Below are 68,769 nucleotides of genomic sequence, written 5' to 3' on the forward strand. Positions count from 1 at the left end.
TTAGGGAACTTGGCTGAGGCCTTGGAGCTGATAAGCTGTAGAGCCAGAGTCCAGGCGCAGCCCAGGACCGGGTCTGTGGGACACTAGGTGGGCCCGTGCCCTTTCCTTCTCACTGCATGGCTGGAACATGACCCCGAGCAGTGGGCAGCCTGGCCGGTCAGGGGGCCAAAGGCAGGGTGGACACGTCAGCAAACCATCCCAGCACACGGGATCCTGGAAGGGGGACGGGACCACTAGTTCCCGCTGGCTGACTGGGAAAAGTTTTACTGACAGAAGCGCAGACCTTGGAGTCCCGAGATGGAGAAGGGATATGGGGCACTGTGGGCAGAGACAACAGGACACGCAATGGCAAGGGGGCACGGAAATGCCAAGCTTGTTTGGGAACAGAAAACAGTCTGGTGGGAATGGGGGAAGGAGGGAGGGATTTGGGCTGGTGTGCTGGTTTGAAAGGAAGTATGCCCCCTAGAAAACCCATGTTTTAATCAAAATTCCATTTCATAAAAGTAGAACAATCCCTGTTCAATACTGTATGTTTGAAACTGTAATTGGATCATCTCCCTGGATGATGCGATTTAGTCAAGAGTGATTGTTAAACTGGATTAGGGGATGACATATCTCCACCCATTTGGGTGGGTCTTGACTGGTTTATTGGAGTCCTATACAAGAGGAAATATTTTAGAGAATGAGAGATTCAGAGAGAGCAGAAAATGCTGCAGCACCACGAAGCAGAGAGTCCACAAGCCAGCGACCTTTGGAGATGAAGAAGGAAAATGCCTCCCGGGGAGCTTCATGAAACCGGAAGCCAGGAGAGAAAGCTAGCAGATGATGCCGTATTCGCCATGTGCCCTTCCAGCCAAGCGAGAAGCCCTGACTGTGTTCACCATGTGCCTTCTCATTTGAGAGAGAAACCCTGAACTTCATCGGCCTTCTTGAACCAAGGTATCTTTTCCTGGATGCCTTTGATTGGACGTTTCTATAGACTTGCTTTAACTGGGACATTTTCTTGGCCTTAGAACTGTAAACTAGCAACTCATTAAATTCCCCTTGTTAAAAGCCGTTCCGTTTCTGGTATATTGCATTCCAGCAGCTAGCAAACTAGAACAGCTGGGCACGTATGGGGCAAGATTCTGAAAGGTCTTGAATCCCAAGGGGATCTGAATTCTGGATTCTGGACGGACTGTGAGCCGAGGAGCGAAGTAGTTGAGTCTGACCTTTAGAATGAGTGTAGAGAGTGGATTTGAGGGGGAGGGATCTGGGGGAGGGAATCGGTTCCTACTACTCATAGCTGGTAATAGCTTCCAAGTGTGAAGCACCTACTGTGTGCGTTAGGCATCATATTGGATGGTTTTCATAGGCTGTCACCAATACACATAGTAGGCGCTCAAAAAATGGTAGCCATTTGGAGGATATTATTCCACTTTTACAAATGAGGAAACTTAGGCTTTGAGAGATCAAGTGACTGCCCAGGGCCACTACAATTGGGATCCGATGCTGGTTGATTCCTGAGATCCTGATGCCCATTGGCCAGTTGGGATGGTGTATGATAAAAACAGTCCCAGGCAAAAGGGCAAGGGAACCAATTACATTTAGGAACAGAGAAGACAAAGCAGGTTTCACAGATTAAAAAAGGGGCAGATTTTTTTTTTTTAAGGGGCAGATTTTTAATTGTGTTTTGGTCCTTTAAATAAGTTTGGGGCGGGCCGCGGTGGCTTAGCGGGCAAAGTGCTTGCCTGCTATGCCGGAGGACCTCGGTTCGATTCCCGGCCCCAGCCCATGTAACAAATACGGAGAAACAGAATACAATAAAAACAAGAAAATGTTTAAAGATGTTTCCCTTTCTTCCTTCCTTCCTTCCTTCTCTCTGTCTTTCCTTTAAAAAAAAAAAAAAAAAAAAAAAAAAAAAAAAAAAGATTTAAATAAGTTTGTTCACACACACTGAGGATAGCAACTACACCACAATGTTTACAAAGGTTTTCTGGGGCCGGAACTGGCAGGCAGACTCAACAGGGTGGGGGAGGTGGCACTGTTTTTTCCGGGCAGTGGCTGGGGGACAGGGGACAGGGTAGGATCCAAAGTTCAGCATGTCCAGCAGCTCTGAGGTCCCCCCAAGATTCAGGGTTCAGAGGCCCAGGAGGCAGCGGCAGGGGTGAGTGAAGGAAGGGGTCAGCCTGAGTCTCAGCTGCATGTGACATCTGACATCAGTGAGGTCAGAGGCCTCCAACGGAGCAGGAAACACACACGATGAGCCTGCAGCAACTTGTAGTGCCAGAAAGTAAGGAAGTGCTTCAAAACACACACACACAGAGTAATGGGGGCATGCCAGAGAGACACAGGAGCCAACTGAAAGAGCTCCAATGGTCAAAATGGGAACAATTTGAGCAAGAAACTAAAGCAGCATTGGATTATAACCCAAAGTATAAAATAAATATCCGTAAACCCATACTGACATAAATAAACGATTGAATACATGATATAAATAAATGATTGAAAAGAGACGTGGCTCCTGCGTATTATGCCAAATAATTAATGTAGCTGCTGGGCCCTCAAGGAAGGGGAGCATCACTCCCCACTGCTTAAGTGAGGGCTGTGCACAGTGACTTCCTTCCAGACAACAAGGTGGCGAGGGGAGCAATGGAGAGTAACTTCCCAGAGAAAAGACTGGACAGACACGCCTCGGCCAGGTGAGCAGGGCCAGCGTCAGCAGTATGGCTGTGCTGATTTGATGTTTGATTTGATGACCCACTTCTCATAAGCCCAAGCAGCAGCTGCAGTTTCTGCAGCAGTCTCAGCTTCTGTTTACTCCTGATTGCTTCTGCCTGCATCATCGTGAGGAGGGGACCACGAACCTGGGCACTCTGGCCATCTCCCCAGCTGCTAGGAGCTTACAGGCACAGGGACTCCCATTAGTTCAGCCTGGCCCACGGCTTAGGGGTGTAGCCACATTCAATGGTGTCTCAAGAAGGCTCTGTCAGAGCACGGGACCCAGCTAACTTGAAAGTGGCCTGGAGCTGCAAGGAGTAGCAGTGGCCAGGGGCCACAGGCATGAGCCTGGGTGCACGGAGCAACAGTGTCCCAAGGAGGTCCCCCAGAGGAGGCTGGGGGTCAGAGGGACGGCGGCTCCTGGCAGCCTCTGCAGGGTCCTGGTGCCCACGACCCTGAGATGTAGTTCTGTCCATCTTTGGGCAGGGACTGAGCCTTGGGACCCAAACCTGCATGCCCTGTGTTCCAGAGGCTCTTGCCCGGAGTCCCGAGGTCTGTCTCTGGTTTTCTGGTTCATGAGGGCAACGACCAAAAAGACCTTCAACTAAGTGGGGAGGGAGGTGGACCCACCATGAGCAGCTCGTCCCGGCCTGCTGGGTGTTACTGAAGGCGGTGGTGGTGTCCTCTGGTTGAGCAGCCCCACTGTCTTCTGCTGAAGGGCTCTGGGACTTGGGGTGCACAGTGCACAAGCAGCTGGTGGGCAGTGGAGGGGGTGCCTCCCGGGAAGTGTGGCTCTCCTGGCTGGTCAGGGCAGTGGGCCAGCATGGTCTGGGACAGCCTCTGCTTCCCTTTGTTTCCACAGCTGATAAGACGAGGTTGAAGAACGTGCACAAGGCACTCATGGAAAATGAAGCCTCTGCCACCCTTGCACCCCACACCCCCATTCCCGGCAACTTAAGAAGTGAATTAAATCTCCATCTCAGGGAGGCAAAACTGAGGACTTCTGCCCAGTCGAATACATGTCAGAACCCAGTGTTTCTGCTTTTCTGTTCATGCCTGTGGCCTCTGGCCACTGCTAATCTTTGTAGCTCCAGGCCACTTCCTGTGTAGTACAACAGAAGGGGATCCCGTGATCCTGGGGAACAGGCCAGATGAGAGCTACTGGGGCCACAGGGAGGTCTCCTGGCCCTGGGAACTGCCAAGGAAAAGCAGAAAGACTGAGTCAGAAGCCTGAAGGCTTAGGAGAGGGCCAAGGCAAGGCTGACCCAAGGACTGTGGCTGGGAGGACTCAGGGGTTGGACCCCAGGCCCCTGCAATGGGGACAAAGGAAGAGGAGCTGGTAGGAAAGGAACTGGACACAGGTCACATGGCAGGTTGCAGGTGCAGCTGCCCTTCTGGCTCCTCTTGGGAGGGCAGGATGAGGCCCTTTACCTCTGCTGGTGTTCACACTGAGCCCTGGGCATCCACTCCTCACCCTACCCCCCAAATCAGGCCAGTTCCAAGCATCTCAGCAGTGACAATTTCTCTGACATGCCAGCAACATCTCAGCTTCCTCCATTGTTATCCTTATCTCCCCATGATTCTTGGGAACCCGTTTGGTTCTCCCAGATGGGCCCTTGGCTCCTGCTCTTACCTTCTTTATCTTAGACTCTCAGAAATCCAATGTCCTGTAATCTGCTCAGCCAAGTGACTCTCCTACAAAACTTCCCAGCCTCTAAATCCAGCCTGGGGCCTTAGCTCGCAGACTTTCTTGGAGGAAGAAGAAAGGGAAAGAACCATGAAGTTTGAATCACCCACTGGCCTGGGTACCCCTAGGTCCTCAGCCACTCAGCTGGGTGTGCCATCTCCCTCTCTTACAGCTCACAGTGGCAATCCTGGGGTTCGAACTCACTTTGGAGTCCAGCTCCAAAGCCAGTGCTCTTTCTCCAAGAAATCTGGGGAAATTTGGCAGATTATCACTCATGTCACATCACTCTCATGTACTCCCTGATATGATGTGGTGAGAAAACGAGCCACCTGGGGGATACTCTTTTAAAAAACCCAGGCCCCCAGTTTAATCAGGAGAGAAACATCAGACAAACTCAAATGGAGGGGCATTCTACAAAATACTTGACTGGTGCTCCTTAGAAACTTACAGACTAGAGGAGACTTCAGACATGACAGTCAGTGCAGTGTAGCACCCTGCCCTAGATCCAGGAACACAAAGAACACGAGTGGTAAAATGGGTGCAATCCAAATCTAATATGGAGTTTGGTTAATAGTAAGGCACCAACATTTTCTTAGTTGTGACAAATGTAACATGGTAATGTAAGGTGCCAGCAGTGGGGAAACTGAGTGGGGAGCATATGGAACTCCCTGCATTATATTTGCAAGATTTTATAAGACTAAAATTATTCAAAGATTAAAAGTTTATCATAAAAAAAACAAAATACTCTATCCTTGGCTACCATGGTATTGCTCCGTTGTCCTCTTCCTACCTTTCTGGCTGCTTGTGTGTGGCTGTGTGTGTGTGTATTCTTCCTTTCTAAATACCAATTTCAATGTAGCGTAGGTACTGCCTCATTGCATTAGGTGCTGGGAATCAAATGGCAAACAAGGCGGACCCAGTCCTTGGGGGAATATGGTCTCAAACAGGGACTTTGGATTGAGTCAGACTCGAATTTGAACACCAGCCCTGCTGCTCCCCCAAGGCGTGGTCCCAACAAGACCCTGCCTACTTGAACCTCAGCTTTTCTCCTCTGAGAAAAGCAAGTAAGGATACCTATCTTATAGCATTGTTGTGAAGATTAACTGAGATAATGCATGAAAGGTGCCAACCCCTAGGAAATGTGCAATAAATATTTGCTGAAGAAATCACCTCACACTGAATCACGGGTATAGCTGCCCATCTAGTCTCTCTAGTTCTGCCTCTTCCACGGTAGGTGTTTGATGCAAGAAGCAACTGACAGCAAAAAAGTAGGTAAGTCTTGGCGATAAATTTAAATAAGTATTCACCAAAAACACTAAGTAATTATTTTTTATGCCTGTGAAAACCTTTTAGAAAGCTAGAACTAAAATGAAAAAAGGATAGAGGTGGTGCTTGGAATTGAAGGAATGAAAAAATGGGGAGAGAGATACAACATTTATGGGTGGAAAGATGCAATCTTATATTCATTATACATCTAGTCTGTAAATTCAATGAAATTCTAATGTAAATCCCAACAGAATTCTTCAGGGAACGTGAGAAAACGGTTCCACATTTCATGTGGAAGAATAAAGGTATATAGATAGCTAAACGATTATGAAAAATAGGAACCAAGTTGGATAATGGGCGTGCCCCCAAGATATCAAGAGGTATTACAAAGCTATAGAATTAACTCAATGGGATATTGGTCAGGAATAGTCTAGTCGATCAATGGAACAGGACAGAGTCACAAGAAACAAATCTGTGCATTCACAGGAACTAGGTATATATCAGAGGGGTTGTCATGAATCAATGAGACAAACCACAAATAATTCAGTAAATGGCATTGGGCCCACACCTGGGCAAAACCTAATTTCATTTTTCAGGACAGTGAGACATGCAAGAATATCAGGAGACAGAGACGGGCTAGAAAGAAAGGCTGGTTTCCCAAAACAATTCTACCATTTATTAACCTTGGGCAAGTTACTTACTCTTTCTGGGCCTGTTTCCTCATCTGTAAAGTAGGGGGAGCAACAGCACGTGCCTCAGAGACGCGGCGTGAGGGTTAGATGACTGCATAGAGGTCACACGTTCAGGCCAGTCCTCGGCTTACAGGGTTGACCGTCACTGTTCTTTTATCCCAGTAGCACGTGACACTCACACCGCTGTTTCCCTTGTTTTCTGCCCAGTGGTGGGAGCCTCCGATGATCCAAACGGACCAGAACGGTCTTCGGGAGGCCCGGTCTTGTCTCTGCCATCAGGACCTGAACATGTCTTATTGGGAAGTCTTCTCACTTTTTAAAAATTATTTCCTTAGCATCATGCTTGTGGTCGTTGGTGACATCCAATCTCAACTTTTACCTCATTTGCAACCCTGACAACCAGATATGACAACTCTCTGGATTACATTGTACCTTTTTTTAAATAATAAACTTTATTTTTTAGAACAGTTTTAGATTTACAGGAAAATTGTGACGATAGTACAGAGCATTCCCACCTACCCAGCCCCAGTTTCCCTTATTATTAAAATTATCTTGCTTTTCTTTTTATATTCAATATTATGTCTTTGAGATCCTTCTAATTCGGTGCTGTATTCCATTGAATGAATTCCCCTTTCCGTTTGATGGAGATGCTTCCAATGGGTTCCATCAAGCAGCACAGGTGGAGTGAGGCAGAGAGAGTCCCTTTTCCCTCTCAATGAGGCCTCAAATCCTGGGTTCTGTAGGGGAAGTATTTACATAACTGTAATGTTTTAAATGTCATTTGGTTTTCAATATTAAGCATCAGCCTACAGGCAAAGCGTGGCAAACTGAGTGATTTTTACAGGACAAAATGTAGTTGCCATAAACTTTGATGATGCAAAAGTTAAAGCTGAGCTGGAGGAAAGCAGAAGTGGGGAGGAGAAGAGACCAAGGCAAGTTACTTCACACAGGGGAAACTCAGGAGGTACAATCTAAAGAAGCAGCAGACATTTAAGAATATTACACAAACCCCAGGGTGGAGCAATTGGGGAGAGAGAGGAAGCTTTTATTTCAAACTCTTCTGTTTAGCTTGAATACGAACTTTCATCCGCATGAATTATATTTGGGATAATAATAATAATAAATAATTAGGCAAAGAAGTCTACATCTGATTATGAGGGGTTTGAGCACTTTTAGTGACTCTCATCGCCCTGGGATCATGTTTAAATTCTCCGCAGGAATTTAAGGCCCTTAGCCCCACACCAAGTAACCATTTTTCTTTAGGGCTCCCACCCCCACTCCGGATTCCACTCAGAGCCCGGGAGTTGGCACCATCTCCAGGAAGCCCTCGGGAGGAAGCGCGCGCGCCCCCTGCCGACTCAAGATGCCAGCGCGCGGGGGTGGGGGGGTGGGGGAGCCGCCCTCTACGCATCATCAGGGCTCCGCCCCCATCTCTCGCTGCGCTCCACGCGTCCCGTGATCCCAGCCCCTTCCCGGTGTGAGGGTGGGGTCCGGGGAGGGGGAGCCGGGAGATTCCAGGTGAGAGCCGCTCTGCTGGTAGGGGCCCTGTTCTCAGGGCAGTGGGGGGCTGTCTGGGTCAAGCCTGGGAACCTGGGTGGGGAGCCTATGAGAACCGGCCCCACGAGAGGGCCAGGGGAGAAAGGATGGGAATTTGTCCCATTCAGTGTCTGCTGGGTGCAGAGTGGTTTAGAGCTGCACTTGAAGTTGTGGGAGGAAGCCGGGCTCCTCCACTTCTTATTTGTGTGTCCTTGGGTAAGTCATTTAATGTCTCTGAATCTGTTCCTCACCTGGGGTTGAAATGAAATAATCCACATCAGTAAGTAATCCATAAATGGTAACTGCTGCTCTGATATCTCATTTCAGCAAAGGTGTAAACTCTCAGGCATGGGAAAACCTTAAAGGTTGCTGTAGCTCAACCCCTTTGGAGGCAGGACTCGCCCCCCACCCCACCCCCACCCCACCCAGTTCCTGGGCATTGACCCAGGCCCTGCCAGGGTGCCGAGGCCTCAAGAGCAGGCAGGACCTGAGGATACGGCCTGGTAGGGAGGTGGCCCCCCAGATTCCCACTGGCCTGGTGAGTCTGGAGTGGGCTGGCGATCAGACCCTCTGTGATTACATCCCCTGCCACTGTCGCCTTACAGGACCTGCGTTTCTGCTTTAGAGGGCCACAGAGGGCTCCAGCACAGAGGACATTGGTCTAAGTCCCCTTCACAGCTGTATGCTTTTCCAGCAGGACAGGGAAGGGGCCAGCTCTGTGCCAGGCCTGACACTGCACCTGAACTCAGGGGGGCTGGCAGGTTTGGACTGGCAGCAGGAAGAGAGGCCTCAGGGAAGAGGCCCATCAAGATGCCAGCTCCCAGGCAGGGGGTACTTCTGGGGCCAGCCAGGGGGCTGAGGGCTCTGACACTGAGGTCCATTTAGGGGTCCTGGAGCTGCAAGCCATGGCCCCGAGCCAGGATGCAATTCCTGGCCCCAGGCTCCACCTCCAGGTTCCACCTCCAGGTTCCAGCAGTGCTGGCTCAGGGAACCCAGGCTTCCAAGAAACCTCCAGGTTTCTCTGAAGGACCTCTTAGCTGAAAGCTGGCCCAGGAATCTTTGTAGCATGTCTGTGAGTCTCCCAGAGAGAGCTCTGGTTAGCATGGAGAGGGTGGAGGGAATGGAGGAGGTAAGCTGCCCCAGGTCCAGAGAGACCAGAGAAGATGGGGTGAGTTCTCGAGGGTGTGATGGAAAAAGCCCCACCCGCAGCAAAGAGGAGTCCCCTGAAAGGGCCTGCCATTCTCCCTGGACCCAGCCACTGCAGGGGCAAGAAAGAAAAGCAAAATGTGTGAGGCCCTTTCAGAGGGTGGGGAGGGAACTGGTGGCTTTTTGTGGCTCGGTCAGTGCCCTCATGGGGACAGCCCCCAGTCTGAGGGAGGCCTCCCTGAAGACACTCACATGGAGTCTGTGGGAGGCGCTCACAGTCCTCTCTCTCCTACTTGGTCTGGGCCTGGAGATCCAGGTAGAAATTGGGTGGCAAGAGCCCTGCCCACTGCGGGGAGTGGGGTCCAGCCAGGCAGCCCCTGTAGCCTTGCTGGGCTCCTGCTGCCCAGTAGAGGGGAGTCTGTCTGGTCAGCCCCACAGGCTCCTCCACAGAGCCCTGCGCTGTGCCAGGGAGTATCTGGAGAGGCTTCTGCAGAGCAGCGAGAAGCTGAGCACACCGTAGGGGCTGGCAGTGACGGTGGCCCTGCCCCTTCACACAGCCAGCAGGAGCTGAAGGTCAAGGATCAGCCAGTGTCCAAGGGCAGATGGGGGCCAGGACCTCCTACTCCTTCGGACACCCGTGACAGCTCCCCAGACCTCTCAGCTGGCCTCAGCTGCCCCCCTGGAGCCTGGAGCCAGCAACGCCTGCTCGTGCTCTCGCAGGGGCCAGAGAAGGTCTAAGTGTGCGAAGAAGTTGAGGAGGGGCCTGATGTCCCATGCCCAGGCACAAGGCACAGACAGAAGCTCAGGCAACTCCAACCTGGACCAGTCAGAGGAATCCAGCCCAGGAGGCTGCCCCAAACTGGTAAGCTGCGTCTGAGAAGTTTGGAGAGGATGGGCCAGGCCGTTATCTTCTAGCACTGTGCTTGGTGGTGCAGCTAAACAGAGCTAAGCTACACAGGCTTTTAATGGACATTGCCCCTCATGCCCATTTTATAGATGAGTACACAGAAGCCCACCAAGGTCAGGAAAGAGGAAAGAAACTACATTTACAGAACTCCTATGAGAGGGTCATTATCTTTTAGAGTCAGTGAGTCCTGGGTTCAAATGTTGCCTCTGCGCACTTCCTCACTGAATGACCTTCGGATGCTGTTTAACCTCTACATTTCCTCGTCTGCGAGAAAGGGGATGCTGAGTCAAACCTCATCAAGTTGTTTTGAGGACTGAATGAGATTATGGTGTAAAAGTATTATAAGGCATAAGGTCAATCGCTGAATTCATTTTACTTTGCTTTTCCTTTAGTATTAGCGAGAGCCCTTTGAGATAGTCATTAGCCGCATATTCTGGAGGGGAAAACTGAGGCTCAGGGAGGTTAACAAACTTCTCCACGCTCACACAGCTACAGAGTTAGTGCCAGCCATGTTCTTTAAATCCATCAGTTATACACCAAGGGGAGAAGATGGCATTACTCATTTTTGATGTGTGTTTCTCACAGAGTTAAATATTTGCCACATTTATTGAATATGTATTATGTTCTGGGCACCAGATTTAATCCTTACATGCAGCCCAGAGAGGTAGGGCAATGGGCCCAACATCACACAGTTGGTAAATGACAGAGCTAGGAAGCAAACCCGGGCAGCGTGTCCTGACAGCTTGCTGCACTGGCTAGTATTGAATCTGCCATGTTATATTTATGGTAGTAATAGCACTCGGTTTTCAGAATATGTGCTGGGTACAGTGTCAAATGCATTGTCTTGTTGTCTTTGTTACAACTTTATGAGGTTGACACTGTGGATACATACCCGCTTTACTGACGTGAACAGTGAGGCTAGAGAGGTGAAATGTCTCAAAGCCAAAGAGCAAATAAGTAGCAGAGCAGGGATAGCCTGTGTAAATTACGACTCTTTGGAACTATAATTACGTTAAAATGCTATTCCATGGTCTTTGTAAATTCACTCAAAAACATTGATTTTGAAGGTGCATCTGAGCTATAGTTTTTTTGTTTGTTTGTTCTGTTTTTTTATATATTTTTTATTTTTTATTTTTATTTTTTTCTCTATATCATTTTATTTCTTTTTCTGTTGTCTTGCTATTTCTTTTTCTAAATCGATGCAAATGTACTAAGAAATGATGATCATACATCTATGTGATGATATTAAGAATTACTGATTGCATATGTAGAATGGAATGATTTCTAAATGTTGTGTTAGTTAATTTTTTTTAATTAATAAAAAAACATTGATTTTTTTCCTAATAAAAAGGGAATATGTGTTTATCACAGAAAATAAAAAAGAAGATAAAATCCCCATAGTACCACATCCAGAGCTAACTCTTGGTGACATTTTGGTATACATCCTTTTCCTATGGATATGCACTGACAATGGAATCTTATATATCTATTTTTTTCATAGATATCTAATTTTATAACTGCTTTTTTTGGAGTACTTTACATTTTATCATACTTAATTTGTTAACAGAATGAGGAAGCCCCTGTGCCACCTCTGCTTTTCCTTTGGAGATAACCACGGTTAACACAAGGGCCCTTCCTCTCCTCTGTCATGAACTTAGGTACACGTATGCAGATCTGTGCATTGAGCCTTTCTGTATATATATATATATATATATATATATATAGGCTCATACTAACCCTTATTGTTCTGGGAGTGCATTTTATTTATTTTTTTAGAATCCATAGTATTTGAAGATCTTTCCAAGTCAGTACATATTGTTCCGCCGAGCCTGTGCTTTCCCTGAACCCTGCGTCACAGCTGTCAGAGACGTATTTTTCCCAGCCATAGAGTGCTGAAAGGACGAGAGGATGGGCTGTGACTTCCTTTTCTCATTTCCAACTGCTGTTTCCAGGCTGACTGACCTTAGGCAGGTGGCCCTATGTGTAGTCCTCTCACCTGCAGGAGAGGGGTATTAAAAGTACTCACTCACCATGCAGTGTCGAGAACAAACGAGATGCCACGTGTCTGCCATTTAGCACAGTGCCTGGTACCAGGAAAAGTACTCAAAACCGCCGTACCGTTCTGTCCTTCTGTCGGGAATGCAGGGGTGAACATCCTTACACATCTGATTATTTACTTGGACCAGATCCCCAGCAGTGGGTCTCCTGGGTTGCAGAAGTGGAGGGTCTGCCTGAGCTTGGTGGTGGAAGCAGGTTCCTGCTTGTCTTGACTGATAGTAGCTCTCACCACCAGGCCTCTTCCTGGATTTTATGGCACAGCCGGCTTCTTATAGCTTCCCAGACAACCCGTTGCCTTGGCAACGGTCGCCAGCTGTGGGAGAACTGAGGCTAGGCTGTGACAGGAAAAGGCGCGTGATTGGGGACAGGGCCGAGTGGGGAGTAAGCAAATATGGGCAAGTGTGGGCATATTCACCAGCTGGCCAGGGCCTCTTTAAGCCTTAGCATCTTCCCCTGGAGGTAGCCTGTACCGTGACAGTGGAAGGACCAACAGGTTCCAGATCAGGCTCTGCCTCTTATGACAGGTGTGACTCTAGACAAGAGATGTCACTTCTCTGAACCTTAGTTTCCTTTTCTATTAAATGGGAAGAATCAGCTGGGCCCCCAGAACTCTGAGAGTCTGAAATGAGAGGTTATATTCTTTTCACTTGAAATGGACTCTTGGAGGGGGAGGGATGGACGGGATGAGACAACTTGTCTGTCTTGGGCTCTGTAGTGTCCTCTGAGGTCTGGAGCGGCTTTGTGGGGCAGGGACAGCAGGGGGAGCTGTCTGCAGCTGCAGAGTGTCGGGAGGGGCCAATTTGAGGGTGAGGGTCGGGGAGCAAGTCTTCCCTGCAGATGGGTAGCCTAAAATAGCTCTTTTTATTGAGTGCTTACTGTATACCAGGAGCTTCACATAGGTTCTCTCATTTAATCCTCTCAAAAGTCAGTGTTAATGCCCTCATTTACTGAAAAAGAAAACTGGGATTCAGAGAAATTAAGTGACTCACTCAGGGTCACACAGCAAAGCAAGTGTTAAAGCCAGTGTGAGTCTAGGCCTGCATGATTCAGAGTCCGTACTCCGAGCCAGGTGCCAAAGGCCTGGCTCAGGGACTTGGGTTTTTATGGGACTTTATCATAGTTTGTCCACCAGCAGCTCCCCAGGGATCTCACAGTTCAGTGAGGGGAAATAAAGCAGGTAACCAGAATCCCAAAACAGACTGAAATCTTAGTGAACCCTGGCTGCCCAGAGGGCAATTGAGTCTGCTCTGAGACAGGACGGAGAGAAGAAGGGGCCTGTCTGAGCTCAGTCTGGTCAAGGGAAATAGCCATTCAGCAGGCAGAGAAGGTAGGAAGGTCATATTAGGAAGAGGGCAGAGCATGTGCAAATGAACAGAGGCTGGGGCTGCTAGGAGTATTATAGGAGTAGAGTGGTAGGTGGGAAGGGGTCAAGAGGGGAAGAGTGAGGTGGGAGAGATCAACAAGGACAAGACTGAATGGAAATGGGGAGACTGGGCTTTGGTCAGTGGTCAGGACTCAGTTTGGGGATGTGTCTCTCCTGGGTAGGATCCAAGAAGCCATATAAATACCAGCATTTACAGAGAGCTTGCTGTGTCCCCAGCACTGTTCTAAGAGCCTTGAACCATTATCCTCTTATCAACACTATGAGGTATATTATCAGTATTATCCCCATTTTACTGTTGAGACAACTGAGGCAAATAGAGTAACTTTCCCAAGATCACATTGCTCCTGAATGTAGGAAGCAAGTATCCCATTGCATGAATATGCCACATTCTCTGTTGACTCCATATGGACCTTTGGGTTGTTTGCAGTCTTTTGCTATTTCATATGGTGCTGCTATAACAGTCTTGTTACTGTTTCTTGGTACAAATGGCAAGAGTATCTCCAGGGAATATTCCTACGAGCGGGAGTGCCAGGTTATAGGATATACGTGTCTTCATCTCCACTTAAACAGTGCCAGATTTTTCTAAAGTGGTTACAACAGTTTATACTCCCACCAGCAGTGAACAAATGGATCCGTGGCTTCTAACTTCTCCAACACTTTATATTATCAAATTTCCATTTTTGCTGAAATGGACATATGCTGTGTTGTCTCAATGTACTTTTTTTTTTTTATTAATTAAAAAAAATTAACTAACACAACATTTAGAAATCATTCCATTCTACATATGCAATCAGTAATTCTTAATATCATCACATAGATGTATGATCATCATTTCTTAGTACATATGCATCGATTTAGAAAAAGAAATAGCAAGACAACAGAAAAAGAAATAAAATGATAATATAGAGAAAAAATAAAAATAAAAATAAAAAATACAAAAATATATAAGAAAAAAAAACTATAGCTCAGATGCAGCTTCATTCAGTGTTTTAACACAATTACATTACAATTAGGTAGAAATTAGGTAGTATTGTGCTGTCCATTTTTTTTTTTTTTTAGAAATCATACCATTCTACATATGCAATCAGTAATTCTTAACATCATCACATAGATGCATATCATCGTTTCTTAATACATTTGCATCGGTTTAGAAGAACTAGCAATATAACCGAAAAAGATATAGAATGTTAATATAGAGAAAAAAATAAAAGTAATAATAGTAAGAACAAAACAAAACAAAACAAAACAAAACAAAAACCTATAGCTCGGATGCAGCTTCATTCAGTGTTTTAACATGATTACTTTACAATTAGGTATTATTGTGCTGTCCATTTTTGAGTTTTTGTATCTAGTCCTATTGCACAGTCTGTATCCCATCAGCTCCAATTACCCATTATCTTACCCTGTTTCTAACTCCTGCTGGACTCTGTTACCAATGACATATTCCAAGTTTATTCTCGAGTGTCGACTCACATCATTGGGACCATACAGTATTTGTCTTTTAGTTTTTGGCTAGACTCACTCAGCATAATGTTCTCTAGGTCCATCCATGTTATTACATGCTTCATAAGTTTATCCTGCCTTAAAGCTGCATAATATTCCATCGTATGTATATACCACAGTTTGTTTAGCCACTCGTCTGTTGATGGACATTTTGGCTGTTTCCATCTCTTTGCAATTGTAAATAACGCTGCTATAAACATTGGTGTGCAAATGTCCGTTTGAGTTTTTGCCCTTAATTCCTTTGAGTACATTCCCAGCAATGGTATTGCTGGGTTGTATGGCAATTCTATATTCAGCTTTTTGAGGAACCGCCAAACTGCCTTCCACAGTGGTTGCACTATTTGACATTCCCACCAACAGTGGATAAGTGTGCCTCTTTCACCGCATCCTCTCCAGCACTTGTCATTTTCTGTTTTGTTGATAATGGCCATTCTGGTGGGTGTGAGATGATATCTCATTGTGGTTTTGATTTGCATTTCTCTAATGGCCAGGGACATTGAGCATCTCTTCATGTGTCTTTTGGCCATTTGTATTTCCTCCTCTGAGAGGTGTCTATTCAAGTCTTTTTCCCATTTTGTAATTGGGTTGGCTGTCTTTTTGTTGTTGAGTTGAACAATCTCATTATAAATTCTGGATACTAGACCTTTATCTGATATGTCGTTTCCAAATATTGATTCCCATTGTGTAGGCTGTCTTTCTACTTTCTTGATGAAGTTCTTTGATGCACAAAAGTGTTTAATTTTGAGGAGTTCCCATTTATTTATTTCCTTCTTCAGTGCTCTTGCTTTAGGTGTAAGGTCCATAAAACCGCCTCCAATTGTAAGATTCATAAGATATCTCCCTACATTTTCCTCTGTTTTATGGTCTTAGACCTAATGTTTAGATCTTTGATCCATTTTGAGTTAACTTTTGTGTAGGGTGTGAGATATGGGTCTTCTTTCATTCTTTTGCATATGGATATCCAGTTCTCTAGGCACCATTTATTGAAGAGACTGTTCTGTCCCAGGTGAGTTGGCTTGACTGCCTTATCAAAGATCAAATGTCCATAGATGAGAGGGTCTATATCTGAGCACTCTATTCGATTCCATTGGTCGATATATCTATCTTTATGCCAATACCATGCTGTTTTGACCACTGTGGCTTCATAATATGCCTTAAAGTCCGGCAGTGTAAGACCTCCAGTTTCGTTTTTTTTCCTCAAGATGTTTTTAGCAATTCGGGGCACCATGCCCTTCCAGATAAATTTGCTTATTGGTTTTTCTATTTCTGAAAAATAAGTTGTTGGGATTTTGATTGGTATTGCATTGAATCTGTAAATCAATTTAGGTAGGATTGACATCTTAACTATATTTAGTCTTCCAATCCATGAACACGGTATGCCCTTCCATCTGTTTAGGTCTTCTGTGATTCTTTTAACAGTTTTTTGTAGTTTTCTTTATATAGGTTTTTTGTCTTTTTAGTTAAATTTATTCCTAGGTATTTTATTCTTTTAGTTGCAATTGTAAATGGGATTCGTTTCTTGATTTCCCCCTCCACTTGTTCATTGCTAGTGTATAGAAATGCTACAGATTTTTGAATGTTGATCTTGTAACCTGCTACTTTGCTGTACTCATTTATTAGCTCTAATAGTTTTGTTGTGGATTTTTCCGGGTTTTCGACGTATAGTATCATATCGTCTGCAAACAGTGATAGTTTTACTTCTTCCTTTTCAATTTTGATGCCTTGTATTTCTTTTTCTTGTCTAATTGCTCTGGCTAGAACCTCCAACACAATGTTGAATAATAGTGGTGATAGTGGACATCCTTGTCTTGTTCCTGATCTTAGGGGGAAGTCTCAATGTACTTTTAATTTTCATTTCCTTATTACTAAGGAGAATCTTTTCATAATTCCTGTTAAGTCTTTTGCCAAACATTTTGTTTGTTTAACTTTTCCTTATCGATTTGCAGGAGTTTTAAAATATATATATTCTGGACACAACTCCTTTGTTAGTTATATATATTGTGTGTATATATATATTCTCTCTAAGTATGGTTCATAATTTTGCTTTCCTTGTGATGTCTTTTGAAGAGCAGGAATTCTTAATTTTAATTTAGTCAAGTTACATTTCATTTCCAATTTTTTATTTTTAATAGACTACTTTTAGAGCACTTTTAAGTTTACAGAAAAATTGCACAAAAAAGGACAGAGTTCCCATATACCGCCCCCACAGTTTCCTGTTATTAACATCTCACATTGGTGTGGTACATTAGTTATAACTGATGGACTAGTGTACGTGCATTATTATTAACTGAAGTCCATAGTTTACATGAGGGTTCACTCTTTATGTGGTAGAGTTCTGTAGGCTTTGGCAAATGAGGAATGTCATGTATCCACCAAAAACTGTCTTGTGCTCCACCTGTCATCCTCCTTCCCTCTCCCTGGACTCACAGCAACCACTGATCTCTTAACTCTCTAATTTTGCCTCCCAGAATATCCTATAATTGCAATCATACAGTATGAAGCCTTTTCAGACTGGCGTCTTTCACCTAGCAAAATGCATTTAAGGTTCCTCCATGTGTTTTCATGGCTTAATAGCTCATTTCATATTATTGATCAAGTATATCCCACTCTATGAATGTGCCACAGTTTATCCATTCATCTATTGACGGACACCTTGGTTGCTTCCAGTTTTAGGCAATTATGAGTAAAGCTGCCATAAACATTTGTGTGCAGGTTTTTGTGTGGATATGTTTTCAACTCGTTTGGGTAAATATTTTAGAGAACCGTCACTGAATCCTATGGTAAGCCTGTTTGTGTGAGAAACTGCCAAACTGTCTTCCAAAGTGGCTGTCACATTTTACCTTCTCAGTGGCAATGCATAAGAGTTCCTGTTGCTCCATATTCTCACCAGCATTTGGTGCTGTCAGTGCTTTGGATTTTAGCTGTTCTAAAAGGTGTGTTTTAATTTGCAGTTCCCTAATGACTTGTGATGTTGAGCATCTTTTCATTTCCTTATTTGCTCTCTGTAGATCTTCTTTGGAGAGGTGTCTGTTCAGATCTTTTACCCATTTTTTTAGTTGGGTTGTTTATCTTCTTATTGTTGAGTTTTAAGAGTTCTCTGTATATTTTGATACAAGTCCTTTATCACATGTGTTTTGCAAATATTTTCTCCCTGTCTGTGTCTCAACTTTTCATTTTCTTAACAGTGTCTTTCTCAGAGTAGAAGTGTTTCATTTTAATGAAGCTCAAGATCAGTTTTTTCTTTGATGAATCATGCTTTTGGTGTATTCAGAAAGTCATCACCAAACCAAGGTTACCTAGATTTTCTCTTACGTTATCTTCTGAATGTTTTATGGGTTTGCTTTTGCACATAATTCCATTTTGAGTTAATTTTTGCAAAAGGTTTCAGGTCTGGATCTGGCTTCTTTTTTTTTTTTTGCTCCTTGATGTCTACTTGTTCTGGCACCATCTGTTTAAAAAAAATCATCCTTTCTCCACCAAATTGCTTTTGCACTCTTGTCCAAGATCAGTTGACTTTGTGTGGGTTTCTGTCTGGATTATTTATTTGGTTGCATTGATCCATTAGTCTATTCTTTTACTAATACCGCATGGTCATGATCTCTGCAGCTTTATATTAAGTCTTAAAGGTGGATCGTTTCAAGTCCTCTGGCTTTGTTTTTTTTTTTTTCGGGATCATCTTGGCTGTTCTGAGTCTTTCGCCTTTCCATATAAACTTTAAAATTGGTTTGTTTCGTTTGTTCTTTTTATCTTTTAAAGTAATTCCTTTCATGTCCCAAGGCCACAAGGATGTTCTTGCATAATGAGTTGTTTTCACTCTTAGGTCTCTGAACTATGTGGAATTGATTCTGTGAATGATGTGGGGTCATGACCCAACTTAATTTTTTGAAATATGGATATCCTATTGTTCCACTAGCACTTACTGAAAATTCTATACTTTCCCTCTTATATGCAATGCCAACTCTGTTTTAAATCAAGTCTCCGCATGTGTGGGTTAGGTTGCTGGTCTCCCTATACTCATCTTGATCAAATTGTCTAATATTATAATTTGTGCTAATAATACACAATCTTAATTAGAATAGCTTATTAGTAATTATTGGTGTCTGATGAGACAGGTCTCCCCACCTTGCTTTTCAAGAAGATCTTCACTCTTACATTCCTTTGCTCTTTCATATAAATATTACAATCAGCTTGTCAATTTCCACACAAAAATATTTGTTGGGATTTTGATTGAAAATATATTGAACCTATAAATCAGTTGGAGGAGAATTAGGATTTCTACAATATTGAGTCTTACATCCACGAAGATAATATATTCCTCCATTTATTTTGCTCTCCTTAATGTCTTTCAACACATCTTTTTTTCCAGATATATTCTTACATGCTATATATACATATATTTTTATTGATGTTGTTATGAAGAATTTCAGATATACATAAAAATAGACCAAATAGTAAGCAGGATTTGACAAATTATGGACCATGGGCTGGCCACCTGTTTTTGTAAATAAAGTTTTATTGGAACATGGGCATGACTGTTTACATGTTGCTTGCGGCTAACTTTATTCTATAAGGCAGAGTTGTGTAGTTGCTATACAGACCATGAAGCTGGCAGGCCTAAAATATTTTTGATCTGGCTCTGTGTCAGTTTGAAAGGATGCATGTACCCTAGAAAAGCTGTGTTTGAATCCTAATCCCTATTCAGTACTGTGTGCTTGAACTGCACTTAGGTCATCCCCCGGAGCTGTGACTCAATCAGTGGTGGTTGTTAAGCTGAATTAGGTGACGACATGTCTCCACCCATTTGATTGGGTCTTGTTTAGTTTCTGGAGCCCTATAAAAGAGGAAACATTTTGGAGAATGAGAGAGATTTGGACAGAGCAGAGAATGCTATAGCACCACAAAACAGAGTCCACCAGCCAGCGACCTTTGGAGATGAAGAAGGAAAACGCCTCCTGGGGAGCTTTATGAAACCGGAAGCCAGGAGAGGAAGTTAGCAGATGGTGCCGTGTTTGCCACATGCCCTTCCAGATGAGAGAGAAACCCTGACTCTGTTCACCATGTGCCTTCTCACTTGAGAGAGAAACCCTGAACTTCATCGGCCTTCTTGAACCAAGGTATCTGTCCCTGGATGCCTTAGATTGGACATTTCTATAGACTTGTTTTAATTGGGACATTTTCTTGGCCTTAGAACTGTAAACTAGCAACATATTAAATTCCCCTTTTAATAAAGCCATTCTGTTCCTTGTATGTTGTATTCTGGCAGCTAGCAAACTAGAACAGGCTCTTTACATAAAAATGCTGCCAACCTCTGGAATGAACTCCACACACTCATCACTCAGACTTAGCAGCTAGGAGATTGTGACTGGTCTTGCCCCAGCCATATCATCTATATTCCCATCCATTCTCTCCCCCCATTCTAAAATTATTATGAAGTAAATCAGAACTCATTTCATTTTATCCATAAATATTTTAGTTTGTATCTCCAAAAGTTGAAAACTAAAACTTTTTTTAAAAATGCAATAGCATTATCATGCCTCTTTAATATCATCAGGTATTCAGTCAATGTCCAAATTTCCAATGGTTTTATACAGGTGATAATTTTATCGTTTGTCTTTTTAAAGTCAGGATCCAAATAGGGTCCACACGTTGCAATTGATTGAAAAGTCTTTAAGTCTCTTTTACTCAATCTGTAAATTCTCCTTTTATAGCTTGTTTTGCTTGCTATTTGTTTTGGAAGAACTAGGTCGTTTGTCCTATAGGTTATTGCATCCTGTGTGTTTATACCTTAGATAGTCCTATCTTCTTTATTTCCTGTAAACTGGTGGTTGAATCAGAGGTTTGATTAGATTCGGGCAGAAATTTTTTAGCCCAAACTGCTTCATAGGTGGTGGTGTGTTCTTCCCATCAGAGGCACATAATGTCTGGCTGTACTATTTTATATTTTCTGTGCTATTATAAAATGGCAACTTGTAAGAAATTGCATTTTCTAATGTTGTTGGTGTATAGAAATGCAATTGATTTTTGTTTATTGATTTTGTGTCCAGAAACCTCACTGAACTCTTTTATTAGTTCATATAATTTATTTATAGGATATTGTTTGTTTGCTATGTAGACAATCATATCATACACAATATGAGGGTTTTGTTCCTTCCTTTTCAATTCTTACACCTCCCCACCCTTACTGTGGTAGCTAAACCTTAGTATAACGCTGAGCAGAAGTCGTAATGCATGAAACCTTGTCTTGTTCTGGATTTTAAAGGAAATATAATGAATGCATATATTTTATCAAATCTGTTTTTTTGCATTTATTGTGATAATCATATGATTTTGTTTGTTTGTTTTGGCATGTGCAGGCTCTGGGAATTGAACCCAGGTCTCCAGCAGGACAGGCAAGAATTCTACCACTGAGCTACCCTTGCACTGCCTATTGTGATAATCGTACGATTTTTATCCTTTAATTTATTAATGTAGCAAACGTCAGTTAGTTTTTTTTAATGGTAAGTCAATCTTCCGTTCTTGAAATCAGCTCAACTGGGCCAGGTTTTAATATTTTAAAAATATTTTCTAAGTTCATTTGGTTTATAATTTTGGTATTTATTTTGATGAGTGAACTGGCCCTAAAATGATTTGTTCTCAAACTGTCATTGGTCTCCTAAAATTTTGCTGGCATCAAAGAATGGACTGCAGAGTGTTTTCTTTTCTTCTATTCTCTGTAATAATTTGTATAAAATTGAAATTATTTGAACATTTGGTAGAATCACTTGTAAAAAAAAATGTCTGAGCTGGTATTTTTTGAGGAGCAGATGTTTCCTTTGGGGAAGATTTTAATCTACTGATTCAATTTATCTTAAATAGTTATAGTTTTATTCAGCTTTTTCCTTTGAGCCAATTTTGCTATTTTTTTCTAGAAATGTATCAATTTCATCTGAGTTTTAAGATTTATTGTATTAGCATGAAATTTTTTACAGTAGCTTCCTACTGTCTTTTTAATGTCTGTGCATACATAATTATTCATTCAAAATATTGTTTAGTTATATCTTCCCTCTTTTCTTTAATCAGTCTTGCAAAGAATAGTTTCTTATTTTTTCAAAGAATCAGTTTTCTTTATCCTCTCCATTATGTTTGTTTTCAATGTCATTATGATTTGCTTTTATCTTTATTTCCTTCTTTCATCTTTCTTTCAATTTATTTTGTTACTTTATAATGTCTTAAGGATGATGATTGGCTCATGAATTTTCTTTTTTTTCTTTCTAATGAAATAATTTAAAGCTATAAAGGAATGATAATTTTAGCTGCATCCACAGATTTTAGTTGTTTATCATTAAATTCTAAATATTCTGGGTGGGCCACGGTGGCTCAGCAGGCAAGAATGCTTGCCTGCCATGCCAGAGGACCCGGGTTCGATTCCCAGTGCCTGCTCATGTAAAAAAAAAAAAATCTAAATATTCTATAATTCTTATTACAAGTTTTATTTGGTTTGTTTGCTATTTAGAAGGGTGTTTCTTAATTCCAAACGTAAATATTTCTTATTTTTCTGTTGTTGCTTTTTAACTTAATTGTACTGTGGTCTGAGAATGTGGCCTTTGTCTGAGCTGTCCAATATGACCGTCATACCCAGATGTGTCTCATAAACACTTGAAATTTGGCTAATCCAGATTGCAGTGTGCTGTAAGTATAAAATACCCACCAGATTTCAAATTCTTAGTACCAAAAAACGGACATAAAATGTCTTAATAAATTTTAAAATTGATTACATGTTGAAATAATAACATTTTAAATATGTTGAAGTAAGTAGAATATAAAATTAATTTTACTTGTTTCTTTTTAACATTTTTTTCCTAGTAGAAAATTCGAAAGTACACATATGGCTCACATTATGTTTTGGCTGAACAGTGCTGATCTAAAAGACACCAATATTTTGAGATTTATTGATGTTTTCTTTATGGGTCAGGCTGTATTAATTTTCATATATGTTGCACATGTACTTGAAAAGAGTGTGCATTCCACATTTGTTAGAAGCAGTATTCTGTATCTGTAACAGTACAAGCTTGTTAATAGATTTCATCAACTCTCCTTTATCCTTAGTAGTTATTTTGTCAGATTGTGTTATCAAAGAATGAGGGAGATACATTAAAATTCTGTGCTGTAATGATGAATTTGTCTCTTTTTTTTGTAGTTCTACCGTCATCGTTGCTTTCTATATTTTGAGATTGTTTCGTTAGATACACCTAAGTTTACAGTTGTTATAGCTCGTAGTAAAAGCGTTTACCATTATGTAGTGAGATCTTTGCCTCTGTATTTTGTCTTAAAATGTTTTATCTGATATTGATGTAGCTATGCAAGCTTCTTTTTGGTTGGCCTTTATTATTATTATCCCACTTTTTGGGGGGTAATGGTTCTGCTTCATGTATTTTAGAAGTGGGTCTTAAATCTTATAATTGGATTTCATTTCTTTAAAAATCTGATAATTTTTGTATTTAGCTGAGGCATTAGTCACTTACATTTGTTGTAATTACTGATTTATTTAGTCCCACATCTTTATTTTGTGCTTTGCATGTATCCTGCATTTTCCATCCTTTTACTGGTTCCTTTTATATTGATTATTTTTTCTTACTTCTTTTTGTCACTCTAGTTGTTTGAAAATTTTTTATACCTTCCTTTTATTCTTTTGGTGGTTATATTATAATTTTTAGCATGAATATGTAACTTATCAGAGTGTAAAAGTTTATCTTTATCCTCCTCCCAGATTATACAAGGATCTTGAAATACTTTCACAGTAGCCATGCACCTTCCCAGTTTTTGTGTTGTTATCCAGTAAATTGGTCCTATCTTATTTAATTCTGCAAATTATACATTGTTATTATACTTTTATATAATTGGTTTTTGTTCAGATTTAATGACATGTTTAACATTTTCTTTGCTCAAAATACTCCTTGCGTCTCAGCTTTTCAATCAGGGATCATTTTTCCTTTCTTCTACCTCAGTTCATCCTTTAGAATTTTGTTTATTGTGGAAAATAAAATTCTCAAGAAAAATGAAAACTCTCTTGGTTTTCTCTACAATATCTGTATTTCATCATCATTCTTGAAAAATATCTTGTCCACAATTGATAGTTATTTTCTTTATGCACATTGAAAATATTCTACTATCATTTACCTTTCATTAGCTGTAGTCTAATTGCCATTCCTTTATGGGTAAAATGTCTTTTAGTGAGAGACATTTAATGTAATTGTAAAAGGTGTCAACTCTGGAATCAGACTGCTGGATTTGAGTCCCAGCTCATTGGTTTAGTAGCTGTGTGATGCTGGGCAAACTAATTAACCCTCTGTACCTCTACAGGCCTCCATTTCCTCTTCTGTAAAATGGGGATAATAATAGTACCAGTATCTACCTCATAAGGTTGTGGTGAGGATTAAATGAACTAATAGGTAAAGCATTCAGAACAACAGTAGCACATTGTAAATAATATTAAAGTGTTAACTATTATTTTCTCTCCGTTTTTAAGATCTCTTTATCATTGATGTTGAGAATTTCACTATGATATGTCTAGGTGTATATTGGTTTTTATTTATCCTGTTTGGAATTCATCAGGTTCTTTCAAGCTGTGAGTTGGTGCCTTTCATCAATTCTGCAAGATTCTTAGCTATTATATCGTCAGATACTGCCTTTGCCTCATTCGCTCCCCTCTGTCCTTCTGGACCTTAAGTTAGATTAATTAGTCTTTTTCACTCTATCCTTTTAGTCTCTTTGATTCTCTTTGCTGCAAATATTCTGATTTAATTTCTTTAAATCTAACTTCCCGTTCATGAATTTATTTCAGCTCCATCTAATATGTTGTTAAACCTAAATTAAAAGTTTAAAATTTTAGTTATTGTTATACTTTTCATGTCCAAAACTCATATTTGGTTATCAAGCAAATCTGCTTTTGTCCTTTTTTTAAAAAAAATAGCTTTTTGCCCTTCACTCCTATGTTTGACTCCTTTTCTTACTTATTTAACATATCATACAAACATTTTATAATCTGGTCTGATAAGTCTACTATCTAAAATCTTCAGTGTTCAATTCCAGTTTTTTAAACATTTTTTTAATTGTGAAAAATAGATACAAAAAAGCAATAAATTTCCAAGTACATTTTAATAAGTAGTTATACAACAGATTTTAAAGTTTGGTATGGGTTACAGTCCTGCGATTTTTCATTTTTTCTTCTAGCTGCTCCAAGACAATGGAGACCAAAAGAAATCTCAATATATTGATTCAGCATATTCATTTGTTAAATCCTATCTTCTCTATTATATTCTTCCTTCTTTTTCTTTTCTTTTTTGTGAAAAATAACATATATACAAAAAAGCAATAAATTTCAAAGTATGTTGCAACAATTAGTTGTAGAATAGATTTCAGAGTTTGGCATGGATTTCAATTCCACAATTTTATTTCTAGCTGTTCTAAGGTACTGGAGGCTAAAAGAAATATCAATATACTGATATTTGTTAAACCCTCACTTCTCTGTTAACTTCACCATCACTTTTGATCTTTCTCTTCCTTTTTTAGGGGTATTTGGGCTGTGCCCATTCTAACTTTTTCATGTAATTCCATTGCTTTTTGTTTGGAACCTCATAATGCTGGTAGTAGGACCCCTGAGTCAGGGGCCAGCCACAGGGTGTTTTTTTTTTTTTTTAATGGATAATCAATTGTGGTTTATTAATACAATGAAATACTTCTCAGTAATAGAAATGAATAAATGAATGTGACAAAATGAATGATTCTCACAGGCATAACAATGAGCAAAAGAAGCCAGAGACAAAGAATGCTTACTCTTTGATTCTATTTATATGAAGTTCAAGAACAGGCAAAACCAATCTGATAGCATGATAGAAGTCAGAACAGTGGTTGCTTCTGGAGAGCTGGGTATTAACTGGAAGGGATCCGGAGCCATCTTCTGGGGTGCCAGCCAAAAGGTTCTAAACTATGAAGGGTCCTGCTACTTTCCTCCCTAGATGTCCCCTCTTTTCTTTTTTCCTGTCAGTCTCAATTTACCTTTTTGAAAGGCTAATTCATTCCCATGGTTCAAAATTTTTAAAGTGAAGAGTTTGCTTCCCAGCCAGCCAGTCTCCTGTCCACAGGCAGCCTTGGTTATTAGGTTCTTCTGGATACTTCCAGGAATTATTTGTATTCAAGCAAATACAAATTAAAATTTTTTTCTTGCTGTTTAATGCAAATGGTAACACAGTACACATTGTTTTGATTTGTGTTTTTTAAATAAAAATATGTTTCTGATTATAAAAATATACAGATTCATTTTGAATAGCATAAATACCGGGATCTACAAGTAGAAAGCAAAAGTCCCCCTGGAATTTTATTCCCCAGAGATAACCTCCATAATGCATCTATAAATATGTATTTACATAAATGGGTTTATGCAGCAGATATTTCATAATCTATTTTTTTCCTCCTTTTCTTCTAAGGATACACTATGACATCTTTCCATAAATCTTGTCATGTCGGTTGATGTTCTCAGGGCCATCTCCTCGGATAGCCCACCAGTTACGTTCCTGAGCTTTGGAAGTCAGCAGAACTAGGTTCTAATCCATAGTCGCTATGGGACTTTTCAGACCTACTCTGAACCTCAGTTTCCTCATCTGTAAAATGGGAATAGAAATAGTACATATCTCATGGTGTTGTTCTGGGACCTCATGAAATCCTGTGTGTTGTGCTTCCTCCAGGGTCTGCCATCTTGCAAGTTCCCCAAAGATGATAGTTGTTATTGTGTCTCTCTTGCCCTTTTTAATGGTCACACAGAGTTCTTAGTATGATGTGTCATCATTTACTAACCATCCCGCTTTTATGGACATTGGCTTATACCCACCTTTTTGGTTACAAACGCTGACCCAGTGAATATTGAACATACATCTTTCACCCTTGTGTGTTCGTCTTCTCGGTGTGAATTTCCTTCAGTTGGGTCATTCTGAATTGGGTCAGAATTCCCTCTGGATTCTAATCTTTGCATCTTCTTTCTTTTTAAGGAGGAAGTGGAGATGCCCCGTGGGGTGAAGCACGTGTGTTACGTAGGTCTTTACTTTTTATCACGGCCCTGGTTTCCTCCCTTTGCCCAGGGCTGGGAAGGTGCGAGGCTCTTAGCCCCCCTTCTCTAGCACATCCTAATAGCCAACATCCCCTGCCCCATCATGATTTTGAATCTTAGATTTCCAGTTTCCCCCAAATCTTGGAATCTTACCATTTCATAGTGATTCATTTAAAAGTTAGTTTTCCGACCCATTTGCCTCCAAAACAATTCCCCATGATTTGCGATAAATAAAAAGAATCAAGGCACACTTAAAACAGGTTAAGCACCTAATGGAATCAAGAAGAGGCATAAATGAGAAGGGGAAATTTTGTTACAACAACCCCTTCACCCTCTACCAGTTCTGGAAAGCGACAACTTCTAGGCTCAATGTTAACCCTGAGCACGCTGGCAGCTATTTAGCAAAAGAGGCAGCAGCGTAGACCCTGATGCTCTCTGGCAGACCAAAAACCACTCTGTACCTTGTAGTGGCCAGGAAGGGCTTCCTCTAGGGGCAATAGGGGGCATGATCAGCAGCCTCACAGAGGGCTGATGGACAGGTTTGCCATGTGGCTTCTTTTGGACAGGCAAAGAGCAAGTGAGTGATCCCCGAGAGGGGGTGTGATGGAGTTCTGACAAGGAGGGGGAGTCACAACAGGGCGGGTACCCCGATCAGTTGCAGGGACCCTACACAGGGTCCTGTTAACTCTGAACATGGCTGGGGATGAGAGAGGAAGGTAAGGGGATGAGAATGAAGTCATGCCCCTCTCCAGGGAAGACAGGCAGTCAGCAGGCATTTGTGGGACCTGCTCTGTTAGCAGACCTTTGCTAGGCATCGGGAATTCGGTGGGAACCAAAGCAGACACGGTCCTTGCCTTCATGGGGCTAACAGTCCAGTGGGGGAGAGTGACAGGGAGCAATCTCAGGTGCTCTTTTCCGCCCGCAGCTTGGGTCCGGGGCGACCATCCAGCTCCTGGGGGCCATCATCTGCAGCCAGGCCGGGGAGCCCCAGCCTCCACAGCTGGAGGCCCTGGAGAACTTGATGGAGATCAGTTCAGTGTCACCTGTGCAGAGGCCGAGGCGAAAGAAAATGCCCAGAGCCAAGGGCCCTGCTGGGTACCAGGTACAGAACGGGTTCTTTATATGTGCGATGTCACTCAATCCTGCTGCGGGAGGCACCTTCACACCCGACCCACAGAGACAGCACGGGGGCTCAGAGAGGCCCTATGACCTCAGAATGGAGCAGTCAGAGGTGGAGCCAGCTCCTGCATCCGCCCCCCGCATCTGCCCAGGGCCCTGGGGCCTGGGTGCTCTTTCTCCTGAACCACTGAATTCTGGAGCTTGAGTGGAGTGAAGGAGAGGCTGGGTCTCTAGCTCATTTGGAGAGGGAGCATTCAGCCTTGGGCTTCTGCGTGTGCCCTGCTGCCCCCGAGGCCCTCCACGGCCACCTTCAGCAGGGGCCGCATGGGGCTCTGGTGGCCTCTGACCCCTTCGACCTCACGGGCAGCCGTTCCCTGCGCCTCGGGGACCCTACTTCCTTCTTTTCCACCTTCTCTCTCTCTCTTGCAGGAGCGGGTTCCCGATCAGGAGGCTGATGCTGAGTGTCAAGGGGTGAGTGGTGCTGCCTGACCATACGGCCTCCTTCACTGGCGCAGGGTCAGGGAGAGTGTGGGGTGGGGGCTGACTGGGGAGGCAGTGTCCCCTGGACCCCGAGGTGCAGCCTCAGTACCTCACCCCTTCCCCCCAGGCCCCACTTCCACAGTGCATCCTCGTGGACCCCGAGGAGGAGAGGCCTGGCGAACAAGAGGAACAGGGGCAAGACTCAGGTGAGGGGCCATGGAAGGTGCCTTTTGTCTTGCAGGGGATCCCTGGGGAGGGGGTTCGGACCCAGCCCCTGCTAGGACTCTTTCCCCCAAAGGGGTGAGGGCTGTGGCAGCCTAGCCCCTGTCTACCTGTGCCCCCAGTGCTGAGTTTGTCCCCTTTCCAGCTCCTTGGCACCCCCTGGCAGCTGTGACTCTTTCTCCCCATAGCTCAGCCTCAGCTCCAGCAGGAGAAGCTGCCCCTGAATATTGGGGTGCGGGACACTGTGGTCCGTGCCATGCAGGAGGTGCTGCAAATGCGGTAAGGCCTTGCTCCCCACTTCCCTGACATCCATGACCCCGGGGCTTCTCCCATGCGTCCTGACGCCTAAGGTTTCAGTGGTCAAAGGAAACCCTGCCGTGTCCTGCTCTAAGCGCTGCTGTGGTTGTGACAAGGTCACTTCCCCTATAGCCAGCAGGTGGAAAACTGAAATCTGAACCTGGGTCTCTGCTCTAAGGCCATGCGGTCCCAGTAAGCCCCTGCACTCAGCATCTGCTCAGGTCCTCACGGGTGTCCCCCCAGCAAGCGCTTTCAGACACAATGAGATTCTATGCTGGGAGCATCTCAGAGATCTGAGCCCAGAGCTCTCATTTCCTGTTGGTGAGAGCAAGGCCCAAAGAGGGCAGGACTCTACAGGGGCCACACAGCAAGTCAGTGGCCGGCTCAGAGTTCCAGCCTGGGTCTCCTGACCTCTGGACAGAGCTCTGTCCCCTTCCCTGACCGGTGTCTTTCCCTCCGGGCTTTCTCCCTTGTTCCATTGGCCCAGGCCTAGAGCATGGTGGGAGGAGTCAGACAGATGCGGATTCAAATCTTGACGTTGCCAGTAGCCGCGTGGCCTTGGGCAAGCCCCTTATCTTCCCTGAGCCTCCGTCTCCCCATTCTAAATAATGATAATAGTCTCTTCTCACAGGGTTGGGGTGAGAATAAATGGGTTCATGGGGGAAAAATGCTCAGAACAGAAAGCAGATTATTGGCCCAGAATGCCCGGGCCTCCTCTCAGGCTCAGTCTCTGTGTCCTCCCTTACCCCCCTCTCTCCCAGACTCCAGGCGCTCCCCCACCCGGCGCTGAGTGAGGAGGCCGTGGCGGCCGTCGCGGCTGGCATCGAGGCAGCCCTTTTCGACTTGACACAAGGCACCACGTGCCGCTACAAGGCCAAGTACCGCAGCCTGGTGTTCAACCTGCGCAACCCCAGGAACCCGGTGAGGGAGGCTTCGAGCCAGGCCAGCCCCTCCCTGGGGGTCTGCAGAGCCCTGGACGCCGGGCAGGACATGGTGGGTGGGTGGGTGGGTGAGTGGATGGGCGTTCAGCATGGGTGGGGGGTGCAGCCCTGATCCCCACCCCTGCAGGACCTTTTCCTCCAAGTGGTGCGTGGAGATGTCACCCCATACAGCCTGGTGCGAATGAGCTCAATCCAGCTGGCCCCTCAGGAGCTGGCCCGCTGGCGGGACCAGGAGGAGAAGAGGGTGAGCAGCTGGGGAGCAAGGGAGACGGGCTGTGGGGGCGGGGCCTGAGGATGGGGCAGGGAGAGACAGGACGGCAGGGGAAGGACAGCACAGAGAGGAAGTTGTCGTCAGCCTCCCGGAGGCGCCCCTCCTTCCATCCCAGCCTCAGAAGCTCTGAAAGGTGAGAAGACTTCCCAGTGACTCAGGGGCCCCATGGTCCCTGCACATCACAGTGACAGCCCATATGCCCTCTGTCCGCGGGCCTCTCCCTGCCTGGGGGCCCCTTAGGGTCAGGCTTGGCGTGGGCGCCGGGTGGGCTTTGGGGAAGGCCTGCCTAGTGGTTGTCGGTGGCTGAGAGAGCAAGGGAAGGAAGGATTTAGGGACCGTGGCTGTGGGGCACTGAGGTCCCTGTTCTGGAAGGCACTGGACTGACTGAACTAGTAACCATTAGGTGAATCTGTCCACTCTCTGACTTTCCAACCATGGCGGGGCCAGGAGGCAGCACTGGCTGCATCATTTGCGAGGGCCAGTGCAAAATGAGACCGCAGGCTCCTTGTTCAAAAATCATTGAGAATTGCAAGATGGCGGCAGCGGAGCATTAAAGAAGTCTGAGGTCATGGGCGGGTACACAGATCGCAGGCCCCTGGAGCCATCCCCACCAGGGAGGATAGGACCCCTGTCCTCCAGCAGTTGTTAGAGAAGGAGGGACGTTTCAGACAGGGTGACATTGATAACAATATGAATCACAACGTGCCTTTCCTGGGAAGCAGGCCTTGGGCTGAATGCTCTGCATGTGGATAGAACGCTCTCAGCATGTTCCCAGAGAGCAGACAGAGGCTCACACAGAGGAGGGGATGGCTTGCAGCCACTCATTTTGTGGGTCCCAATTAAAGGCCTGGGGGGGGGGGGGGTACTCCAGAGCCTACCCTCTTTCTACTACACCACACCCTTCCCAGGGCAGAAAGTGGGTTCCTTCAGACTTGTGGTGAAGGTGAAGGCCAAGAAGGCTTCCTGGAGGAGGCAGGGCTTGAGTTGAAGGGTGAATAAGTGGAAAGTGGAAAGGTAGGGCTGAGAGAGGAAGGCATTCCAGGTGAGGGAGATGGCAGAAGCAAAAGTGTGGCGGGAGGGAAGGGAAAGGCCTGGCATGGAAGGAGAGGGGCCACAAAGGAGGAGACTGAGCACTTGGGCTCTTGGGGGCCAAAGAGCTCCCAACCCAGCCGAGCTTGACTCACTCCACCCTGCCAGAGCCTGGAGATCATTGAGCAGCAACAGCAGGAGCCGTACAGCCTCCCATCCACCAAACTGACCCACAAGGGTGAAGTGGAGATCCAGCGGGACACTGACCAAACACTGACCTTGGAGGACTTGGGGGTAAGCGGGAGCCTGACCGGTGCCAGGCGGAGCCTGTGTGGCCTTGGGCAAGTCGCCTGACCATGCTGAGGCCCGGCTTCCCTGCAGCAAAGTGGGGAGAATGAGCGTGACTGCACAGGGTCCCCATGCACATGGAGACAGACAGGGCCGCTGGTCTTGGCAGTGCCTCCTCTGCTGGTCCCTTCCTCTTTGCCCAACCCCGAGGCACCCCGGTGAGTGGTCCTCAGCTCTAACCATCACCCACAGCCTCAGCCATTCTGTGCAGACCTCTGTTGGAGATATTTTTATGAATAGAGACCTATTATTTTTAGTTGAAGGGCTGGGGACAGTCCAGGCAGGGAACCACCCAGCACCCACGGGCAGCCAGTCCAGCAGGGCGGGCCTCCTGGAATTCGCCCCTGGGACCTGGAAAGCCCCCAAGTGTGTCCAGAGTCTAGGTCTCTCTCTTTGCTGGGTATGTGTCCCACCTCCATCCCGCTGCCCCACCCCCCTTGGCTCCTCTGTCTTGTACCCCCCAGCTCTGTTTCCTGCAGCTAATCAGAACTGTCCCTAGGCGCCTTCAGCCACTCCTGGATGAAGGCCACTCAGGCTTCATCTGGCGCATCTCAGGCTCTGGTTTGGTGTTCCATGGGTGAGCTGCTCACCCCTTTCCCATCAGCCATGTCCCATCAGCTGGAGGGCAGGCCCCTTAAACCATATTCATTGACTCAGTACATATACATATAAGTGTAGGGAGAGAAGCCAGGAAGACCTAGAGAGAAGTCCTCAACCCCACGAGAGAGGAGAGGCAAGAAGGTAGAAATGTAGGAGGAGGCGAAAATAACACCATAACCTCAACTCTTTTTTGAATACCTACTATACTATATGCCTCTTTTACAAATAGTACCTCATTCATACTTCACAGTGGCCTAGCAGGTAAGCACCATTAGTATGCCCGTTTCACAGATTTGGAACCTGTAGCCATTTGCCTGAGGTTGCACAGTTTGCATATGGTGGAGCTGAGATTTCAACCCAGGCTGTCTGACCCCAAAACCTGTGCTTTGGCATCGCTGTGGAGATGGTTTGTTAGCAGGTTAGAGTTTGAATCTAATTGCAGAATTAGACTATTCTTCCCAAAGCAGTGCTTACTCGTTCCCTTATTCACCATGGTTTGAATTTTTGTCAATATGCATGGGGTGTGTGTTGTGGTTGTGTGTAAAGCTATTTGTATGGTGGGGGGGAAAGTGATTTGACAATTTGGCGATGAACATTAACGGTCTTAAAAACGTTCGTTCTCCCTGATTCTTGTCAATTGCTTCTGAGAACTTGTCCTAAGGAAATAATTCAAAATTTAGGAAAATCTTTCTGCATGAAGCTCTCTGCAATGCTATTCAGAACAGGGAGAAATTGGAAACAACCCAGATGTCTAGCAACAGACGTGGGTTGCTGACTCCAGACCACTCGTCCGTGCTGCGTTGACACAGAACGTAATGACACGGCAAAGGCCTCTGCTATAATTAATGAACAAAATGACGATATGCTTATTTGATCCCAGCTATTTTAGTAAAAGGACCCCAAAGCTCTGTGTAAGAAGAACTAGTAGAAAAAAATACCCAGAAGTTCAGCAGGTATCTCTGAATGGGCGGATGCAGGGTGATTTTTTTTTTTTTTTCTATATTTTCCAAATTTTCTTTAATGACTTCACAGTACTTTGGAAATAGAAGAATGGGTTGTTTGGAAAAATGCAATAAACCTCACCCCTGAGGCTCCCTTCCCACGGAGGGCCTCCAGCCCCCCAGCCCCCTTCCAGCTCTCCTTCTGCATCTCCCAGGGCCTCGGGATGTCGCTGGAGTGCAGCCCGCGGGCCCTGCCTGCGGCCTCGGAGGACACCATGGAGCAGCACAAGCACCACTTTCTGGACCCCGACTGCCGGATCTGCATGGGTGGGAACAGGGTGCAGAGGCAGGGTGCAGGGGGTGGCGGGCAGGCAGGAGCCGACGTGGGAGTCAGCAGCAATAGGGACCAGTGGCCTGGGGAGAAGGTGACAGGGTGGAGGTGCCCACGTCCCAGAGCGCCTCAGAAAGAATCTGGTTCAAATGCTGCTCTGGCTTGAGCCCCACTGCCTGCCCGTTTCAGCTCCTGCCTCTGCTGTTTGCAGACTGGGAGCCCTCGAGTGAGCTGCCAGGTTCCTTCAAAGCTGCCAGGAGGCACGAGGATAATGTCTGCCAGGGAGCCCCAAGCCCAGCCCCTGAATTCTCACCAGAGATGCCCCTAAATACAGAGAAATTGCCCACGGAGACCCAGGACAGGTGTGGCTGGGGAGACCCAGGACAGGTGTGGCTGGGGGCAGGGAGTTGGATATCCTCGGGGAAGGGGGACAGCAGACACAGCGTGGGCTTTGGCATATGGCCTTGGGCAAATCCTACTTCCTTTTTTAGGCCTCTATTTCCCCATCTGTGCAATGGAACTCATCACCCAGCTTTCTGGGTGCCCTTTACATGCACACACACGCTGGGCCAGTCTGTGGATTCAGCCAGCACCGGGGTCTTTGTTCCAGCCCCCTGCAGTGGGGACACAGCACCTGCTCTGAAAAGAAAGGAGCAGGGGCTGGGGAGCGATGCTGGGGGGTGTCCTGGTGACTGCTCTGCCTGGCCCTGTCTCTCGGTCCCTCCCTCTAGGCCCCACACTCTGGCTCCTTCCACAAAGGCCCTGCCCAGCCAGCCGCCCTGGGAGGGGGCTCTAGACATGTTCTCTATCAAGCGGTTCCGGGCCAAGGCCCAGCTGGTCTCGGGGCACAGCTGTCGGCTCATCCAGGTACTCCTGTCCTGCCTGCCAGGGCCTCCCTTACACACTGACCAGCCTGGTCACACCCCCATTTGTTCATTCATTCATTTACTCGGTTTTCTAAACAAGTCATCGGCACTTACGTGTGCCAGGCCCTGTGGTTGGCATGGGGATGAATGAGACAGCGGCCCCAGTCCTGCAGAGATGACACCCCGTAATGCGAGGCAGAAAGTGGGACACATCCAGGAGAGGAGTGTGGCATCTCCCTGGCCCTGGCCCACGGAGAGTTTTAGGAGTGGTGGTTGAATGACTGAATGATCAGATGAAGTGATGGAGGAGGGGGAGAGTCCTAGGAGATGGACCTGGACAGGCTGTAAGCCTCCAGGGGCAGTTAGGGCACCAGGATGGCAGCCCATCCTCCGTGCTGCACGCCTTGCCTTCTGCGGGCAGGCATAGAGACCCCCTCTAAGTGGGTGGGAATCTGGGGGGCTGACTGGCCATCCTCCCTGCCCCCAGACCCTGCCCGAGGTGATCCGCTCAGCTGGCTGCATTCCCCCCAACACTGTCTGGGACCTGCTGGCCGGCATCTGCCCAGCTGAGACCAAGGTAACTGGGCCCCCTTGGGTGCCACCTTTTATCCTAGCAGCTTCCCTGGGTCCCTGCCCTTCTCTTTGGTATTGGGATATCTGGGTCTGGTTCCCAGCATGCCTGCCGGTTCACCACGTGACCCCAGGCAAGTCCTTCTGTTTCCCCTGCTGTCGTAGGGGACATGCTTCCTCACTGGGGTCACAGGTTTAGATGAGACCAGAGGTGCTTGCAGGAGCAAAGGATGGCTGCTTCTAGAGCTGCTGTCCTTCCTGTGGCCGCAGGACGTCAGTGTGGTCAGACTGTGCCCACACGGGGCTCGGGACACTCAGAACTGCCGTCTGCTCTACTCCTACCTCAACAATAAGCAGCGCCATGGCCTGGCAGCCGTAGAACATGTGGGAGTGATACTGCTGCCCCTGCCGGCCTTCCAGCCCCTGCCTGCCAGACTGCGCCCTCTTGGTGGCCCAGGTAAGTGTCCCCATGTCCATGCAAGTCCCTGCTTCCTCTGATGTGGTCACCAGCCTGGGCACTGTCAGTGGAGGCAGACGCGTCTCAGAAGGGAACTTCTGAGACAGGCAGATGTGATAACAGGGACAATAAAAGCTCATACCTGTATATGTGCCAGGCATTGTTCTAAAAGCTTTACTTACAATAATTCCTTTAGTCTTCAAAATAACCCCATCAAGTAGGTACTGTTAGTTTCTCCATTTCACAGATAAGGAAACTGAGGTAGGGACAGGGTCGGTGATTTGTCTAAGGCCACATAGTAACAGAGCCAGGCTTCTCACCTGGGTGACACGGCTGCAGAGACTGGGCTCCCAACTGCCATATTCAACTGCCTTTCTGATTAGGCACCTGTGAATAGAAACTCACAGGCCAGACATAGCAGGACAAAAGCAGGACCCCTGAAGAGTGGACTAAAAGCATCACCTGAGCCAGGAGCTATGCTGGGCCATGCATGGCCTTTGTGCACGGACCCCAGCCAGGCCATAGCTCCAGGAAGCTCTGAGAGGTGTGGGGAGCTCATGGGGTGGACTGGGCTGATCCCCCAAGCAGACCACTTGACTTTTCTAAGATGCATGGCCTGGTCAGTGAGCTAGACAGAATCCATAAAGCCTTGAGGTCAAACCTTCCAGTCTCCACCCTCAGCCAGATGAACCCTTTTCTATGCTGAGACCACATCTTCTGAGACAGGCTCACCCTCTGCTTCCTTCCAGCATCTTATGACCCTCAAGGCTGGAGCGCTCTTCTTGAGGTCTAACAACCAGCTCTCCTGATGCAGCCAGAATGTAGTTTCTGGGGGCCGTGTGCTCTCTGCATTAGGCTTCTGGTGTCTTCCTCTTTCCCACCCTCCGCTCTCTTTCCAGGCCTGGAAATCACTCACTCAAGCTTGTTGCTGGCCGTGCTGCTCCCCAAGAAAGGACTACCAGACGCAGCAGCTTCCAGCCCCTTGTCAGGGAAGGTTCGCAAGATGGTCTCCTTCAACAGGAAAGTGGAGACGAGGTACTACCAGCCAGAGGCCAGGAGGCAGGATGTGGCCTTGCAGGACGCCCCTCCACCACAGGGTGCCCTGAAAGGGAGCCAGGACAAAGGCAGCCTGACTCCAAGATGGACTTCGGGTTGTCAGAGGTTCCCCAGAGGCAGGGGGAGACCGTGGGGAGAGCCTGAGACCTGGGAGAATCCTGGGCGAGGGCAGTGGCTCCCAGAGTCACATTGGTCCCAGACTGGGCCATCCTTTTCAGCTGCACCAGCTGGCCGAGGCCCTGGTCGGCACCTCCACAGGGCCTCCTGTCCCCACCAAGCCCTGCTCCAGCACCTCGAATCCTTGGTGACCATGAGTCACCAGCTCCAAGCCTCACTGTGGCCTCCTGGCCACAGAGATGGCCCCCTGTCCTCTACCACAGCTTCCCAGCCTCCTGTACGCTCTGGAATACTTGGCCTCTTCTGCCAGTCCCCTGCAGCTCCAGAACCCCCTGGCCCGAGCCCCTGACTCTGCTTTGGGTCCTCCAGATGGGGCTTGCTCTGAGTGCCCCCTCTTCAGAAGGCCTGACCCTGTCCATGTAACAGAAGAGGGGATTTTTATTTCCTCACTGGTGCTGACCCCTGAGCTTTTCCAGGGAGAGAGACAGGGGTGGAGGAAGGGAAGGGTCAGCTCAGCCCACCTGCCCTGTTTCTCTCCTGTTCTGCAATCTGTTTGGAGTTGATTTTTGGTTCAATAAAGATTTTGGCAAAGTTGGAGCTGCCTCTGCTTACTGATCAGGAGACCCCAGACTCAGTTTGTATGTCTGTGAGTTTCCAGGCACAGATGTGGCAGAATGTAAGTGCTGGGGGTAGAATGGGGTAGCCTTGTGAGCAGCTTCTCTGAGGCCCTGTGCCCCAGTATTCAGCTGTTGCAAGATTTTTAAAAACTTTTTATCGTATAATATTACATATATACAAAGCAAAGAAATAAAAAAGCAATAGTTTTCAAAGCACTCTTCAACAAGCAGTTACAGGACAGATCCCAGAGTTTGTCATGGGCTACCATACGATCCTCTCAAATATTTCCTTCTAGCTGCTCCAGAGTATAGGAGGGTAGAAGGCATAAATTTTTTTTTTATCATCACAATCGACTTTTTTGTGTGAAAAATAACATATACACAAAAAAGCAATAAATTTCAAAGCACAGCACCACAATTAATTGTAGAACATATTTCAGAGGATTTTGAAGTAGGAGGAAGAAGGCACAATAGCAGAGAAGGCAGGACTGGAGTGGGGAAATAGAAACGGACAGAGGCTATTGGAGTACAGCCACTTAGAGACTGCAAGGCAAAAGGAGAGCAAGTTGTAATAGATTTAAAATTTTTCTGTTACTAAGATTTTTTTCCTGTGAAGAGTTGGGGGGTGGGGGTGGGGGCTAGAACATACCTCTTCCACATTCCCTGTGTCTGTGTGTGCATGTTTGCACCTATGAGGGTCTCTGCGTGCACAAACCTGTGTGAATGCGTCTCATTCCATATCTGTGTAGAGAGCTCTGTTGAGGAAGTGGAGAGATCCAGACAGAATCACTTCTCTGTGTACTTCCTGGTAGTACCTGGAGCTGGAGGAAGTCAAGGGTCTTGCTTAGGGGGTGGGCATTCAGAGTGGGGTTGGGAACTGGTGTTAGGGCCGGATGGTGCTGCTTTCTCTTGGTTCTGCGATGAGCTCCTAGAAGCCGCTCCAATTGTAAAGCGGGTCAGCGTAGGCTGTACAGCGAGAGAATTGAGTCTGGGGATTGACCTGGGAACTGACATGGAGAAGCAGGACCTGGCTTAGGGGAGAAAACTTCCGGCAGGATCGCACTCCTAGCCCCCAGGTCCGAAGGGGCGTAACCTTGTCCATCTTCTCTCTAAGGTACCCATGTCCTGGCCTCGCCTGGGCACAGCCGGATTGGGGAGGAAGGGGAGATGGGCAGGGGGCCCAGAGAAGTCCTTTGCCCCAGGAGCTCTGCGGCTGCCCTACCCGCAGCCGACAGCAGAGGGGGCCCTCGGTCTTGGGATGGAGGCTGGGGCTGGCGGGACTGGAGGCCCAGTTGGGGGCGGAGCGAGGTGCGGCATTTAGTGGAAAGTGTTTGAACTAAATTGAAGGTGGGGTGTGGGGTGGGGGTGGGGGTGGGGATAGGAAGAGGGGCTTGACAGGTGAACCGGGGGAGGGAACGGGGACCCTGTGGGAACTTTTCCGGCTCTGAGAGGCGTGGGAGTGCTACAGCCTCCGCGCCATATGCAAATTACGCAAATTACTATGCAAACCTGCAGTTCCAATTCTGAGTCGGCAATTTGGGTCGTTTTTCTAACGCAGTTGGGGCGGGAGAGAGCGCTGTGCACACCGTTCCCCCTAGGCCCGGGGCTTCCTCGGATGGAGACGGCAGAGATCCCTACGTCGGGGACGGCTTACATCCTGCACATTTAGGGAGGAACAAGCATTGTACTCTGGGCGTTTGGAGCTTCAGTTTTCCCCTCTATAAATGGGGTGATAACGCAGCACTCTAACACCTCGTCCCGCGAAAAGGGCAATAGGTGGACCCCGAAATCCTGCACCCGGCCTCGAGGCTGGGGGCTGGACAACATCATCCTCACCCCCACCTCCTTTTGGCTCTAGTCCACAAACCCCAGCCTTTCTCCCTTTGGCGAGGCCGGGAGCGTGGGTAAGGCACGATGTTGCTAAGGGGCGTGGCTGACGGTTGCTAGGCTCGAGGGCCGTTGCTAAGCAACGCTGGGCGGGGCTTGCGTTGCTAAGCCAGAGTAGGAGTCTCCGGGGCCCTTAAAGGCCGGAGAGCTACTTTCCTCTGTTTTAGTGGAAAGTCCCAAGCAGGGAGAGATCGCGACACTGCTGTCCCCGCGACCGTCTCCGGACTTCAGCTTCCCTAGGGCAGGACGCGGTCTCTGCGGGTCCGGGGATTCGCACCCTCTGCGACTCCCTGGTCCTCCGCGTGCTGGAGCGAGGAGGCTTGCGTCTTTTCACACGAATCTATGGGCCTATCTGTACGGGGCGGGGGTTGGGGGGTTGCGTTTGGTTTCCACAGCAACCTCTCTCATGTCACCCCATTGCTCCCAAAGGTTTGGGCGGTTGCGTTGTACACATTTACATATATCTACATGTCATTAACATAGAGGCGGGGCCTCAACTTGTTGGGGCAACTCTAGGTCAGTTCCCGCCGGATGCGCACGTGGGCTGCGAATGCGTGAATGTTTCGCTTCCCCACGTTCCCTCGTATGGAGTGGGTGGGTGAGCAGTGATAGTGACCATCGATCGCCCTGACCATCGATCTTACTGAGCCATTAGCATGAAATCTGTCCAGAGACGCCCACTCTTCCCAGGCAACACCAGATCTGGTTGGAATCCCAGTTCTGCCCTCTTCTGGTTGTGTGGCCTTCCACACGTTTAGTTAGCTTTTTCTCTGTCTCAGTTTCATTCTCTGTGAATAAAAATACTAATTTCTAACTTACCGTTGTGTGTGAAGGTTCAATGAGATGCTGCTTTTTTATACCCTTATTGCTGGTTCTGGCGTGCAAGTGCACAATAGTAGCTTCCATTCTCCCTGGAAGACCCCAGCTCCTCTCAGGACCCAGCCAAAGCAGAACCAACTCGCAGCTCAAGAGATAGCAGCTAGATACCAGGAAGAACTTCCAGATGTCAGGGCAGACTGTATTCCAGGCACAGGATGAGGACTGTTGGTTTGCTTGTTTGTCCAGCTTGGAGGCTGGAGGTGCAGACACCCCTCCCAATAACATACATACACCTTTGTCTGGCTCAGGGAGCTGATAATTTCTCAAACATTGCATTCTGGTCCCCAGGGCAGTGGAGCCTAAGATGGATGCAGAGCCGAGGAGGAGGTGACTGAGGAAGTATCCACCAGGGCTGGGATGTCTGAATGCAGCAGGGTTACGGCAGGAGGCTGAGGGCAGAAACTTTGCATGGAGATTCAGATGTCTGAGCTCTACTGGAGAGGACTGGGAAGCCCTGGGGCCACTCCCTTGCCTTCCTCGGCCTCTGTTTCCCCATTATGGACAATGGAGGATCCTCTGCTGTGTCTGAGGGGCAACAACTGCTTGGTATGGGGAACCCTCTAACAGCCACAGCTGAGTGGCAGTGCTGTGGAGGGCGGCAGTTCCCTGTTCTTGGAACTGTGCAAGCCGAGGCTGCCAAAGACCCCTTGAAGGTGGCTGAGATGGGGCAGCAAATCTCCTCCTGGAAGTTCTCGTTCTTGTTTGGACCCCGACTGCTCCAGATATCCTCCTGAGTGACTGGGAAGCCCTTCCTGGGTCTAAGACCTGCTCTGGCTACTGCTTCTTGTCTTCCTATCTCCCAGTGTTTCTGTAACTTTAACAGACTTAGCTGCTAAGATCAGAGGGAAAACAGAGGAGGTGTTAAAGGGGGAGAATCAGTTCCACTGTTCTGGTCTCTTAGGTCTCGGTTTGGTTCAGAAAATAAAAATAAATGAGGTTGGCTCCTATCCTGGGTAGAGGAAGGTTGTTTGTCATGGGGAGGTGGTGTAGGAGCTGGGTTCTGATTGGTCAGTCGACTTCCTGGAGGACATACCCTGAGTTGTCACTCTGACCACTGCATGGAGGACTGTTGTCTGCCAGAGGATGGCAGTGGGCCAGCCCCTTCCCTGCTAACCACTTGTCCTCCACAGGTGAGGGCTCCAGGGACAGGCTGGGAGCCTGGCAGTGGCCGGCTGGCCTGCCCGTGTCCCACTCTGGGCGCCAATTAAGTCTCTCCATCCCTAGCTGCGCCGATTAACAGCTAATAAGGCAGCAAACACCTGCAGCTATGGAGGCGAATTAAGAGCAACAGTTGGCATAATACACAACCCGATAAGTGAGCAATTAACAACCAGAGAAAGATTAATAGAAGCAATTATGTCCTACTCGGAGCTCTGTATATACGACTGTCAATGGCTAGGGGATTCAGTCCAGTCCCGCCCAGACCCACCCCACGCCACAGCCTCTGCCGGGAGGGAAGGCAGCCAGGCCGGCCTGTGGATCCTGGACCACAAAGCCACATACACACGGGACCGCGTAGATAGACAAATGTGCACATAGGCATATATCGACAGACACACTCAGAGAGTTGGCTCACAAAATGCCATCACACGGATACACAAGCTCCCGGCTGTCACACACACACACAGAGTCATACAGATGAGTACCCACAGACACACAGAGGTCCTTTCAGAAATAACATATGGAGAAAAATACCCATACAATGTCAGAGAGAGACATTCCCTGTTATACACAGAGCTGGAGGCCCGCAGATACCAGACACACAGCTACACGCAGATATACAAACTTAGACATGTAGAGACACACAGATCCACAATCACAGGGTCACATAAGCATAGGGACCTCTGCTCTCCTTTGAGACCCACCTCTCAAAGGGCCTTCCATTTGGGGAGGGCGGCAACGCTAGAATGAAGGTGGAAGAGCACACAGAAGGGCAGAATATGCGCGCACACACGTACAAGCATGTCTGCGTGCCTGCAAGGCTCAGCACATGTGTCCTTGCAAGAGTGTGCATACATGTGACTGTTTTATCGATGTATGGGTATGTTTCTCTGTGAATATACAGGTGCCTGCACGGCTGTGTGGCTGGGTGGCTCTAGAATGTTTTTATATGTATGTTTGCTATTGTCTGGCAGATCTGTGACTACACATGTGAGTGATGGGCTCATGTGTGCTGCTGTGGTGGTACCCAGGTCTGGGTAAATGTGCGGCTATATATCAGTGTGGCTTTACGTGTGTCTTTTGGTGGTCATGTGTCAGTGCTGACTCTGTGCTGAGTCAGGTAAGGGGAGTTTCTATGGGATGCATCCTGGGGAGCCTGGGAACTTGATGATGCCTGAAAGCCAGGTTCACCTCCAGGGGACAGGGTTTGAGGACAGTCCGGGATCTTCTCAGGCTGACTTAGTTCTCCCCTCAGGGACTTCCAGCTCCTCTGGCAGGGCTCAGGACCATTTTGCCTTACCCTGGTAGAAGGAGAGAAATGAGAACAATTTTGAACAAAATGAACCTGGAGGTTAATTTCTCCTGATTGAAAGTCGAACCAAGACTTCGCTGAGAAAGGCCACAAACCCGCAGCTCCAGTCCCCCCTGGGGTCCAAGCCCTCCCTAATCCAGAATCTGGCCTGGAATTTCTCTTGGAAAACCCCCAGACTCAAGACCCATGCACTTAGCCCACTGTCCAGGGCATACACCGTCATAAACAGAAGCCCCACAGCACAAGGATGCAGTCACACACTTAAAACCTAGACACACAGCCACAAAAACAAATGCATAAAAACCTCCTGGCAAGCACACCTAGACCTATCCACCCGTGCACAGACTCTCTCCACCCCAGACTGCACCCACACCTGCACTCCCACGTGCTCTCACACCTTCCACTTTCTGCAACGAGCCTAGTGCCAAGCTTGAGGGCCCAGAGGGAAGTCCTGAGCCGGACCTGCCTCCCCTCAACAACAGCCTGGCCAGATGGCACAGGCCGCGGGGCCCCAGGAGAGCTCTCCATCAACGACTAACCCACCAGCTGACAGGCAAGTGACAAACAGAGGCTGGCTTTGCCAGGGGGAGAGCAGGGGTGTAAATAAGCAGGTAATGAGACTCCCCAACATCCCACCCCAGGCCGGGGTGGAGACTGCCCAGGGCCTCTTGTGCTTGGGCAGGGAGGAGGTTCTGAGACATGGAGACACACACTCACAGGGAGATACCCACCCACGCTCAACCATCCGAAGGACACAAAAGGACCTGGGCACAGACAGACACCGCCCCTGGTGCCCACAGGTGCAGGTGCCCCTTCCACACAGATGAGTCATGAGCTGCTCAGCACAGCCAGAGCTGAGCTTGAGGAGGTCCTGGCCAGGCCCCTCGCCCCAGCCTGGTTTCCCATCACCTCGTGAAAATGGACAGACAACCGTGGTGGTGTTCAGGGGAAAAGATCTGAGGGTCCCAAAGCCAAAATGTCTTCCCGGCAGTCTGTCCTTCTGTCAGTCAATCCAGGTTCTATGTATTCAGTATTTGCTTTTCATTCATTCATTCAAATGATGAGGATATTAAGCAAACAATTACATTAGGTCCAATGAGCTGGTTGCCCAACTGGCACTTTGGCCTGGGCATGCAGTGGTGGGGGGAGGAGAGGAAGAGAGTCAGGGCTCTGATGGGGAAGGGAAAGGGAAGTAAACTGAAGATGTCCCCACATTTTCCACTTTGTCCCCACTCTCTTGAAGTGAGAGAAGGTGCTGCTTCTGCAGCTGGAGGGAAAAAGGCCAAATCCCAGGATGATAGATAATGTAATAAGGGCGAACACTTAAACACTCTTACTTTGTGTCAGGCAGTACTCTAAGTACTTTACATGAATAACTCAGTTCATCCTTATAACAAGCCTTATGAGGCAGGTACCATTGTTAATTCCATTTAGGAGCACAGAGAGGTTAAGTAACCTGTCCAAGGTAAAACAGCTTCTCAGGGCCATGGCAAACATTTGAAGAGTGTGGGACAAGAACGCAAATGAAGGCCCCTGGCATTCCCTCATCCACTTTCTTTTTATACCTAGGGCTCCATCCTGCATGGGGAGGGGACACATGTACGATGTCCCAACACTCAAGCCCCTGCTGGGTCCACAGCCTTGTCAAATAGCTGCCCTATGGCCACCCTTTGGGCCTGAGGAGGAAGGACAAGAAAAAGGGGTCCCACAGGCCCTCACAGCTAGTATGGGGCTGTTTGTGCAGGGGATTCCTGGGTCTGGGTGCCTGGGCTGTGGGTAGAAGGGGGCTGGAGCTCCAAATGGGTACAACCCCGAGGACCTTCGAATGCTTCACCTCGTGCAGAAGAGGGCAGTGGGGCTGTCTAAAGTGGGGGGCCCAGGGCAGGGGCCCAAGATGCCCAGGTACGAGGGTACTGGAACTACTATGCAGTATATCTAGGATGTGAACCCAAGCACTCCGGCTGGAGAGTCAGCTCTTAACCAGACTGGTAGGGCCGAAGGGGGTGAGGAGGGGCAGAGGGCACTCACTTTCACGCTCCCCTCCCACCCCTAACTGTGCCTTGCCAAGTTCAGGCTATTCCTGCCAGTGGGAATGCTCTGTGCCCAGTTCCCTGCTGGGTGCCAGGGACTCTCAATGATGACTTGATTCTTGACCTTGTTACCCCTCCCACCCATTCTCATTAAGACCCCCATCTCTCTTGCACTTGAGGTTGAGAAAGTAGTGGAAGCTCCTGGGATCGGATGAGGCCCATCAATGTCAACACAACCAGTCCCCTGCCCCTGTTTGCCTGGCCCCAAGATTCTGGCTCAGTCTCCAGAGGCTCCTCTTTTCATACAATTACCCCAGGCCCGGAATTTCAAACGTTGGTGCCAGCCAGGCCCTTGTTATGCAAATATAGGCAAATGAAATGCAAACAAGCAGTCCCAGATTAACAGAGAAATCCCCAGCAGCTGGAGGAGTCACCGAAAGTCAGCTCCAGCTTCCCCAGTCTACCCCCTTCAGCCAGTCTGGATTTGTCTACCTGGATCTGTCTGGTGCCCTCATCCTTGGCACCACCCTTCTGCCCCTCTCAGAAGCTACCTGTTCATACATAGGAAGGTTCTGGGCAAGGAGGGGCAATTAGGCCCTCCACTACCCTTCTAGCTTGAGATCTCTGCCTTTCCCCCACTTTTTAGAGATTCAGGCAGGGGTGGAGTTTAGGGGTGTGGTGGCGAGAGGGGCTAAGAAAGGCAGACTTCTGTTTTGCCCCTTAGAAGAGGGAATTCTCCCACACACAAACATACACGCACACACAAACACACACGCGCGCACACACACACACCCAGAGTTGAAGGTTAGAGTACCCCCTGAGCTGTGCACACACACACACACACTCATTCATACACAATCACACACGGACCTCACACACACCGTCCCACAAATCTGGCCAAACTCCTTCCCACTGCCCCCACCCCATAAATTAACCCACACACATCAGAGGCTGCAGGCTGCACAGGCTGCGTCCCCATCCCAGGGAGACTGGAGGGTAGAACGTACTTCTGGTAGAAGGACCTTGGGTCTGTGTGAAGAGAGGAGAGAGTAGAAGATCCGCCCTATCCCCACTCCGGGCATGACCCTGGGGTTTATGGAAGCAGCCTGGGCCTGGGCCTTGCCCACCAGAACCCCTCAGGAGGGTGGAGGCTGGTGGCTGTGCCTGCGGGCACTGCCCCCAGGGTGCCTGGCCCACTGGCCGGCCCAACCAGCCCAGGCCCAACTTCTAAAAATAAGAGCCGAGAATCGAAGCCTCTGGTTGGTTCTGCAGGAGCCTGTTGCCGTGGCAACCCCTTCTCGGAGGCCTCCCTCCCGTCTGCCCCATTTGGCTGTTGGTCTCTGTGCCAGTCTCCGGTGCTGGCCCCACTGCCAGCCCTCTGTCCTGTCCTCCTGAGGTGGGGGGGGGGGGGAGGGTGCGTGGGGCTGGGGGAAGGGGCAGCCAGAGGACCCTGGGGGCTCCAGCTGAGAACAATGCCCCGTGTGTGAGACCCAGCCTGGAGCAGACTATCTGAGGCTGTCTGATGGCGGGTGTGTGACTGTGGGTGGCAGGGCCTCTGTCAGGCTGTCTCTGGGTACGCGTCTCCGTCCGTAACTTGACCATGCTGGATCTGTGTGGGTCTGTGCTCATGTGTGTGACGGTGTCTGTGTGTGGCTGTGTGTTATGTCCCGAGGGAGGGTCCCAGCTTCGGCCTTCCTATGCACGCCCCTGCCCTTGGCCCTCACCTCCCCGTGGCCTTCCCTTCACCCTGCCCGCCCCCACTTTCCAGGACTGCAGAGGCACAGTGGGTACCCAGGTGTCCGGGATGAACCAGCAGGTCAGCCCAGGTGTGCTGACAGAGCCAAGGTGATCTTCTTCCAGGGTCTGCAACCAAATGTTAAATAAGCCCCAAATCTGCCTGTTCATGGGGGACGGGGGAGAGAGGTACTCCTGAAACTGCATCTAATTCTCTGAGTGTGTGCATGCGTGCGTGTGCCAGCACGTGTGTGCGAGTGTGTGTTTATAGTCACTCAGGGGCAGAGCCTCCCCTCTCCAATTAATCACCAAGTCCCGTCAAATCTCCTTGCAATCACGGCTCCAGCTGGCGGCTCCTCTCCTCCCCTGCCATCACCTCTGAGCCCACGCCAAGCTCCTCTCTCACCCACATGATGCAACAGCCTTCTAGTGTCTCTCTGGGTCTCTAGGCTCCATCTCCCATGCCCCATCCCCTCTCTAACTCTGTGGCGAGAATGATCTTTCTAAAACAAGACTCGGATACTGTTTTCCCTTTACTTCACCCCATTCCACCGCTTTGGACCCAGTAACACTCAACTCTTCTCAGGGGAAAGAGCCAGCTTCTCTGCCTAGCCTCCCAAGCCTTCCCAGGCTTAGTTACTGCTCATTGCCATACACCTGCCCAGCATCTCCAGAAGTCAGGATCGCTCTTGCTTCTTTGCCTTTATACATGTTTCCTGTGCCTAGAACACCAACACCGCACTGGATAACTAACATCCTGAGAGATTTAGCCCAGGCATCACCTCCACCAGGAAGTCTTCCCTGACTCCCCCAAGCTGGGTTATGAGCACCTCCTTTGAATACCCTTAACATCCTGGGTTAACCATCCCCATCCCCCATCCCCATTACATTTATATATAAAAGCACTTTTTTTTTCAGAAAATTTGTAGATTTAGAAAAAAAGTACAAACTGAAACAAAAGCCACCCATAATCCTCAGATAACTCTTGTTTTATTTCCTTCCAGACTGTCTTTAAATGTATTTTTTTGGTTACAAAATTAAGACCATGTACAATTCTGTTCCTTCTTTGCTTCACAAATCATTTTATAGTGAGTACTTTCCCAAGTTATTAAAAATCCTTCAAGAACTGACTTTTAATGGTTGCAAAATATTCCTATATATGGATGTGGTTGCAAAATATTCCTATATATGGATATATCATAATTTTATTTAACCAACCTTCTATTGCAAGACATTTATCTTGATTGTGAAATTTTGCAGAGCTATAGATAATGACAATAAGCATCCTTGTACATAGTTTTTAAAAAATATATTTGGTTTTTTTTTTTGGATTGAGTTCCTAAAGATAGATTAATGGGACTCAAGGTTCTGTTTTTAAAGCTCTTAACACCATTGCCTAATGGCTTTCCAGAAAAGTTGTTTTAATTTACCCTTCCATCAATCTAATCAGAGAATACCCCATATTCTAGTTCTCGCCAACACTGGTGCCATCTTAAAGAAAAAAAAAACTGTATTAATTTCGATAGATAAAAACTGCATCATATTGTTTTAATTTGCATTTCTTTGATTACTAGTGAGAATAAACCTTTTTTATCTCCTCTTTTGTCATGCACAGATCACACTGAGCTCTAATTATATTTTTATATGCAGCCTCTCCCTCACTTCAGCTCTTGAGGATAAGGCCTAGTTAGTGTCTGAGTCTCAGTATCAAGAACTGGGAGATAGTACGCAGTCTAGAATCCTGGATGAAGGGAACTGAAACTCTGTATTAAGTCTGAGCACTGAGCACTAGGCAGACCTAAGGTCAAGTTTAACTCTGAGAGTTGAGTTTGGGCAAATCACTTCTCTCTGAGCCTCAGTTCCTTGTATGTAAAGTGGGCTTGAGTGAGGCTCAAACACAATGAAGAGAGTGAAGATGCAGGTAAAGAGCTGTGAGCAGGGCTGAGGACTATTGTCGGATGGCTGGGAGGCAGCATTCTGTTCATATCTGGATGTTGGATTTGCTGAGGGAAGGAAGGAATGGCATGGGAATGGACATTCCTCCCTGCCAGAGACAAGTTGGTGCCCAGACACCTATTTGTTCAGAGGTGGGCAGGGAGCTCATATCAAAGGGTCCAGGCAAGATTGGAAGGGCTGTGGCAGTTGACAAGTCAGAGTTCAAGTTAATCTGAGACAAGGGGGCTCGTGGCCTAGTGTAAACCTGAGATGGGAACCCCGGGCTCTGTTCATATCTGGAAAGGTCTTTGCGTGCTGGGTTTTTACTCACACCGTTGACTAGTATGGTTTAATCCCCACCACTGAGGCCTGCCAAACAGAGAGGGAGAGTACCTCTGCCCTGGTGGCACAGCATCTCTTTCTGCAATTGGCTCTCTGCCGCAGGGAGCATTTCTGAGACAGCCCCCTGCCAGGGGCATCCTTACCCATTCTGGCTCAAGGCATGCTCTAAGACAGACACGCACAATTTCTCTGCACATTACCAGCCTAATGACACTGTCGTTTGGAGTCTGGAAATGAGGAGAAATCGGCTTTTTCTTGGTAATTAACGTGAGTGATGGACCCTGAGACAGAATGGCAGCCTCTCACCCCCACCCCTCAAGTGACATTTAAGCGTCCAGGAAAGTCAGCCAGGCCATGCCCCTGCTTCCAGGAAGTTCTGTATCCCATCCCTGACCCCTGCTTGGCCTCCCTTGGTTCGGTCAACCCCCTTCATCCTTCCCCATTGGTCATTCCTTCAAGGATCACTTCAGCGGTGAAATCCTGATTCCTCCTTGGGCCTGCCTACCTTCGTGCTGCATTTTGGCGTGCTCTGCCAATGCCCTGATGAGAGCAACCCTGACTTTTTTTGGACTCTTTCACTTCAAGGGGTTTCTTTACCCTGTTTGTTGAAAGCAAAAGTGAAATTGTGGTTGCTGTGAAGTACTTCAAGCTTCATGAGGGTATTCAGGAATAAAGGGTGGAGGGGATGGGGGCAGAGATGGGCTCCAATGGGCAGAGGGCTGAGAGGTGGCCCAGCATTCCTTTCTAAGTGAAGTATCCCCCCAGATTCATCAGTATTTCTCTGGATCCTTGCCTCAGTTTCCTCATCGTTACCAGGATAAAATATTTCTATCCCATCTCTTTGTCTTCTCTAGTCATTTACTTTCAGTGCTAGATGAAAGAGACACTGGCTAAATCAGGCCCAAGCCCTGCCCTGGAGCAGCTCCATGTCTGGGTGGAGAAGGCAGACCCTGATGCAAACAGCTCAGCTACAGAGTGAGCACAGGCTACAAAGAGAGCCCAGAAGAACCGGTACTTCCGAGAAGAATCTTGGAATTGGAAGAAGGGCCCTGGAACGATGCATTCAGGAACATGAAGGCGTGCTGAGAAAGCAATCCAGACAGAGGAACAGCATGGTCAAAGGCTTGGAGGCTTGAGGGAACCTGCCACGATCAGGAAATGGTGTCTCGTTCACAGGGTACCCCGTGGATGTGGAGGTGAGAAGACAGGGGAAGCTGGTAAGGTTGGTAGGAGCTAACTGGTAAGGAATATTGAATGCTAAAATAAGGAGTTTTAACTTAATCTGAGAGCACTGGGGAGCCATTAAGGGTTTAAACAGAGAAGGAACATGACTGGTTTGGGCTTTAGGCTGATCGCTCGGGGAAAGTATGGATATGGAATGGGGTGGGGGTACCCTGGCACCTACTGCTATGGTCTCAGTGGTCCTGAAGAAGGGCAGAGGGGAGATCAGATGGGATCCCATGCAAGTGTAGGTGGGATGGGTGGTTGCTGGTGATCTGAGATTGGGGGCCAAAAATGAGTCTCCATACATCTCCTTTCCTAACCCTGAACTTCCAGTGGCTCCCAAGGCCTCCAGAAGTGTATTTAAGTTTTCTGGAATGGCATTCCCAATCTAGCTCTACCTACCTCAGCAGCCCCCACCATCCTATGCTCTGGCCCCACTGATTTCTCCACCAGCCCTAAACACTTGACCCTTTTCAGCATCCAAGTCTTTGTTCATGTTAGTTACTATACCTCCATGCCCTCTTCCCTCCTTCCTGCCTCCCCAGTCCTCCCTACCTCCCCGGTGAAGCCAGCCCTGTCTGCCTCAGCACTTCTCTGCCTCTCCCTTCCCATGCTCTCTCCCTTCCTCCTTGGCACAGGCCTGGGAGGACCATGGAATCAGCATAAACAGATGCTTAAAGATCCTTAAAGGAGCACTGCAGACTATGGCCCAGGTCAGGGCAGAAAGCCCAGCTTCCATCCGCCAGGGGCCCTAATGGGGCCAGGCTGGGGTGAACTGCCTTGTCTGCAACCTTCTCTCCTCGGCCAGCGGAGCTGTCGTTATTGCTCCAAATTAGGCACCAATTTGCCCGTGTAATTGTTTGCTAATTGGCATGAAATCCTAATGTAATTAGTTGGGCCCCTTATCAGGGAGCCTGGGGAGCCAGAGGCAGTGGGGGGCCGCTAGAGCAGGGAAGGGACTCTGAGGCTGGGGAAATAAGTCTGTGAAAGGAGGCCCTGAGCTGCCATCAGGGCCGAGGCAGGGAACGAGAGAAATTGCAGAATCTCATGGCTGAAAGGGCCTTTGGAGAAGCCAGCACTTGTCCTGTATCTAACAGCTGGGGAAACTGAGGACAGAGATGGGGAGAACCTCCTGGGAGCTAGCGGCAGAGCTGGGCAACCTGGGTTGCCTGTCCACTAGCCGCCATAGCTGCGGTCTGGCTGTGAGTCAGGATGGCATGGCCCATGGCTACCTGGCTTCCTGTTTCCAAATAAAGGAGTGGTTAGAGGGCCTAGGAAGATTGCCAAATGGCTGGAGCTGGGGACAGACAAGAAGCTCAGAGAGCTTCTCCCTATGGAATGTCATGGGTGCTGAGAGGGAAGATGGGGAAGCCAAGAAACCTGGCTTCTCTCCAACCTACAGGCAGACCTTTGCCCCCGCCCTGTCTCTGCCCCGCGCTTTCTGCTCTTCCCATCTCTGTGGAAAGGGCTGGCAAGTGCGCTAAAGGCAGTCATGCCAGTTCCGGAGAGCCGATTGTTAAATTTTTAGGAATTTTGCCAGCCAGTTGACTTCACATTGGTAGCTTAAATTGGCCATCGTGGGAGGATTTACACCATGGAAATTGGCAAATGCTAAAAATCAGATAAATGCCACCCCACCCCCAGCTCCCAAGTGCCAGTTTTGAACAGTTACCAGCACACCAGTGAACCCATCTGGAAGAGCCCCAGAGAGTCTGATCATGTTAGGGCTGGAAGGTCCTACTTAGATGCTGTCCTTACAAATTACAACCTGAGGAGAAACTGAGACTCAGAGGCAACCTCAGAAGTCTGTGACCCAGATCTCCAGACTCTCGGTCTAGCCCCACTCTCTAAGGCTGATAACAGCTGAGGGGGGCTGCAGAATTACTTGAGGATCCAGCTTCCTAAAGGAAACACTAATGGCAGACAGCTTGGCTCTTGGTGGCCAGAATGGGGACAGAGGGAGCCCAGAGAGCCATAGGTGGTCGCCCAGAGAGGGCCCCCCGTTTCCCCTTTTTCTCCCAGGTAGCAGGGTAGCCTGCCAAGTGAGGAGAGGCTATGGGGCCAGTTGGGAAGAGGGACAGCTGTTAGCAGTATCATTCTGGGGCTGTCATTTGGGTCACGTGCCACCCCTATCCCCGCAGCCAGTCTTTCTGGAATGGACTCCCATGCCTTGGGCTGCTCCCCAGTCCCCTCCTGACAGCCTTTGCTTAATCTCCTTACTGCATCAGTTTCCATTCTCCTTAATTCCTACCTTTGCTTAAATCTGTTTTCTGGTGACTGTCCCTGGTTGTCCTGAAGGCACCTCAATGCAGCGTTTCCAAAATAGAACTCATCGACTTCCCACAAGTTTACGTCCATCTGAGTAAATGGCACACTCCCCCTCAGGGCCTTTGCACTGGCAATTTCCCTTATTTGGGCAGTTCTTCCTCCAAATATCCCTCACCTCCTTCAGGTCTCTGTTCAGTTGTCACCTTCTCAAAGACACCTGACCACCAGCCCTAAAGCAGCCTCCTATGCCCCTCTGTCACTTCCTATCCCCCAGTCCTACACTATTTTTCCTTTTGTACTTATCCACACAGACATTTTGCATATTTACATTTGTGCCTGCCTTCCCCACTCTAATGTGACCTCCACATAGGCCCAGAAGTTATATGGTCAGGTTCTAGAAGTTCCTTGAGGTTTGAGATTGTTTTAATCACTCACTGCCCAATACTTTTTAGTAAGCTCCCAAGAAACATCTGTTGATTGAATGAAGGAAGGAGCCACCAACCAGTCCCCTTTTCCAGTTCTCACTCCTCAAATCTACCTTCCCTTTGCCCAGTCATCTTTCCTTAAACAAACGTAACTGTGATTCTCTCCTGTCCCAAACCCATCCTAGAGCTCTGTTGCTTTCAGAATAAAATTTACCTCTGATTTAGCTTACAAGGCCTCCAGTAATGTGTTTGCAGCCTAATCAAAACCACAACACACACAAACTCATGCCCCCCTACCCCAGGTACAGAGTCATGCACAGAGCCAGGGCACACTATTTCTGCCTCTGTATAGCGCCCCCTCACCTCTCTAGGTGGTCCTGCATTCTCTGACTCATTTATTTTCTTCCTTGAGTCAGTAAGTGTTTCTGGCAAGGAAGGAGGCCTTGAAAAACTATCATTCCATCACCGGTTTCTTCTTTATTGAGCTCTGGCCATTCCGAAGGAGCCAGTTGCTGATCCTTTGCTTGCCTCTGGCTGTGAAATGACACCTTAAGGGAACGACTGGATTTGAAGACGGCCGGCCTGGATTTGGAGACTCTCTGTCCTGGACTGAGAGCTTTTGGGGAGATGGGATGTAGGGTGAACAATCTCTGGGTCCTTAGGGCCCAGTTTGGGACCTGACAGAATAGAGGGGACAGCTAGTGACTCCAGACCTTCCCTATTCTCTGGTACCCCTGAGCCTTGAACTGCTTCATCTCACAAGGTCCAGACCCAGGAGGGGAGAGACTTGTTCAAGTGGGTGTGATGTGACACACCAAATTCACCTGTGTCTCTGGGTTACTGTGTGTGTGTGCACGTCTGCGTGTGCACCAGTGGCCCTGCCCCCTGAGCACAGAGCCAGGGAACTATCTGGGAGTCCTGTGTTTGTGAGGTGTGCCAGGGTGTGCCAGGGTTATGGTACATGTGTGCATGTGTCTGCATGTCTGCTGGTTGGGGTGGCTCCTTCTCAGTCTGGGTGGTCCTTCTTGCTGCTCTAGCTGGAGTCCAATGCAGCCATAGGACGGAGAAGATGTCACAGCAGTGCAGGCCTATTACCCAAGACAGATGAGCTGCCCTCCCGCCCTCAGCAGAGCAATACGTGCAACCCGTGCTGCTCCACCCCTCCGCCTAAAGGCCCATCCTCTCCGGCCATTGCCTCCGGAGAGCCCATTGAGAGCCCGCGGGTCAGGAAGCAGGGACGCAGAGCGATGGCATGGTCAATGGCAGCAGTTGGGGGCTGGGGAAAGGTGGGCTAAGGCTGGCAGAGTGCTGGGTTCACCTTCGCCTGTCCGCCTGGCCCGGAGTCCCAGTGAAGACAGGGCCAGTCATTCTGTCCCCTCTCGGTGGCCAGAGAGGGCCAGCAGAGCAGCACTCAGTGCTGGGGCCGGCCGGGAGGTGGCAGGGGGCAAGGACCCGGTCCATTGCCCTCTTCACATGTGCTGAGACCCTCCCCGCACACTCATGCACACTCATTCCGACAGCGACACACCCACGTACGCACACCAACACTCATGTACGCAAACACTTGCAGAGACACAATGACCCAGGGAACCAAGCAAACAAACGCACGACGCACACTCGCAGACACACGCAGGGGCTGGAACACGGACACACATAGACAGACACGCTCATACAGACTCATTCTTATAAATACACGCCCACACAGAGATACACACACTCACAGATGCAAACGCTCCCCTACGCACTCGCACAGACACTCGCTCTTGCGGACGTTCACACGGTGGCACAGACACACAAACACTCCAGCTCACTGACACTCACGCTCGCAGCCCGCTCAAGGGCTCACACTCAGCCCCGCAGCCTCAAAACACGTTCGCTCAGACACACGGTCACACATGCAGGCGCGCATTCGCGCACACACCAGCGCAGCACACAAGCCCACAACGCAGATGCGCTGGGGCCCCGGCTGCCTTTGAAATTCAAATCCGTGCTCCCTTCCGCGGCGCGGTGGCCCTGCGGTCCCGAACCCCAGCCCCGCCGCTGCCGCCGCCGCCGCCGCCGACTGGAGACTCATTATGCCCGCCCGCCCCGAGCGGAAATTAAAAATTCATTTCAGGGGAGACCCGGGCAGCGCGTGGAGCGCGCGGGTGGCCTCAGCCGTGGGGCTCGTTGTGAGGAAGTTGGGGGAGGTGAGGGACACGGTAGGAGAAGGAGCCCCCGTCCCTCCCAGCTGGGTGACCTTGGCCGGGTAAGTCCACAGGTTCCCGGTTCCTCCCGGGAAGGCAGGCGCAATGCTGGTTGGGGATGGGATGAGGTTGGGAGGGGAGGTCAAAGTCTCAAACCTTGGGAGAGGGCTTCCTGGGAAGTATTAGTTCAAACATCCCAAAGATAAGAATTGGCATGATTTGGAGACACTGCCCCACACCCCTTACACCAGGCACACACATCCAGACACCAGACCCACAACCAGACACAGACACACACCAAATAGCATCACACTGAGACCCTCTTGGAACTTGAGGGCCTGTCAAGACCCCAAACACACAGAGGGTGTGCCACACTGGCCCAGACACATCCCAAACACTGACACACAGATGCAGTCACACACACACCTGCAAAACAAATGCTGTACCCCGACTCACATTCCACACAAAAGCACAGGCACACACAGGACTCGACCCTCCCTCTACACGCACACACACACAAGCATACTTGGAACGCAGGGAAACATCATGCATTCTGGTTGCACATGCACTACACACAACACTGCCCTGTAAACACAACTCACATTCACCCAGACACTGTGTGGCTGCATAAACCCCAGCTCCGCACGATGTATGCATTCTACACCACACATGCACACAAACAGAAATAAAAATGCACAAAATCGCCACACACCCTGCTATGAAGACAGACAGACAGACACAGACACAGCAGAGTCCCCAGAGCCAGGCCCAGGCTCCTGATGTATAAGGCTTTGCCAGACACATGAAGAAACCTCCACACAGTCATACCATACACACATACACAGCCTCCTCCACCCCCCGCCCCCCACTGACGCACACAACCACCTACTCGTGTACCCGAACTCAGCCCTACTCACTCCCACTCTGGCACGCAGAACACTCGCTCCACGATGCACATGGGGGCCTCTCCCCAACTACAACACTTGGGTGCTTTCTCTTTCCCCCCCATCCACAGGGCTCCCCTCCGCTCCTGGGATCCCCCAAGGTCAGGGTTGCACGGGGCTTGGTGGTGAAAGGCAAGCCCGCCCCGCCTCACTCGGCAGGGACTGCTTTACTGCCCGCAGGAGGTTGGGCATGCTCAAGGGAGAGCCGCGTCCTCCCGGGACGTGTGTCAGTGTGTGGTTCTATCAGTGAGGAGTGTAGTTGTGCCTGCCAGGGAGGTGTGTGGGCGTCACGTTGTGTTCGGTGTCCTTCCCAACACTCTCAACAACTCTGGTTGCCTCCCCCACCCGCAAATCTGGGTGTCCAGCCTCAGCCTCCCCTAACAGGACCAGGGTGGGGGGAGTCAGGCTTCCCCTCCAAATCTCTCTACCCCAAGGGAGCTTGTTTTCTCTGGAAGATCAACTCTAATCCTGAAATAAATTGTTTTCCACAGTTGGTGCCTCGTGTCTCCTCCGGGGTGGGGTGGGGGATGGAGGGTGGGGTGCAGCAAGGAGGACAAGGGTGGGGTGGGACGAAGGCTGGGCCTCGAGTAAACACTGGATAAGGTGGAGGCGTGGGTCCTGTCTCTGCCTCTCTCTAAGCTACAATTTCCTCGTCTGTGAAATGGGGGTGGCCATACCAATCTAAGGGGCTGTTCTGAGGGCTAAGTGTGACAACTGAAAAGCAGCTGGCACAGTGTCAGGCCCACAGAGGGGTTCAACAGGATGAGCTGGTCCCCCCAGCCCTGCCTGCTATGCCCCTTGTGTCCTGCTTGGCACAGAGCCTGGGGGAGAGGACGTGGGACATGGCAGTGCATGGGAACCTATGGGCCTGCGCTGCCCACATGCCCTCTGCTTGCTGAAGGGCTGGGCCACTCCCTTAGGGCTTTCTCCTCCCCCTTCCCCCCTGGCAGGAAGCTGGGAGCAGTTCTTCTCTGCCACCTCCACCTTCTCCCTGTCCATGGGTGGATACAGGGTATGGTGCTGACATTTGGGCATCTGGAGTAGCTGTCAAGGCTCCATGGCCTTAAATCCTACAGCAGGGGAATATGGGATTAGACCTCAGGGAGAACTGACCACGGGCAAGTGCCTAGGCTATCTCTTGTCAATCTGGAGGGGTTGGGTCTGACCCTAGTCTACAGCAGTGGGTGACAGGATTGATAGATTAGCCAGACAGGTCCCCGGCTGGAGTAGAAGCATGCAAGGATGCTGTGTCCTGGGTGTGTGGTTATTTACATACCTGTGTATCCCAGTCAAGTCCATATATATGACCATGGGCCAGGGGCTGTGTAAGCACGTGGATATGGGTTTGTCTCTTCATGCATCTGTGTCTGTGCATGTGTGTGTTTACACAGACGTGGGAGACAGAAAAGGAAGAACTTCTAAATAAGGAGAGGAGATATTGCAGGGAAGTGGATCTAGATTCAGTTTCTCTGCAGGGATCATCATACACCGTTCAGGTCATGCAGGTCACACGATGGCTCCTGCCTCCTTCTTTGCTGTCCCCATCTCAGCAGGTAAGAGTTCGGGTGGGCGCACCCTTCCTCAGAGTAGAGGTAGGGTGGCTGGGAAGGCCTCAAGGTCGGGGCCCGAAGGTGAGTCAATGCCGTGTCCCCAGAGCCTGGTCAGCCCTCAGTCCCAAGTTAAGTCCATAAGGGGCCCACATTCCTGCCGTTGATACCTCCCTGGGCCTGGTGCTGGGCAAGGTACTGGGAATTTATCATCCTGTGTGACCCACATCCGCTCTGCCAGCCTGGGATCATTGTTTATACTTTACAGAGAGGAAACATGAGGATTGGGGAGCATATATAACCTGTCCAAGGTCACATGGCTAGTGAGTGAGGAGGCAGAGGTGGGTATCCAGATCTGTGGACCCTGGAGGCTGAACTCCTTCTGACTTATCACACGGGAAACCTGAACACTTATACTTGACAAGCATCAACCAAGAACCAGACTGAAAGCTCTAGGACAGGGTCTCCACTGTCCTTACACTATTCATGCATTTATTCACTTACTCACTTAACAAATATTCATTGAGTCCCCATCATGTGCCTGGTACAGTGTTGAGTGCCTGGGCATCCACCTGTGAATGGACAGACAAGACCCCTGCCTTCAAGGAACTCATAGGCCCTCAGGGGAAACAGGTGACATTTATTAATAAACATTGTATTTTCAGGATAATGATTGCTGTGAAGGAACTAAAACAGGGCCATGAGATGAAGCAACTGGGAGCATGGGGCTGCTTTAGATGTGTGGTCAGGGGAGGCTTCCTGGAGGAGGTGAGGTTGGAGCTGAGCTCTCCATGATGAGGAATTAGTCATGGGAAGTGCTGGGGGAAGGGTTTAGAATTTTCCCAGAACATGAGGAGGCCTGTGTGATTGTGTGTGGGGTGGGGGTGTGGAGTGGGGGATGGAGGTGGGTCTGGAGAGGCAGGCTGGGGTCAAATCATGCGAGGCCTGGAAGGTCATGGTGAGGGCTTTGTATTCGACACTAAGTGTAGTAGGAAGCCATTGAAGGGCTAAAGGGGAGGGACATGCTCTGATTTATGTTTTAAAGAGATGGTTCAGTGGGCTCTGGGAGAATAGACTGAAGTAGGGAGGTAGGAGCAGGAGCTGAGAAACTAATTCAAGGAGTGTCCAGGCACTGATGATGGTAGCTTGCACTCTGGTGCTGGCGATAGGGATGTGAAGAGTGGATAGACGGGGGATATTTTTGGAGGTAGAATGAGCAGACTTGCTGATGGCCTGGATCCCAGTGCCTAAAACATAGTAAACACTCAACAGCATTTGTTGAATGAATGAATGAAGGTACCTTCTTGGCACCAGGCTCTGTAAACACTTTGTGGGACCCTCCAGCATGATATATGTGTGTGACGCTCACTCGGGATCCTAACCAGTTTCTCTATCCTTTGGCTTGTGGGGCAGGCACTGCCCAGATGGGGTCTCCACAAACCTGGGCATTGACCTCCTGGAAAGGTTTGGTTGGGGAGCAACTAATCCCCCCAACTCTTCGAAATCTACAAGAAAATTTACAAGAAAATGACCCTCACCCAGCCAGGGTGGCTCCAGGCTTCTAACCCATTTGGCTTATGCAGCAGGAAGGATGGAGGCTAGACATGCAGTACTTCCCATAGACAGAGGGGGCCAGTCCTTCTCTAGGATCACCAGCCAGGATCCATGATGACCAGGCCAGTGAGATGTTGGTCATATGAGCTCTGAGGCACATCCTAGGGAGAAGATTATCATGCAGATTTGGGGTGGGGGTGGTGCACCAGTCTGAGTGGTGATAGTGGGCAGGGGCCAAGTGTGGGGTGCTCCTGGGTCCCACTGGCTGGAAGGAAACCTACCCAGGCTCTGGGCCAAATAAATCACTGGGAAGGGAAAAAGAGCATTTTCTCATTTGTTTAAAGGGCAACGAAGCGTATATCTACCACAGGCCCAGAGGGAAGCACAGTTGAGGCCAGGCAATCAGGGCAAGGCAAAGGGAACGTCTTTCCCCAACCCACCAACACCCTCTCCTGAGCTGTCCCAGAGGCTTTCATGGCTGTGCTGCCTCCCAGTCGAACCATTGGTGGTTGTTATTATTAACAAAAATACTAATTAGTTGGTAATTAAACAAGTACCTTTTTTAAGGGCAAAGCTCTTACAGATCCATATTCTTTACCTTACCAGAGCCATTTCACAGATAATGAAACAGAGACCCAGAAAGCGGAGGGGCTTTTCTCAAGGTCACCCAGCAAGGCAGTGTGAGAGCAGGGAAGAGAATCTGGCCTCTAGTTGTCTTTGTGGGTTGAGTCCTAATCCCAGAGGGGGCCCCAATGGGGTTAAAGGGTAGGGTCATTGTCCTTTGCCCAGTGAGCAGGGATGGGTGGGTGGGTATGTCCCCTCTCTCTGCACGAGTGCTCTGTGCACCAGCTCTGGCTGGTGCCTCTTCCTTTGCCCAGTCTCTGCCCAAGGCTTCTGGAGGCGCCTCCTGGAGTTAAGTCTTGCTCTTTCCACCTCTGCCTGAACCCTTAGAGAAGTAATTTCTCCTCAACCAGCTGGATTTGAATATGGAAACGATTTGTAATTACTCTAAGCTCCAAGTCCTCCCCTGTGGCATTATCACCAGAGTGAGTCTGGAAGGGCAGGGGCTCCTGGGAAAGAGGTGGGGAAGCCCGGAAGCAGGGAAGTGCCCCCAGGGAAGCCTTCCAGAGGTCTGTTCTAGTTGAGCCTGCTTCTGCACAACCCCTGGGAGGTCCCACTCCACCCGTCTCCTGAAGCCACTCCTGCCCTGCCATTCTTCCTCCCCTGTGCCAGTGAGCCTCTGGGGATGCAGTACAATCTCTGTCTGTCCTTCACCCTATCTGACCACCTGTCTTTCTGAGGGCATATATTTTTGTGGTTGAATGAATGGGGTCAAGAAGTCAAAGGGCTATAAGGGAACAGAGACACAGACAAAACACTGCTGTATATCTGGAACCAGGCTCTCCCATTACCCCCCCGAATCTTGGAAGGAGTGGGAGGGCCTAAGGGATCCAGCTGCATCACATCTGTAAGAGCCCTGCCTGGGTTTCTCTGAGCTCTTGGGCTCTACTATGCTAATGGCATGAATATTCATAAGGGAGGCAGGCTCCCTGTGAGAAAGGGGCTAGAACTCTGGAGGACAGGGTCTAGGCCGCTTCTGAGGGCCTGTCCTTGCATCCCTGTGGTTACCCCATGTCCCAGCCCCTCTCTCCACCTCTGCCCACATCTTCAAGGCCCTAATCCCAGCAACTCCGTTGCTTCTTACAGTGCTTGAGTAAGGAGGGGGCCCAGGACCTCGGTCCAGACTCCCCCTGTCCTCAGTGTGGCTCTCAGCATCTTGCAGACGGTGAGGCTGGCCTGGCTTGGCTTTCACAGCAGCGCTGAGCCTCAAAGCCAGAAGCGCCGATGTCCAGTGAGAACCCAGGAGCCCTGTCTGTCAGCGCTAGGCCCAAGACACAGGCCTCCTCAGGCTCCCACTGGGAAGGGGAAGGTGCTTGCCAGCCCTCCTTCCCCCTCATACTGCCTCATAAATTCCCTTAAGGTGACAGGTGAGATTCCTTCATTGCCCCTTATTACCTCCTTCCATTAAAGGCGATAATCCCTCACAATCACTCACAACAAATGTCATTGGTGACTGCTGGCAAAGGGAGGGACAGAAGGAAGGAACAGGGGGCGGTTCTCTCTGCCTCTTCCTGCTAATGTCCTGGGGAGGGTAGAATGACACCACTCAGGGGATCTCAGCAGAGAAATGGGGGTGGGAATGGGTGGACTGCAGACTTTCTTGCCCCTCAAGTTTAGCCGCCCCCCCCCCCCCACCTCCCCAGCCCCGGCCCCAGCCAGAGAAGCTTCAGAAAGAGTTCCTGAAACCATCCCACCCTCACTGCAAAGCTGCCCCCTACTGGCTGTGCCTCAGCCCTCCTCTGACCAGAGTCATCGGATTAACCTACTTGTCTTTGGCCACAGTGGTGTGTCCCCAGTCTGCCCACCTTCCTGGTGGCAACATGCCCAGGCCACAAACCACAGGACCAGGGCCCTGAGCCACGGGTATCTCCCTGGGCACAGCCTGAACCAGTGGGCCCAGGCCCCACCCAACTGTCCCTGGGCACACTGCCAGGATGGGGACGGGGTGGGTCTGTACATTTCTGCCGCTTCTACACAAACAGATGCAACATGGGGGCGCCCCTGGCACAGGGAAAGGCACTTGTGGGGATAGACAGGCAGTCAGGAAAATATGTAACACCCTGCACACGTGCAGCATCCCCGTGCCCAGGGACATGCAACACTGCAGAATTTACACCAGAGTAGACACCAAACATGCCACACTGCAGTGTACATATGTGGCTCCTGTATACCAGTGACTCATAGCACACAGCACACATGTGACACTTGCAAGCTTACATGCACATGACATCTCTATACACAGGAACAAGCAACATGCAATCAAGACCTGGGCGCAAGTTAACACACTGCATGTGTGTGGCACCTGCATGCACAGAGGCAGGCAACACTGCAGTGCACACGTAGGGCACCTGTATGCATAAGCACATGCAAAGTTCAGAGCAAAAGAGTGGCACCTGCATGCACAAGGATATGCAAAATGCAATGCACATGGAGGCGGGGGCGGGGAGCACCTGCTTTAGCCCCCAGGATCCGGAGACCCTGGCTGTGTGAGATACCTCGGGCCTGGGGGATCGCTGGAGGGACGTCGCGGATCGCCTCATTCTGCGGTCCAGGAGGCCGCGGGTGGGGTGGGGGCTTACCCGGGGTTTCTCCCCCGCCGGTGCCCAGGGCTCAGAGCGGGGGAGGGTGGAGGGTACGCTTGGCTCGGCTGGCGCTGCTCCCCCTTTAACAGGAGGCGGCGCGCGTCGCCCCCGTCCCCCGCCCCATCTCCCGCGGCTCCTCGCGCCCGGCCCGGCGCGCGCCCCCTCCCGGGCCGGGCCCGCGCAGGCGCCGCGTCCCCCCTCGGCCGTCACTCGGCCCCGCGCGCGCTGCGGGCAGCGGCCGGAGCGGCCGGAGGAACCCAGCTTGGCGGCGGCGGTGGCGCGAGGAGACCGAGGAGGATGCGGCGCAGGCTTTCTGGGCCCCGGGCTGCGGCCGCCGCCCGCGAATAGGAGGCGGTGCGCAGCGCGGGCGGCGCTCGGGCGGGGGAGCGGGGGGCGGCGCGGCGAGGAGGCGGCGGCGGCGGCGGCGGCGGCGGCGGCGGCGGCGGCGGCAGGAGCCCGCGCCCGGCCCGGCGCCCTCCCGCCCGCCCCGCGCTGCTCCGCGGCGCCTTTTCTGCACCCGCCGCTCCGTGGAGCGGGAGCCAGGGCCATCGGCGCGGCGGCCGCGAGCTGCTCCGCGCCCGGCCGGGCCCTCGCCTTGGGGATGGCAAACTTGCGCCCCGTGGTCGCCTACGCCAGCGCCGGCCCCCGCTCCTGCTGCTGAAGGCGCCCAGGTGAGTGCACTGCCCCAGACCCCTAACCGGCCCGGCCCCTAGCCCTCTGGCGCTGTCCAGAGTTTCCGCACCGCCCCGGACTCGGGGGCGCTCCCCTAGCCCATCTATGCTGAATTCTACCCCCGCCCGAACTGAGTTCGTTCAGCACCCACTTACGCCCCATTTCCCTGGGAACTCTCAAGCTTAGGGGCGAGATCCTCTGATTTTCTTCTTTGCCCCCTCCCGGACTTACCCTTGCCCTTCTCTCCTACCCGCCTCCCCTTCCTGACCCAGACCCTACCCCCACCCCCCATCGCTGTCTCGATTCTCTTCCTATCTCAGCCCGGATCCCGGCAGTGCGCCCCCGCCCCCCTCCCCCCTTGATTAGAGCCTTTCTTTCCAGCCAACAGCTCCACTGTGTCTCCCATACATCCCTCCTCCTAGTCTGGATGCCGGACCTTGCCCCTCCTCGTACTTCATCTCTGTCCGGAGTCCTTCCTGTTCCCATCCATGTCTGCCCATAGTTCCTGCCCAACCGTGCACCTGTACCGGGACCACGCTTCCCCTCTATTTCTGCCCCGAGTGCCCCCTCCCCCATATCTGCCCGGAGTCCCGCCTTTCCTTGCCAATCTCTGCTGCAAGTCCCCTCCCCCCAGCCTGGACTTGGGGCCGTGTGTCCATGTCTTCTCCGAGCCCCCTCCCAGATCTCGATTGGACCTACGTCCCTGGCTCCCCGTGTCCATCTTTGGCCGGAGTCTGTCCATCCCCCATCCCTCTTTTCCCACCTCCGGGCATAGAGCCAGGCATCAGACGCACCCACCCGCAGCCCTCGGGGCCGGCACGACTTGAGGGGTTGTAGGCTGTGAAGTTGATGGCCACTCCCGCAGTCGGCTGGGTCCGAGGGCACGGCCGCGGGAAGTCGTCCCGGCCGCCGCGGGTGCAGAGCTGTCCACCGGTCTGGTGCCCGCGCCGGGAGGGGCGCCGGGGCCGGGAGATGCCGCCCGCCTGCCCGCCCCGCCAGCTGCCGGCCGGGCCCCTGGGCGTCCTTTGGCGCCCCCTGCCCGCGGCCAGGGACCCGCTGCCCCTTCTCTTCCCGTGGGCAACCCCGGGTTTCCACAGCCGAGAGCAGCCGCGGTGGCTGCGGGATTGGCGGTGGGAAGTCCCTGGGGAGAGGTGGTTGCTGGGCGAGGCCGGGTGCCCACTCGTGCTGTCCGTGCCCAACACTCCTAGTTGTCAGGTCATCTGCTATGGGGTGGGGGCGGGGTGGAGGGCTCACCCGGCAGCGTCAGGAGCCATTTGAGGCATCAGGCACAGGCCAGCAGGACTGGTCCTCAGGCTTCGGGGAGGATCTGGTTGGGTTTAGGAAGATGTCCACAGGGAGCCTCTGTCTACCCCATGGCTAAAGGGGGGCTTTGTCTGGCTTGGGCATATAGTAGGTTGTGTTGGAGGCCACCTGGCCCAGGAACAGAGCAGGCACTTGGGGAGTGTCCCCTGTGCTGTCACAGGGGAGTCAGTGTAGACTCTGCATAGGTTATGCCCTGCTGAGGAGGGGGGTGAGGGAGGCTGTTCCCTAGACCACAACTGGCATGGAAGAGCTTCCCCTCTTCTTCCTTTCTCTGCCTTCTCTCCTTTTTCTCCTCTTCCTTTCTGCCCTTCTTCCACATCACTCTTCAGAAAGGTACAGGCCTATCATGAGTGTGTGGGGGGAGGGAAAGGGGGTAGTTGTGTAGGCATTTCTGTATTACCACATTAGGTCCCAGATGGTCTTTTCCCTCTTCCTTCCCTTCCAACCCCCAGGTAGTCGATCTGAGTGAGTAGTTAAAGAACTTAGCTTTTGGTCAGATGACCTGGGTTCAAAAGCAGTGTGACCTGGGGAAGCTACTTAACCTTTCTGAGCCTCAGTTGCCCTTCTATAAAATGGGTCAGTGATCTCAGTCCCATATAGTTCCTGAGAGATTGAAATGAGATTTTAGAGAGTATCTGGCACGAAGTAATGTTCAATAATGAAAGGTGTGATCATTTCTGTTCAGGCCCCTCTCCTCTCTCATACTTTGTGCTCCTACTCTAGAAGAGAAATGCAAAAAAAAGCCTTCACTTTCACCCACCCCACCCCCAAGATAATAAAGCTAGAAAATAACTTCAGCCTCTTAGAGTAGGGATACCCCCTCCCCCACCTTTTCTGCAACATTCCACGGGAACTTTCCGGGATCAGCTCTGGTCTGAGGGGCATAAATGAACACCAGGCCAAGGCCTCTGAGGTCCGGGTTCAGGTGTAGAGGCTGGGGAGGTGGGATAAGTAAAGAGGGGAAACTCGTTTCTGAGTCTCCAAAGGCAGGCTGCCTGTTAGGGGGGCCTGTGTAAGAGATTAGTCACTCTGCACCACAGAGGAGACTTTATCTTCCCCCGGGAGGTTAGACACCCTCAGGAACCTCCCAGGACAGAATGGAGAGGTGCTCTAAGTGGGAGTTAGGCGGCCTTGCCTGAGGGCCGAGCGGTTTGAAGAAACCTGGCTTTGGCGTGAGTGCCTTGGCTCGAACCCGTGACGTTCTGCTCCATTGGAAATCTCCTGGGCAGGGTCCCATCAGGGAGTGGGGAGCCTCCCAGCCACCGGCCTGTCCGGGCAGTCCTGATATCGGGGAACAAAAGCTTTCGGTTCCTGTAGCAACGGCAGCTCCAGCTGCTGCAAAGTTCCGGGGAGGCGGGCGGAGGGCGGCTGAGTCACCGCCCCTTCCCCCGCCGCCCGCGCGCCCCCGCGCCCGGGGGTCTGGGGCTGCCCTGCGTCCCCTTCCCGGTTCTGCCCACCTCCTCCTCCTTATAGTGTGGGGAAGGTCCGCAACATAAGGACCTTCCTCCCCTGACAGAGAGACCCCGGGGAGGGGGGCGGAGCGACCCTCTCTGCCACTGGGAGGAGGAGGGGTGCGCTGGAGCTGGGTGGATAGCGCCCTCTGCTCAGTCTCGTCCACCAGCTCCGGAGACACCATGGAGAGTGTGTGCGCCCCTGGGTCCCAGAGCTTCGAAAGAAGGTTCCGTGAGGATCCCGCCCCCCCGGCCCGGGCGCACGGGCCGCGGTTCCGGGGGCCCCGAGTGGGGGTCTCCGCCCGCGTGGCGGCCTGGGCCGGGCGGGGCCGCGGGCGCCTGGGAGGCGGAGGGTGAGTGACGGGCGGGCGAATTGGTGCTGCCAGGTGGATAAACGCGGCGGATGTGCGCGCTGTCGCGGTCCCCTCCCCCATCTGCGGTCCCTCCCAGCCGGCCGCTGCCCCTGTCCCCTGCTCACGGCTGGAGGGACGGATGCGGGCCAAGGCCCGAGATCCAGGAGCCGGCCCTTGCCCAGAGGCGCCCCTCCCCCCGCTTCCCTTCCCCTAAGTCTCGTCTGGAGACTGAGAAACCCTCGAATTCCTTCACTGGTGCTGAAGGGAAGCCGAGGCCGGGCAGGCCTCTGTGGGGTCTGGGAGGAAGGGGACCCCGACTGTGCTTGGGCAGGGAGCCGGATTCTTGGGTTTATCAGAGGTAAGGGGGGGAGGGGGGAGAATGCAATGAAGCTCCCTTAGCCCAAGGAGAGGGTCCCTGAGGTTAAGGTTACTCTGACCAGCCTCTCACTCAGCCCAGCCCAGAGAGGTCCTGAGGAAGGGCTTTTGGTCTTCTCTATCAGTCTCTCTCCAACCCAGGAAGTTCTTCCTGAGAGCTGATCTCTATACCTCTTTTCTCCAGCTGTTATGCCAGGCTCTGAGCTGGGAACTGGGCAGGAGACTGAATGAGAAGGTGTGTGTAATGCAAGGATAATGTTCTCCATTCCACAGAGCAGGAAACCGAGGCTCCAGTTATGTGGCTCATAACTGCTCAGGCTGCCTGTGTGGGGGGGCAGGGATCCTATAGCGTCCCATTGGCCCAGGGAAATGGCTCTGGGCGGGTGCCCAAGCTGGCCCTGCACACCCAGGAGGGTCTTCAATGAATCAGTGGCTCCCTCTGGCCCCGCTTGAAGTCGGGTTCTTTGCCTTATGTTGTGGGGTGGGGCATGATATAAAAGGGGCCCCTAAAAGGGCTTCTGCTGCAGCAGGAATAATGAGGATCGTACATACCCAGGAAATCCCAGAAAGGGTGTGAAGGGGGTGTCTGAGGAGACTGAGTGGAGGAGGGGGCTTGGCTGGTTTAGAGGTGGCCCCATTCTCGAGCAGCTGGGCTGTGGTCCTGTAGGGCCTGGACCTAGTGCTTCTTGATGGTCTGGGGCGCGGAGGAAGGAGCAGCAGAGGCCCAGGAGGCAGGGTTGGGGGTCTGTGTACCCAGCTCCAAACAGAAAGGGAGACAGAGGTGAGATTCCTCCTGACTCTTAACTACCGTGTGCTGGCCCCAAAGGGCCAAATAGCTGGGTGTGTGGTCACACATTTGCCTCTTTGTGTATGTGTGCAAGTGTCTGACTCTTAACACCCTTGTATGTGTCAGAGTGTGCATCCCATGTGCATGTGAGTTCCTGCGTCTGGGGTTTACACTGGTCTGTGTGCTGATCTGTGTGCATGTGTGCTGTTCATATGCAGGACACCTGTGAACGCCTGTCTCTGGGTATGTTTCTGCACACAGGGGGCACAGGATCTTCAAGTCCACGTGGGTTGGCATGAGGAGGGAGGTTCTCTGCCCTGCTCTAATTGGGGGTGGGGAGGCCAGTTACAGTGAGCCCCCACATCCTGTCTGATGAGCCGCAGCCACGGCCTGAATTTTGCAGCCTGCTTAAAAATAATTGGGGGCAGCCGGGGGATTGAATGTCACTCATCATCAGCCACTGGTTTCCCTGGTGCCGCAGCAGGCTGGGTGTGTTGCACAGTTTGGGACAGGCATGATGTAGGGTGGAGAAGACCAGTGTTCTGGTTTCTTTTCTAGTTCTGGGGTGGAGGGTGGGGTTGTACACAGCCCATCTGGCTTCTGATGAACAATCCTAGTCTAGTCTTTGGGTGGGGTGGCTCCTCCCCAGTGATTGGGCCTGTGCTAGACACACTCCACCTCCTGTCCAGTGTGGCTGGGGAGGGGCAGGCTGACTGTTTGTGGCTGGGGCTTGGGCCGGACTATAGGTGCAGCATGTGAGATCTGGGGCAGAGAGGAGCTCTATAGATGCCACACAGGGATGGGAATTCTGGGGTTCTAGATCCTGGCTCCCCCAACCCCACCCCCAGCCATTATTTAGACCGTGGAACAGTCAAGGGGAAATCTGTCCCTGGGGAGCATCTGTGTCTTGGGAAAACCTAGCCACACCTGTGAATTATCCCTCTGTTTGTGATTCAGTTCCCAGAGCTAACGGCTTGTCCATCTGAGCTGAAGCCTGGGCAGCAAGGAAAGAGAAGGAACAAGAAAGAGGCTTATTGGTGGAGGAGAGAGGAAAATCTGGGCGGGGGTCCCAGGTCCTGATTCTAGCTTAGTATTCTCATTGTATGATCTTGAGCAGGTTGCCTCCCCTTCTCAGAGTCTCATGTTTTTTCTTCTAAAAAACATCCTGCAACAGCTAAGCTCTAGGGGCCCGTCGCATGCCATGAGCTGTGATGTGGACTGGTGGCAGGAGGGAGTGCTCATCACTCGGGGCCACGGGGCTGGAGGTGGGGTTGAGTCAGCCCACGTGTCAGGCTGTTTTCTGGATAGATGGGGATGGAGACGGAGCAGGCTGTAGGCAGTGGCTCCACCTTGGCCTGGGTGGGAGGACCCCTGCAACCCCTCTATTTGTGTGTGTGTGTGTCTGTCAGGGCAGGGTATGGGTATACTCATTTCCCGAGAGCTCAGCTTACTGCAGCACTTTGAGGGGAGGGAGAAATTAATAAACTCTGGCCTTTGCTCTTTGGAGCTTGAAGACTCATGAGATGACCAAGCTAGCCCTAGGGAAATAGCACAGGTAGAGGTGGATTTTCAGGCAAAGGCTGTGGAAGCTAAAAACAGGAAGATGGCTTGGCAGCCTCACTGGAGGCGGTGGGCCCTGAGATAATCTCATGGCGGGGGTGGGAGGTAGGGAGAGGGAGGCTAGAGGGGAGTTATTGTTCCCATTTCAACGATGAAGAAACCGAGGTTCACAAGGGTCACCCAGCCAATAGGTGGCCAGCCAGGAAGTCCTTTGGCTCAGCACTGCCTCTCCCCACTGATTCCATCAGGCCAGCCACAGCCGGGACACACGCATGATGTTCACATCTGTGATGGCCTCTTGTGGGCCAGGCTCGGGTCGCGCGGTCCCTGGAGGGCTGGCAGCAACCCCACCCCTTCCTCTCCCACTCAGCAAAGCCAGCAAGTGAGAGACACATTG

At 50.0% G+C, this 68,769-nt stretch overlaps 2 protein-coding genes and 1 long non-coding RNA gene across 5 annotated transcripts; 2 read left to right on the plus strand and 1 right to left on the minus strand.

Moving 5' to 3' along the window:
- The first annotated feature begins 2,631 nt into the window (after nt 1–2,631).
- SPOCD1 (SPOC domain containing 1) lies at nt 2,632–9,971 on the plus strand. The gene is given in 7 exon segments (XM_077130482.1): nt 2,632–2,681; nt 8,311–8,419; nt 8,507–8,613; nt 8,615–8,873; nt 8,876–9,110; nt 9,113–9,699; nt 9,701–9,971. Coding segments are annotated over 7 exon segments (1,551 nt in total). The 3' UTR covers nt 9,905–9,971.
- On the plus strand, nt 7,797–37,198 carry LOC143674592 (SPOC domain-containing protein 1-like). 2 transcript variants are annotated; one of them, XM_077150506.1, is made up of 16 exons: nt 7,797–7,863; nt 26,900–26,941; nt 27,884–28,060; nt 28,507–28,548; nt 28,685–28,763; nt 28,968–29,058; nt 29,838–29,997; nt 30,145–30,261; nt 31,486–31,611; nt 33,422–33,533; nt 33,749–33,899; nt 34,269–34,404; nt 34,891–34,980; nt 35,244–35,430; nt 36,330–36,465; nt 36,867–37,198. In XM_077150506.1, exons 2-16 carry the CDS (start codon nt 26,912–26,914, stop codon nt 37,024–37,026), a joined length of 1,794 nt encoding a protein of 597 aa, XP_077006621.1. In that variant the 5' UTR covers nt 7,797–7,863; nt 26,900–26,911; the 3' UTR covers nt 37,027–37,198. The 2 variants fall into 2 exon arrangements, with proteins under 2 accessions (XP_077006621.1, XP_077006620.1); XM_077150505.1 differs by having other exon boundaries at nt 36,330–37,073.
- Nucleotides 37,199–37,569: 371 nt separating this feature from the next.
- On the minus strand, nt 37,570–39,410 carry LOC143674593 (uncharacterized). 2 transcript variants are annotated; one of them, XR_013171120.1, is made up of 3 exons: nt 39,063–39,410; nt 38,730–38,877; nt 37,570–38,041 (listed from the first exon to the last, which is right to left on the minus strand). It is a non-coding gene; the product is annotated as an uncharacterized LOC143674593 (long non-coding RNA). The 2 variants fall into 2 exon arrangements; XR_013171121.1 differs by having other exon boundaries at nt 39,057–39,410.
- Nucleotides 39,411–68,769: the final 29,359 nt, after the last annotated feature.

Source organism: Tamandua tetradactyla, chromosome 2 (assembly GCF_023851605.1).
Source record: "Tamandua tetradactyla isolate mTamTet1 chromosome 2, mTamTet1.pri, whole genome shotgun sequence".
Taxonomy (NCBI): domain Eukaryota; kingdom Metazoa; phylum Chordata; class Mammalia; order Pilosa; family Myrmecophagidae; genus Tamandua; species Tamandua tetradactyla.

Coding starts and splice junctions, on each gene's coding strand:
- LOC143674592 (XM_077150505.1), top strand. CDS start 26,912: ATGCCCCGTGGGGTGAAGCACGTGTGTTAC. Junction 30,262..31,485: donor GGGACCAGGAGGAGAAGAGG/GTGAGCAGCTGG, acceptor CCACCCTGCCAG/AGCCTGGAGATCATTGAGCA. Junction 31,612..33,421: donor TGACCTTGGAGGACTTGGGG/GTAAGCGGGAGC, acceptor TGCATCTCCCAG/GGCCTCGGGATGTCGCTGGA.